Here is a 72,089-nt window from a genome sequence, read left to right on the forward strand (position 1 = left end):
TGAAGGGAGCATCTCAGAGTTTCTATTGTTGTGCTAAAACATTATACTCAAAAGCAGCTTAGGGTGGAAAGGGTTTATTTTAGTTTATAGTTCCCCATCACAGTGTATCACTGAGAGAATTCAGGGCAGGAACTCAAACAGGGCAAGAACATGGAGAGCTGATGCAGAGGCCATGTGGAAATGTGACTTCCTGGTTTGCTCTCTAAGGTTTGCTCGGCCTGCTTTTTTAAACACCCTGGGATCACTTCCTCAGGAGTGGCATAAGCCTGAGTCGGCTGGACCTTCTTCCCACATGAATAACTGGTTAAGAAAGGGTGTCACACTGGGGCTGGAGAGATGGCTCAGCAGTTAAGAGCACTGACTGCTCTTCCAGAGGACCTGGGTTCAATTCCCAGCACCCACATGGCAGCTTACAACTGTCTGAAAACCCAGTTCCAGTGGATCTGACACTTTCACACCAATGCACATAAAATAAAGATAAATAAATCATAAAAAATTTTAAAAAAAGAAAGTGTGTCACAGGTCCCCAAGCCAAGGCAGTGGGGGCATTTCTCAGTTGAGGTTCCCACTTTCCAAATGACTCTAGTTTTTGTCAAGTTGATGTAAAAGTGCCCAGCACGGGAAATGACAAGTGAGAAAAGAATAATTGGTAGTCACTTATTCTTAGCAGTTTGACCAAGAATGATTCTGCATTAGCCATGGCCAACTGTAAATGGAATTCTTCCTTTCTAACAGAGACTGAAGTCACCACTAGTTTCTGGATATAAACACAAATGTTTAGAAGGCAGTTTGACAGCATACACATTTAGCAAAACATAAGTAGCATATTTCCCTCTAGGGCGTATAAATTCTGCAGCCAAAGTCTTTTCGTTACATTTTCAACCTGAGTTCCCACTCATGCAACAGGCCTCAAATCCAATCAGAAGTCAATTGATTGCTCCCATAACCGCCATGCCACTATTGTTCCAGTGTCCACAGCTTGCCTAGGTGGTCAGCACTGTGACTTGAATGTTTGTAGGAGAAGAGCATGGAAGGCTTTTCTCCCCCACTAGCTTGTCCAGGAATTTCTAACACAGTGAAAGGTATCCAGCAAAGAAGAAGCTTCCAGATCATGTGTACATTGATTTTTTTTCCTGTGTTTTCTTTAGTAAAAGAGGCTTATCACCTGGTTCTGCTGGGCAACCGAAATCAATAGTAGTACCCTCTATTTTATATTGTTGGGATCCTTGGGGTACTCCCTGACTTCGTAGGGAGGCGCTCTACCCCTGGCACTAGGATTTTCATTTGACGATGTATGGTTTCTGCGCTAGCTACCACAAAGCGTATCTTCCTTCAATTTCTTTTCAAAATTATGTTCTTATTAGATAACAAAATTGTAGGTTTCCATGTGGATTTTCTATACACATTTAGTTTTGCCTAACCTTGTCCCACAGCCCCTCTTTTCCCTATTCACCCCACAATCTTCACCCAAAAATGTCCACCTCTTGAGTTCACTCTCCTCTACTCCCACATCACTTGGATCTGCTATCACCCAAGTCCTTAGTCCCAACCCTTGCCTCTAAAGGCCACTTGCTAATATCTTGGGTTATATGGTCACTCTGGGTCAAACATATACATTTAAAACTCCAAAGATAAAATCTGATTATGGGAGAGAGCATGAGGCGTTTCTTCTTCTTAGCCTATGTTACCTCACTAGGCATAATATTTTACAGTTCCACCCATTTTCCTGGAAACTTCATATTTCCTTTCAGCTAAAGAAAATTCCATTATGTATATGTATCACATTTTCATTACCCATTGATTGACTCCTAGGCTTATTCCATCTCTTAGCTATTATGATTAGTGTAACATCGAAAAGGATGTGTAATTATCTTTATGGTAGGATGGAGTCCTTTGGGCAGACACTCAGGATCGTTACAGCTGTGTCATAAACTTAAGTTTTAAACATGGATTAGTCTTTGAAGTGTTTATAAATGACACCCTTTGAGACACATAATTTCAAAAGCCACAAAATCATATGTACATCGTTTTAAAGATACTAAGGACCCCTCTTCTCTCTGTGAACACCCTAGTTTAAAACTAAAGTTTATACAAAATTATATATATATATATATTTAATAAATGCTATTATGTTTTATATTAACTTAGCTTCAAATTCTTCTCTGGTTGAGATTCTAATTTCATCTGAGTGGAAGATCATTGATGGTAACTTTTTAAACTACCCTGAGAATAATTCCTGGGATAAGAAACTGTATTAAATTAAATGGATATTGATTTATTTGAGATATGTAGTAATATTAAAGAATAAAATGGAGTGAGAAAATTGTTTTCAAAATACATTTATAAAATAAAGTAGAGAAAACTTCCTCTTGAACTTTCTATTCAAACCCTCTTTATCAAGGCAGTGATTGACATGGCATTCTAAAGAGTGACTGCTAGCTGAAATGGAAACAAAGGCCCTTGATGGGTGACGAAAATCAAAGCAGTCATGTCTATTGGTAATAAAATCAAGCCTGTGCCTGACCTTTCCAGAAAAGTTTGTATATACTTCCCAGTGTCAATTATAAAATTATCTTTGTGCTTGTGATATTTTCCCTGTGTAAAAAGAGAATCCACCTCCTCCATGTGTGCATGATCTCTTTATTCCATGGAACTCTTACCTCTGTAAATAAGGAGAGTCAACTAAAGGAGAAGTCAAGGTACTTATTTACAGATGGTAAAGCAAGGCATTTAGCTGCCAGTACCTGGGGTTGGCTGAGAGTCAGGCAGGCAAGGAAGGAGTCAGCTTTGTGGTAGAATAAAGGCTCTACATGCTCTGAAAGGGGGGCTGTTGGCCTAGGAAAGCTGGAGATGGTGACCTGGAAGGGGAGGTGCACAGGCAGTGGTTGGGGTGAGCTCATGGCTTTCTTTGGTCTCCAAAGTTAGCAGGATAAATATTAAGGTTGCTGTCACATATTAACAAAGTCCTGACTATATGGTTTCTTTTGTTACAGGGGCCATGTTTGGGCTTCCTGGATTGATATAGGGGATAATGATCAGAATGTTTCACTTCCTTTAGAACACCCTGTCTTTTACTTCCCTTAACATATTGTCTTAAAATATCGTGTTGTGTCCCCTCTTCTTTAGCATCATGTAACAAGGTTTTCTACAACTTGGAAGGTTTTAACCTTTGTGGAAACTGTTACATATCACCTGCCAATAACAACCTTGCTTCCTTGTTTTGTTCCTCTAGATAGGAGCTCAGTTTCCGGAGCTGGCTGATGTAGACTATGAGTCAACATTCTTATTTACATAGAACTAGTTGTTTCTTGTACATTGAGTCTCCTACATCTGTAGGGAAGTTGTGTCTTTGGTGAACCATTGAGAAAGAACTGGGGTTAAATAACATTAAATGTATGAGTTGATAGCTGTACATTAATCATTATCTCCATATGTGGAATAAGGAAGCCGAACATGGAGACTAGGCCCAAGTCTAGGATCTTAGAAGACTGAAAATTGAAATTGGAAATAAGACAGCTTGTACTCTTGGGACAGAGTGACATGAAAATTTCAAGGGAGTTGCTGAAGTAGAGGGTATTTCATGGTGACCGAGTTGTTATTTTCAGTTATTGAAAAGGGCATCGTGAGAAAGAGGCCTTCAGGATGTTAGCTGAAGATTAGTCAGCAAGAATAATTTATACAATCAGTTTATATATAAATATGATAACTTAGGATTATATAAAGATAATTTATATGCACACATGAGGAAGTGTTTCCTCTCTGAAAATGTTCAAAGTGACATATTGGATAACAAAGTCCTTCTGTTTTGTATAAGTTCAAGGAAAGACGACTGTCTATGGAAACTGTAGGGAGACTCACGACAACGACATGATCTCTGACTGTAGGGTCATATAAATCTATCGGAAATTCTAACCCTAAATGTCACAGTAAGCTTGGGGACACAGTGAGAGCAGCACAATAATTACAAGACAATGTGCGATGAGTGATCAGTAAATTAGCAAATGATAAACGACAAGAGAGCAGCCAGGAAGCCTAGCTAATCAGAAAGTAGAAGAGAGAAAGAGGAAGTGGAGAGACAACGATATAGCAAGAGGAGGTCAAATAAGAGGAAAAGTGATGACAATAACTGACTCCCCTGTTGAAAAAGAGAAAAAGCTATTAAAACTGGGGGTAAGGAAAATCCATGGCTAAAACAGCAGAACAGATGTCACCTCCTGGAATTACAAGTCCTTGTTTACCTCCAACACAGGGCAGTACATGTCTAAATATATGGTGACAGATCCGTCTTGGTGAGCCTGAATCTCCCTGTGGGTTGCTGTAAGTGTGGATTTCTGGAAAGTAGTTAAAGGACTAGGAGTCTAAAAGCTTCAGAAATAACTCCTGGATTCTATTACTGATATTCTGTAAACCAACTGTTTTTTTCCTGTTCCCTATTTACTCATTCTACTCAATGATTAGTTCAAAGAGGAGATGCACGTTTTGGGCATTTTATTTCAGGACAGAGTCTAAACAAGGTTGCACAGTCTGGCTCCAAGCACATGAAAGCAAGGAGAGATCTGAACGCTTACTGTATGTGGGGCCAGGCACAGTGCCAGACAGTTTACAAACACTGCCTCTCTGGTCCACACTCTCTGGGAGAGCAGTGTTATTCCAGTTGTTTCAGGGTAAAAAATGAGACAGATTCACATGTTCTAGTAACTTACAAAGACAGTACAATTATTAATGAGTAGATTGGGACTTACAGTAGGGTTTATATGATTCAAGCTCATAATGTGGCAGAGCATTTTATGGAGATGTTAGGACATTTTTTTCCCTTTTTTCCCACAGGTTAGTCAGGAACTAACAAGAACCTTACTGTTACCTCACTTTGATCTCTTGAGAGAAGAGGTAGACTGTGTCCTTGCTGGCAATGGCAGTTCTTTGCTTCAGGATAAAATGAAGGTTTCGAGGCAAAGTCGACTATCTGTGAAGAGAACATTGCAATTTTGTTTCAGAAAGCCTTGGGTTTGGAGAGCTTAGATTGTCCGTGATGCACTTTAAAATATGAGAGAAACGACCCCACCCCTGTGGGAAAGAGGGTTTACGGTATTCATGCAGTATTTCTGGTTCTTTTTTTTAAACCTATAGTGAGGGAGGGTTTCTGCCTCCATAGAGCCAGTTGTCAAGTGGTGACTTGTCTGACCAACGAGATAAGAAATAGTTTGCTTCCTATTGCTGTAATAAATATTTGCTTCATGTTGTGGATTATAGTCCATCACGAAGGGCAGTCAGGGCAAGAACTCACCGCAGAAATACGGAAGCACGAGCTGAAGCAAAGACCATGGAGGTAAGTTGCTTATTGGCTTGCTCCCCATGGCTTACTAGGATTGATTGCTTACACAAACCAGAACCAACTACCTAGGGCTGGTACTGCCCACAGTGAGCTAGACCCTCCTGTATCTATCTTTAATCAATAAAATGTCCCACAGGGTTGCCTATAGGCCAGTGTTATGGAGGCATTTTCTCAGCTAAGGTTACCTCTTCCACATAACTTTAGTTTGCTTCAAGTTGAGGAAAAACTAACCGAGTTAGAACATTAGGTAAAATCACCCAAGAGACTTATAACAGAAAACTGAGACTTCTGTCAAGCAAACCCTGATAACATAGTTAATCCAACCACTCACACACCAGAGAACTTGTGTTCAGAGACAGAGAGTACAAAGAGTGGGTGGTGGCAGCATAAGCCTATTGAGATACTTACTGTGACGGAGTCTAGGTACTCCTTACTCTACCCAGGGTTAGCACGCAGTTCTAGTTAAATGAGTTGATGCCCAGAACCTGTGAGAAAGACATAATAGAGACGTTCTTGGTAGTAAAAGACAGGAAGATAGCACTCAGCACCTCCACCTCATCACCGCAGTCATGGGAACAGCAGTAAAGGTATTACCTCCCTTAATAGAAGCATCTCATACAGGAGTGGCTTCAGTCACAAGGCACAAGTCATAAAAGGTTGTTTCTTTGACTCTGAGGTTTCTTTTTCTGTATTTCTTTCTTGATTGTAATCTTTTCAAATGCTGAGGAGGTATGATTTCTCAGGTTGGGTATTTAAGTTAGCAAATGAGTATTTCCATGAATAACATCAAGTCATATCCTGGAGATGACTTTTGATTGGCTTCAGCTGGGTCATGGGGTCATTTGAGGACTTAAGAGACCAGGTCAGTCATTTGATTACACCCAAGGTTCATTTAGTGGTCCAAAGTAAACATATTTTCCATGCACAGAAGAACACAGATGGATCAGAGCCAAGACTGCAGCCAGAAGCATGGGAAGGGATCACAAGCCAGGGAGAAGCCTAGGTGTTTGTTATCACCATGAGACTGCTTCCTGGCCCAAGTCAAAGCCATCAGAATTTCCATTGTGACTGATTGTTGAGAGATGGAGATGCCTTTAGTCAAATAGGAGGTGTTTATTATATGTTGTATGGTCACCTTTGCTTCATTTTCGGCTTCTATTGGAGGTTATAGAGCCCTGGCTTGTGAGTCAGTCATTCTCAGACTAGAGTACTTTGATGAATGATGCACTCTAAGGAGGGTGCCTTACCGGATGGTCCCTGTCATGAATAGCAGAGCTGCTGTGTCCAAGCTTCAATGTGTCAGTAAACCTCATTTGTCCTATATGTTCCCATTTCTAAAATGAGGATAATAATGACAGCCACACAGGGTTGTTATTAGCCTTACAAACAGTATATGGTAAATACCTAGCATTCCATGATGAGAAATCATGCTCTGAAAACATTCTTCCCAAGCTTAATCAGTGTTTAGTAATGCTAGCTCAGTGGTTATCATTCTGTAACTGGACCAGGCGGGGACTGGGGTGAGTGGTACTTTAGAACAGATCAGGATGTCATTACGTTGCCCTTGTATCACCTGACTACAAATTGAACAATGGTTCAAGTACACACAGGTGCCATAAGAACCCAATTGGAGACCAACTGAGAAGAATTCTGGGGCAATATCTCTGCTCTACTCTGAGCCCATGTCCTCGTGAGTCACAATGGCTTGCTTCCTCTCGACTAGACAGAACAATTATTTCATAAGTTAAGGAGAGTAATGCCCTCAGGTGCTGAGTATAAATACTAGGTCTCCAAATTATATCTGTGGAATGAATAAAGAGATGATGCTACCAATGCATTCAAAAGTGATGCATAAATGTTTCCCTGTTGCTAATATACTATATATTTTCTATCGCTTGAGCTACTTGCCAACACCAAATGTTCTGTATTATGTTTGTGAGTGAGCTGGCAAATGACCTTAGGTCAGAGGCATCCAGTTCTCCCCATGGCAAAGGACAACTCTACCTACATGTCTTTTGTGTATAAGATTTATTTGTTTTAGAAAGCTCCTTGGCAAAAAGTTTTTCCTATTCAATTTTCAATACCACAGGAATTTGGCAAAATGCCAAATATATTGAGCTCTCATGTGTTTAGTAGTATGCCAAGACCATTTTTCCCTCAAAAGAATTTTGAGTATATTGCCTTCCTGAATAAATAGAATCTATATCCAGTTTGTATATTTTATACTTAGAATTGCCCAGCATGTGGACAACTCTATCCACAGACAGCCTGAGAGAGCTCGGGAAGTAACTCTAGACAGAAAAGAATAGAGTTAAGCATGGCTTCTTTTTTTTTTTTTTTTTTTTTTTTTTTTTTTTTTTTTTTTTGGTTTTTCGAGACAGGGTTTCGCTGTGAAGCATGGCTTCTTGGTAGCAACATTTTCTCAGGTGGCTTCTGTTTGCTAGAAGCAAATGTGTCTCATTTAAGAGAGGCTTCCTGACTCAGCTTTAGCTGCAAAAACTTTGCAGCCCTTTTAAGAGGCTCTGCCACTAAACACTTAAATGGTGTTTATGAATAGCCTACAGCATGCTTCTCATGGACCCTGAAATGCCATAGAGTTGTGGCACTAAACATGGCTCCGGCTGGTACCTCCATCATTGAAGCTGAAATCTCAGAAAGCTAAGGAATGGGCTGGATCCAGCCGTCAAAGCCACAGCTTTAATTCTAGCCATATCACTTAGCAAATTAAAGACTCATGTGGTCAGAAAAGGAGATATATAGTAAAGATAGATTCAAAGAAGAAGAAAACTTCTAAATGGCTTACAATGTGCTTAAAAGTATATGTAGGCTTAGTAGAGAAAAGAAAAAGGATAAAGCTCTTAAAATAAAAAAGAAAGGAAAAGAGTAATTTGGTGTGGTGACACATACCTTTAATCCCAATACTTGTGAGGCAGAGGCAGACAGACATCTGTGAGTTCAAGGTGTGGTGGCACACACCTTTTATCCCAGCATTTGGGAGGCAGAGGCAGGTGGATCTCTGTGAGTTCAAGGACAAGAATTAATTAATAAAAAGCCTGAGCTACTGGGCCAATCAGTTTATAATTAATGTAGCTTCTGTGTGTTTATTTGTGACTAAATGACTGTAGGACCTGGTGTGACAGAAACATCTGTCAACATAGAATTATTTAAATTATTAATTCTTCATTAAAGCCTCCTTTTAGATTGAGTTTAGGATTAATGGCTTTGAATGCAATTTATAAATTGTTGATGTGAAATGAAAGAAATTCCAGTTAAAAACTAAGATTGAATGCTTTAGAGAGTATGACTATTTGCCCTCTATTTGTAGAGTGGACTCTACAAATCTGTGATGTGTCCTTTGGGATACCCTTATTTATATCTTAATATGCTGCTTACAGTTGACAATCATGAATATCATATTTTTCTAGTTTCATTTTTAAGGGTTTTTGAAGTTGATATAGATGCTTTTAAATGGCTTATACTTATTTATATGTGCTCTGTATTGTTGTTCCTTTTTATATTTGCTCAGTAAGCTTCTCAATTCTTGGTAGAAAATGCTATTTCACAACTGCAACTAAGAAAAGGACTTTTAGGCCAACACACATAGTCTAGGCTAAATAAAGTAGTTCCGATCAGTTACTCCTGCCAAGTACATTTTATTTAGCTATGTTTTATTTTTATGAAAATATCTTGGAAATGAAAATTAGTGATAAGAATGATGTTAGAGGCATCCCAAGAATGTTTGTTCTCTGTCACATGAAGAGGTTTGTTCTGTTGAGACATCAGACTGGGCTTACTGATTTCATTTGCATTCATCAAACAACATAGATGTCTCTCCATCAGGACAGACGAAACCATGTGACCCACAGATGGGCAGCTAGGCTCTCATTTCTGTGACTGTCTGCATCTTGCTCTCTTCCCAGATCAAGAAGAAAGGTACCTCTCAGTCTGGAATTAAATATTTACTGTCAGATCTTCCCAGTTACCTAACACAACCACTCTGCTTGCTATTTAATAGTGAACCAGCTTTAGTGGCTCCTCCCATGGATCTTTCATTTGCTTTAACCTCTGTGCCAACATCATGAAGCAAATGGTAAGGTACTGCACCCTAAATAGACCAAAAGTAGATGTGTAAGTCTAAAAATTCAGAGACAACAAACACAATAGGTAGTGACTAAGCCAACCTGAACAATGGGAGCATGCATAGCTTTAAGAACTGAGTTGAAGGCATAGGCTAACTCTGTATTACATAGTCAAAAACCAAATTGCAAGTATAGGTTTTTTTTTTTTATAATAGTGAGCAGCCATGCACATTGGTGGGAAGATTTCTTGAAAGTCTAAAGAATGGAATAGACCTTCTGAGCAGAAAACCTGTCCTTTCTCAGTGATGTTGGGAACTAAACCAGGGCCTTGCACAATCGAGGCAAGCATCCTACTGCTGGACTAAGTTTACATCCCATAAAACTAATTTGCACTTGTATTGGTGCACTAAAAATTCACAGATTCCTTGCTGCAGGGAGAAGAAACAATAATTATATGCATGAATGTCTCCAGTGGAAGAAATTATCACCAGAACAAACACGGTGATAAATGAAAGGGCAGGACTACCCTTGTATGCTGTTCTCCTCAGAATGATCTCTGGTCCCTGCTGTGTGGAGCCAGTTGCTAGTGATGAGCCATGAAGTAGGAGAGGGGATTGTAAGCCTGCTGCACAGTGGTAGGACATTTTGATGAGACACAATCTTGAAGACGCTCACTCGTGAGTGGAATTTGAGACACTATTTCCTACATGAATAATATGAGTAACCATCATGATGTTAAACATTCTGGTTAGATTACTTTTCCAACCGTGCTTCCAATTTTATTATATTGCCTTGCGTGTCAGAGATCATATACCCCAATATGTCAATAGTTCATCTATGAGTCAAAACATTCACACCAGAATTCTAATCTTCCTACTGGACAGGATACTAAAATGCCCATCTGAGAACTATCAAAAATATTTTGAGAACTTAGCTTCTTTCTCTACCTGAGAAGAACCTCTTGTGTTCTCTCTCATAGACTCCTTGGAACAGCCCCTTTGTGCTGAGGTAGGCTAGCTACATTAAAGACTTTCTGGCCACTGGCATGGTCCAAAGCAAACAGATTGAGTTTTCAGTACAGGAGGCAGTAAGTGTGCCTCTGGGAAAAAAGCAGACGACAGAAGCAACTGGCCACATTTCCCTACTTCCTATTCACTGTATGACTCCAAAGCTCTGCCTGAACCAGAGGACGGCAGTGGAGATCCTTGGACACCCATCTACTGGAGGTGCAACGTTGACCTGTTTGCTTTTTGCAAATCATGATCACACTTTAATTATCCCCTTCTGTGACATGTTGATATGTTTTCATCTAATACCTTGCCAGAGGATACTAATTGTTGATCATCCAAAAGAAATACTTCTAAGCATAAAACTCAGTGTAATTTTAAACAGAATTAACTGGGAAAGTTTTCCAAGTTGGAATGGTTTGTAGATAAAAACGAAGGAATGCTCACTTTCCCAAATAAATATCAATATCCTACTAATGTTACCAACATATCTTAAGAGGGGTGTCCTCTAGAGTAGTGGTTCTCAACCACCCCAATGCTATACCCCTTTAATACAGTACCATGTGTTCTGGTGACCTCCAACCATAAAATTATTTTCATTGCTACTTCAGAACTGTAATTCTGTAATTTATGAATCACAATGTAAATATTTGTGGGTTTTGATGATCTTAGGTGACCCCCGTGAAAGTGTCATTTGACCCCCAAAGGTTTTGAGACCCACAAGTTCATAAACGCTGCTCCAGAGAAAGCTGAATTTCTATTCAAATTGGACCCTTCAGCTCACACCCTAGGGAGATTTTTATCTGTACACTTGTACAATGTGTCTGAAAATAATCAGGTGCTGGCTGCTCTGTGAAAGAGAAATTGAAAGTGGATACTTTAAACCCTGTTTTGGAAAACAAAAACCAAAAAAAACAAAAAGAAAGAAAGAAAGAAAGAAAGAAAGAAAGAAGGAAGGAAGGAAGGAAGGAAGGAAGGAAGGAAGGAAGGAAGAAAGAAAGAAAGAAAGAAAGAAAGAAAGAAAGAAAGAAAGAAAGAAAGAGAGAGAGAAAGAAAGAAAGAGTACTTTGTTATTGAAAGAGGGCTTTGAAACATTAGGGACCAGGTTAGCTCCTTCTTTTTGACCTCTGACCTCCTTCTATGTACTAGGGAAAGATACATGTTCTATGAGATGGAACTCCTCCTAAGCAAGCACTGCCCTAAACCAACCCAGTTCTGTGTTTTTACCACAAAATGGTGCTTCACTCAGTAACAGAGGCTGGGGCTCTCTGTTGCCTTCTTCATCTTGAAGACATTGGTAGCAGCTGTCAAGACAGGGGGTTGAGCAGGTTAGTGTCTCCGGGGACTGGAGAGTTAAGATGTTAGTGACAGTAAGCATCACTCTGTATTCATTCCTCATGCCCTACCTATCTCCGCTGCCCTGTGACAGTTTCTCAGTCTCTCTTTATCTTTCATGACATTGATGGGACTCTCTACTGACAGCTTGCACTGACAGTACAGCAGGGGCTGCAGACAATCTGGTTTTGAGTGATGCTTCTGCTATGATTGTGTTGGAATAGGTGAATATAGGACATGCCAATTTGCCTGACTTTCTTATTTCCCCTTCCTGCCTCCTCAGTCTATTTTCTCAATACACTTTTTGGGAGCATGGGTGGTAGTGGTGGGGTGTCACCAGCCTTCAGCAGGTTAGTGGGTCCTTAAAGTCTTCCTTCTGTTTTTGCCTCCATGAGTACCAGTTCTGTCAGAAATACTGCTGCCCCAGAGAGAACTAGTCTTGGCCAGTATCTTACAATGTCTCCAAATCAATCATCTGGTTAGCTACTGAAGCTGCCCTTTAAGTTTCAAAGCTCTTCGGGCAATAGCTGCTTGAGGATTATGAACAGCTACTTGCTTGAACAAGCAGGTTGGTCTCCAAAGGTGCATTAAGATGGAAAGTTCCAGGTACCACAATTGCCTTATTGCAAAGAAGAGTCAGATGGAGAAAGGGAACCAAACTTTAAATCTGAGTATAGAATATATCAAAAAAAAAAATAAGTGAACAACCCTAAATAATCTACTCTTTCCTCAGGGAGAACATGCACTTTTAGGTTTTGTTTTCTTAATAACTTTAATTTGAGAATGCTTTCAGAGTTTGAAGGGTACAGGATGTAACACCAGTGACATATGCCACATTGCTTGAAGCTGAAGTAACTGACAAGAAACAGTTCCAGAAAATCCCCCTTCTCCTCTTCCCCTCTCTTTTTCTCCCTCCCTTGCTCTCCCCTTCCCTCCTTCTGTTCCTCACTCTTTCTCTCCTTGCCTAGAAATTTACAGTGTTGTTTTTTCCCACACTTCACCAGCAAAGACAACAGGTTGCTCATAAAGGCCAAGATGATCCTTGCGAGAGTGGGAACAGAGAGAGGGCTCCCCTGGAACTGTTAACTAGCTCTTGCCCACCACTGCTCTCCCATTATCACCATGGTGCTTCCCTGACTTCCTGCTTCAGAGATGGAAACACCTATTCCTCTATTTCCTGTTCCCTAAACACATCATTCCTCCTTAAAGAGTATGCATGAACCAGAAGTCAAAGCCACCTTTTCAAGATGAACTAATATCTCTGCGTGCCCACTCTGTATACATGAAATGCACAGGCTAATGACTTCCTGCCTGCGTTAGTTCCCAGCTGGAAACCCAAAAGCTTAGAGGGAAATGACATTTTCTCCCTGTGATTTTCAAGAATGTTAAAGGTCCTCCGTTGTGTGTCTCCATACCTCTTACCTGGTGTTCTCATTGTTAACATCTAAGGCTATTGTGGTGTAACTGTCAGTCCAAGAGAAACGATGCTACTGTGAGTGGACTCCTGCCCTTGCATGGACCTAGTCAGTTTTCCATCCATCTCCACCTCGTGTTCCAGAATTCAGTCCAAGGCATCACGTTTCACTTATTCTTCATGTCCTGTCTTTCTCCTCTGTTCTGAGACAGTTTTGCAGTCTTTCTTAGTCTTTCATGTCCTCAGCTGCCATGACAGCTTGACCAGGACTCCAGACCATGGAGTTTTGTTTGATCCTTCTCCCAGGATTGTGTTTGAGCCGCTGGCTTTCGGGCTGTCACACAGGACATATGACATGAGATTCCTGTGTCATCCCTGGCAATGTCAGCTCTCATCATTTGGTTAAGGAGTGTCTGCCATGGTCTCCACACCATGTTACATCTCTGTGTTTCCCCAGCCCTATTATTTAGAACACAGTCACTAGACCTCACCTGCTTTCAAGGGGTTGGTGGTTGTGGAAAGTGAGTCCCATACCCTTGAGTAGAGGGGATATTATTCACAATAAGGAGGAATTACCTTTTCTTCTGTACTTGCTCTATCATTTTTAGCACCGTTATATCCAGTATTTATTTCATAATCTGGTGTAGAAGTGAACCTGTTTAAGTGTCATAAAACATAGCCTTGTCCTTGGGGACCATAACAAATACAGCCCTGGGCCACACTTTGGAGCTGGTGTGGAAAAGGGCTGACATGACAGCCCACAGAGAGCACCTCGTGCCCCAACTCAAGCCCTGGATGATGCATCGATTAGTAGGACTTTAGTCACAGGATCCACCTCAGACACTCTGTGGCAGCCCACGCAGCCATTTCCTTTATTACTTGGTGCTGTATGCTGGCTGGCTGGCCCCAGTCAGTTAATGAACAGGCTGATTACTCACTCACAGGGATGAAGCTGTGCTTCAGAAGGTAGCCTGGGCGCCTGCTCAGTGAAAAATCAAGCCGCCACTTTCTTCCTTTTTTATTTCAGAGACAGCAAGAATTTGATGTTTGGATTCTTCAAGCCAGAAATACCTCTTTTCCCCGTAAGACCCTTGAGCTTGTTAAATCAAGACCAAACTGTCTAATTGCTGATCAGGATAGTTTCAAATGAATTTTAACTTTTCAATAATATAATTGTGCAGGTTTGTCTGTTTTCCAGGGTTTTCTTGTTTTCATATAAACAGCTTTAATTTCCAAATTTGAGAAGTTTAGAAGCTTCATGCCTACTAAAATATGACGTTGAGTGATAGCAATAGCATAGGTTTGTTAAGCCTAAGGGCTGCCTCCTCTGTCAGTCATAACATAGATTTCGGTTAGAGAACCTGAGACCGGAGCATGAATATTTAGGTAAGAGACTTGGGATGACCAAAAAGATTATTATTTTATTTTATTTGATTATTGCTATTCTTAAATAGGAATTTAGGAATCTCTAAAGTCTGCCAGTGTCCAAGCACCTGAAAAGAAGACATAGATCGAAATCCAGGGCATAAGGGGCTTTGTCCCTGGAACAACGAGATACCATGCAGGAAATGTTCCTGCCTTCTCTTTTTTTTTCCCTGAATCCTATTCCATTGCCAAACACAGTGCCCACAGATCCAGGGCAGAAGTAAGGGCTACTGTAGGAGAAAGGAGAAGAGACAGATGTGGTCTGAATCCAGCCAGCTATAATGAGGACAGAACCTGGGAAAGTCATATCAGCACAGTGGGACCACATAGCAAGCAGAGAAGATTAGAGAGGACAGCCAGACATAATAGCATTTCTTGACTGGATATAGAGAAAAACAGAGAAGGAGGGGGCAGTGGGGTCTTAAAGGCACCAGTATTAGTTGCCTAAGGGAAGTAAGTTTATCGTGTTATATAAAAGTCTATTCTTATTTTTGGTGGATGTATGAGAAATATTTAGAGGGCAAACATTCTGATGTTGGAACCACTTGGCAAATGGCTCAACCAAAAAATAAACAAATGCAGATTGCACAATCCATCACATTGCAGAGAAGGAGGAAAAGGAAAACACAGATGAAATACAATGGTTTTCTTTTTTTCCCGATGGTTTTCATTCTTCTTTTTCTTACCTCTCTCTTCTAGAAAACTGAACTTTTCAGTATTAAATATAACTGATGAGAAAGTGAGGCCCAAAGATGTGTGTGTGTGTGTGTGTGTGTGTGTGTGCTGGGAGACACTTTCAAAGTTGTGTGGAATCTCGTGAGAAATCACGGCACAGAGACACTTGGGTGGCAGACTAGTTTGCTCTGTGATGAGTTTGGAGTTGAAACTGGATTCTTTTTCTGAGGTCCACTGGCCCAAGGCAAGAGTGTGGGCTGTCATTTTGCAGCTTATTTATAATGAAGGTGGAGTTGTGATGGGGAAGGAGGTTGGGCACACACATGGTTGATGCCTATGTTGCTGTTCCAGTGCAATGCCTGGGATGTGTAACTACAAACTGAATGAGCCCTTTGGCCTTAGGCGAGAACAAGATGAGCCCATTGGGGTTCAAGAAAGAGAACCCTCAGATGACAGATGACAAACATTTCGTGTTATGCAAAATAGGGAAGAAGTGGTTTCAGAATAGAATACCTGTTTAATTATGTAAAGACTTGGTGCCTTCGTTTAACTATGTAAAGCTGTATTCTATCTCACCTGGCTAAGGCATCTGATTGGTCTAAAAGAAGCTCAATAGTCAATAGCTAAGCAAAGAAGGGATAGGCAGGACTGGTGGACCAAGAAGAAAGGGGAGCCAAGGGCCAGCCAACCAGAGATGGAGGAAGCAGGAAAGCAGGACCGACAGTACACAGTTGAGGTAAATGAGTCTTGGGGCAGCACGTAGACGAATAGAAATGGGTTAATTTGAGTTTTAAAAAACTAAGTAGAAACAAACCTAAGCTAAGGCTGAGCGTTATAACTGATAGTAAGTGTCTGGGTCCTGGTTTGGGACTGGCAGGAGAGCCTGCAGCACTCTTTACACGTGCAGGATCAGCCGATGTGCAGGACTGTCCGGGCCTCTCCTCCTTGCTGTTCCCTGCCTCCGTTACTAGTTTCTGGTCTTAGCTGTTGTTCTGTAGTCAATACCACCTGTTCCTCTTACTTCTCTAGCATCTCCCACGCTAGAACACACTTAGCAAATGCATCCACAATTTTGCTGGGACATGCTTGCCAGTGTCATGGATTTGTTGACGTGGCTAGAACCAACATCTTCGCTGGATTTTCCTGTCAGTGAATGCAGAATGTTTTCAATTTTTTTTAAAAAGTAGACTTTTTTTCTCTATGAAAGGATTTGAATGTCTTTTTCTGGATGCATTCCAACACACCAAAACTTTTGATGCGATATTAGATGGTATCGTTTCCAGTGTTGCATTTTCTTATGGCCTTAGAACTTTTACTGAGGGTTCCTATGACCTGTGTTGAGAGGGAGAGATTCTGTATTCTGCTGCCAGCACTTGGGGACCCTCCTAAACTTAGCCATATAGGACTGAACTTCTAGTAAATGGACTAGCAGATCACACAGGGAGCTAGAATCCTGACTGTGATTGTGTGTTGCTTTGTCATTAATAGCTAAGAAAAAAACCAAATGATGAAGAAAGTGAAGAGATTTCTTCAGCTCCCCCAGAGCACACACAGGTGTGGTAGTGTATGCACAGACCTCGCTCTCTGCTTAGGTGACATGCCTTGGGGTTCCAGTGTCATCCAAACTCTGGCTAGGTACAGCCTGGTTGTTTTGCTTCTGTCTGTTTTATTTCACTCAGTTGAGCTAAAGGAAAAGATAGCATTCTTTTAAGACATGAATCTAACATTTTTTAAGACATGTAACCTTGGCTACAACAGGTATTTTCTCTTTATTTTGTCTATAATAGTGCAAGAAATAAAATTCCCATTTTCTTTCTTTAACTAAAAAAATAAGAATATTTTCTTTTCCTCTTTAGCCTCTCTTCATCCCTTCCGCCCCCTTTCCTTTCCTTCCAGGACACTTTGGATCCAGGATTTCTCTATGTAGCCCAGACTGGTCTTGAATTCTCAACCCCATGCCTGAGATTATAGATGAGTCACTATAGCCACTTTGTATATCCATTTCTTTTTTTAAAATTCTTTGTGCACCAACATGTGTCTTGCATAGATAAGATTCTGTAGAGAATGTTCCTGCAGCCGTCACTCGGGGGTCTCAGCCAGCTTCCCCACACGTCAGCCCATCTGCATACCCTCCTCTACTTCCTGTCCTTTCCTGGATGCAGTTTTTCTGTAGGCTCCCTCGGCATCTCACTTTTCTCTATGCACAGAACCAGGAGTGCTGAAATTTCCCTAAATTCTTTTTAAACAACATATTTATTTCGTTACTTGTAATATATTTTAATTAAAATACAATTAAACCACTTCCTCCTTTCCTCTCCTCCCTTCAACCCCTCCCTCTCAAGTTTTATGGCTTTCTTTCCTTTGATCCTCATCCCTATGTATACATGCACAAGTACACAGATTGCACCTTCTGGATACATCGTTTTGTTGTTTGGTTTTTCCAGACAGGGTTTCTCTGTGTAGCTCTGGCTATCCTGGAACTCTCTCTGTAGACCAAGATGGTTTCAACCTCACAGAGATCCACCTGACTCTGCCTCCCAAGTGCTGGGATTATGCACGTGCTGGGGATTAAAAAAGAGAAGCACCTGTTTCTCAATGAGCTCACACATAACACATACTGCCTGTAATTGCTCCAATATTTCAGCCATCACTTTAGGACTCTGTGCTAAAGCCATCCGTCTATCTTCTGCTTTCCCATAAGAAAAGAAGGATTTTCTTTGCTTCAGGGTTGGCATCTTTCCTAGGCTTCATGGCTGTCTGATGATTACTAAAGGTGACTGATGTTAGACCTGCCATCTCTTGCCTTGGCATGGTGTATTTCTGTAGGAAGACTGAAAATACACAGTGTCCTCTTTGGATCTTCTCCAAAAGCATAGACATTTCTCCCAAGTTTTCTGTTTTGGATTCACGGCAAGCATGAGGAAATACCACAAGATTGGCTATGAATGAAATTTGAGTCTAGAACAGGTGTGTGTCACCAGATGCCCAGGTACTAAGAGGAGCTCTAGATGGATGCCCTCGGGCACCCAGTTCATTCGAGACAATTCAGGACTCCAGTATCTGCATCATGCAGAGGTATCCTGCTCTAAAAAGAAGGGTATGTTGAAATTCTAGGCCGCAGATGGAAGGAGGTGACACCAAGTCCATCTCTGAAAGCCTTGTCTCCCTGGCATTTTCCTTTCACCTAGGGCATTGATAACCAGGACACAAGGAGGGGGCAGCTGTAGAAGGCCCAGCAGAGCATCTGCTAAAATCCTGGCGGCTCGTGTAAAACCCATGGCATACACCCTTCACAGCCTCCTACCCATATCTAAGCAGTGCCAAAGCACACAATGCTATCACAGCGAGGAACAAGTTTAATTCTTCTCCCGACCATTCCACTATGGCTGTTAGTGTGCTGAGATGCTGTACAAGTACATGGAGTTATTTTTTTTATCAATTACATTTTTCTTTCATCTAAGAAACGTAAATTTCTTCTGATATCTACAAGGTAGTGGAGGCTTATACATCTAAAATGCATCCCTTCTGACCTAGTATTTTTCCTCCAAAGGCTGTCATGCTGGCAGTGACAAGGAAGGGACTCCTCCATCCTGGGAAGGGGACATGGCCCTGTGAGATGGCTGGGACCTCGATCTGGACTCTCTCTCCATTGCGCCATTTGCTCTGCAGCCACTGGGTGTAGCTCAAAGCCGCCCAGACTCCGTTCTTCATTGGATCCCCAAGGCTGAACCTATTCTCTATGGAAGATACACAATGCCTGTAAGGCTAAAATAAAATATCTGACAGCTATGCCTTGCCAATGTTTCCTTCACATCACACTATTGATTTAGAGGTTGCTCTAATCACAAAGGGGCACACCACCAACCTTAAATGAAAGGCAGTGATGGTGCCCAGAGCCTTGCCATATGACACAAGAAAAGAACTAGATCTGTATCTTGACCCCAGGCTATAAACAAATCATTCAAGGACTCAGGCCCTTGATGTGATGTACCATACTTTCCATAGATTTTTTTATTTTTAATTTAATAAGAAACTAAAGATAACTCTGAAAACCAGGTAATTTAGTTAATGTTATTTGGAAAACTAAATGTGTATTATCAGAAAGGATGCTGTTTTGTAAAATTAAACCAACAGACAGGGCAACCCCTGTGACATTTGAGCCAATATCTTTCTGGAGTTTCATTGCTAATATTGTAATGTGGTAATAAAAGCTAGTATCTGGCATGTTTGTCCTTCTATTGAATAGCCTGCTTCCTTTGTTGTTCTGTTTTATAATTTTTTTCTTGCTATCATGTGTTTGATTCTGGTAAACTAGATTGAAATTAATTAGGCTTGTATTTTAACTTTATTAAAGCATTAATTTTATACATAGATCTCCCTTATGTTCTTTTGAAAGATTAATACTGGGCTTAATCCTTTTGTCCAACTTAATCCCTTAACCATGTTAGTTTATGTTTTCATCACGGAGGCTGCTTTGTTGCTTGTTCCCTTTTTCTCCCACACTCAGAAAATGAAGGAACTTCTTGAGCTATACTGTTTAGGAAATCAGATCTTCCTCTGTATATTTGTTCCAATTTTCATTTTAATCCAAACTACCTGGTTTATTTTTTAAAAAAGATTAATTTTCATTATTCCAAGATTTTAGACCACAGATGAGTCAAAGAGAAGCTTAAAATTATGCAGACAGTCCATGACTTAAAAAGAAACACACTGGATTTTCTCTATACCTATTCTTCCAGTCTAACTGTTGCCAGCATCTTCTTCACTTCTGTACACTCCTCTAAGAACAGTGTCCCCAGCTTTGCTTGGCACTTGTGCTGTCAGGTAAAGCCATTTCTTCTCTATATTGTAGAAAAGATATCTGGAATCAACCAACCCGGTGCCCTCTTAAAGTGGATGCCCAGCCCATAGCCAGGCATTGCACAAGTGTATATTATACATCATTCCCATTTCTATGACAGTGGGAGAAGAGTTAACTGTTTGTAAAAACAAATTGAAATGTTTATGATAGTGTTTGACTTGTCAAAATATGTGTAAAGTCTTATAAAATATAAATGTTGAGATATTTTCATTCCTCTTTTTAATTTGCTCTTGTTGATAGCTCTGTCAAGTGATACAGGGAATCATTTTTGCCATCTCCCTTGCAATGGCATTTCTGGATGGGATGACCACCACCTCCTGTGTAGATGCTGAGAAGGTTCCTGTCTCCACACTGAAGCATCAGTGATGCTGAGAATGCTCCCATCTCCACACTGAAGCATCAGTGATGCTGAGAAGGTTCCCATCTCCACACTGAAGCATCAGTGATGCTGAGAAGGTTCCTGTCTCCACACTGAAGCATCAGTAATGCTGAGATGGTTCCTGTCTCCACACTGAAGCATCAGTGATGCTGAGAAGGTTCCTGTCTCCACATTGAAGCATCAGTGATGCTGAGATGACTCCCATCTCCACACTGAAGCATCAGTGATGCTGAGAAGGTTCCCGTCTCCACACTGAAGCATCAGTGATACTGAGAAGGTTCCCATCTCCAGACTGAAGCATCAGTGATGCTGAGATGGTTCCCATCTCCACACTGAAGCATCAGTGATGCTGAGAAGGCTCCTGTCTCCAGACTGAAGCATCAGTGATCCTGAGAAGGCTCCTGTCTCCAGACTGAAGCATCAGTGATGCTGACGTGGCTCCCATCTCCAGACTGAAGCAGTGGTGCACTTCTTAGACCCTTGGTGCACATTAGGTTGACACTGTTAGCTTTCTTCGCTTTGGTGACATGCTTCCTACAGGTATGTCCTTGAATGGTGACTAAAATCCCACTGTACTCAATTACAGCAGATAGACCTCTCCTTCATTCCCTCGGTGACTGTTTAGTTGTTTCAGTTGGGATTTCCTCTCACCATGACCCACTTCATCACCCTAACCAGTCTGCCTCAAATGATCTGCTCCTCTCTTCTTTATCCATGCATTGAGTATCTATCTCTGTATCACTCACACCATAATGGTTGTCAGTATGACAAAACTATAGAATAAAACAATTGTTATATATTCATAAGCACATGGACCTACTCCCAAACTAGAATAAAAAGCCCATTTTAACAAATATAAGGTAGTCCTGTTTGTATTCAAAGAGTCAATGTACTTCAAACCCATAGATCTATCTGCTTATTTTAGAGGTCAGCATGTGTTGAAACATGATTTTAAGTTTTTGGACAAAAATTCATTCACTGTAAGACTGTCATGGCAAGATGTTTTTTTAAAGAGTACTTCCTGAGACTCTATGAGGTGCATGTTCAATACTTAAATGTCTTAGATCAATTCAAATAAACTAACTATTATAATGACTGCACGGATTGTGAGCTTCCTGTGCTCACTGAGGGGCCATGGAGCTTTGCCATTCGAATCCACAGCCTGCTGTAATGTACACTATTGGTTTTATAGCTTCAGCTTACTGTGATGTGCCAAAGCCATACAGCCCCAGAAGTGCTTCTGGAAAATGCTTCCACAAGACAGCCCCTGAATTCTCCTGAACTGGCGAGCCACCCTCACCATGGCTGAGACAACCTCAGGGACACACTGTGGCATCCTGCACTCTCCTGCATCGGGCCTGAGTTAGCCCTTCCCACCCTTTGTTCCTGTCTTCTCTATCATGGCCACTCACCCACGGACCAGTTGCATCACTAACTGGGCTGTGCCTTCTGTTTCTCAGAGACTCTCGGCCATCACATTGCATTTAGTGTTTACTCACGGAAGTGCTTTTAGGATCAATCCAAACATGACAGTCTAGAAAGGAGCTCCACGAGCTAGGATGATGATGGTTTTCTTCATGCAGAAGCAGTTATTTTTATTATCAAATTGCACACAATTCCCCCAAATAATCCATGTTTAGGAGGTAACACACATATTTAATGGCTTCTAACCATAAAATTTGTCTTTCCTGTAACTGCCTTTCAGAAAGCCCTCAAAATAAACTCGTCTTAAGGACTGTTGTGCCTTGGTATGCCCACTTCATGTACAACTAGAAGATGATATGTCTGAAATTCGTAAGTGCCTCTAAAGGGGGATTATTTATTAGTACATCGCTCAAGGTATTAAAATATCTATCATACCTAAACCTATATATAATAAGAGGAAATTAAAAAGAGATGTCAAAACTTCCTTCCGTGTAAACATTGTCCCTGCTTTGGGTGGGTTGCAGATGCCAAGTCTGCATGGTCCCATGGATCCTGAGCATCCTCCTTTTGCTGCTGTTTGTGCTGAGATGTCCTGCTATGGAAAGGTTTGTACTGATGCTGAAGGAATGACCTGGGAAGAGCAGAGAAGCAGAGTGCTGTTCTGCTCATAAATCACGACAACCAAGTCAGAAAGGACCACTCCACGAGGAGTCAGAGGAATAATAAACACTGTCCGTCTCATTTAGCATCACTGCCAAATATGAGGAGGGAGTGTTTGTAACTTCATTTTGTCTGAAAAATTGCTTCAAGAAATAAACATTCATAAGAAATAATTTTTAAAAAGGCTTCAAAATTTCCTAATTGTGAAAGACGTTTCCATTCAGGCAACTCCAAAGGAGCAGTGTGTTTTGGTTGAGGCATAGTACAGCACTTCGTTTGTGTTGTCTACTAAATGTGTTGATGCAAGTCAGGAACCGGCAGCACTGTGCAGTGAGATGTAACTGCTCTATTAAAGGGCCTGCATCCGTTCTTTTAAAAAAGAAAGTGTCTGGGTACTATAGTTTGGATTACAAGATTGATACCTTGCTCTGAATTTTGTGAGTAAAGATGCCTTTAAAATATATTAAGTCACTATTGTAATTTTCTTGAGAACAAATGCTTCTGTGTCAGGCCTAGGGGAGGCAGATGATGGAAATGTAAGTCCAAAGTCGAAAGCCTCATCTAGGGTGGTTATTAACTTCATATATATCCAATACTTTAAGGAATGTTCAGAAAATATTTAGTAGATATAATGCTGATTCTCAGCAAGTATATTAAATGAGAGGAAATAAAGACAACTTTCACTGTGTTTAAAGTGCTTGCTTTTATGAAATGATGTAGGAGTTTGACTATGACCTTGGGAAGGCAACGTGAATTAGGAAAGGGACACCAAGTAAGAGTTGGATAATATTAAATGTTTGAATTGTGGTACAAAGTGTCAGCAGGCCAGTGACCTGCCAGGAGCCCCAGAGAAACCCCACAAGCTGGGTTGTGCAGTCCAAAGGCAGAAGTTCAAAAAATAAGATAGAATTTATCTTACTTTTTTATCAGTGTGGTACATTGCTTGGATGCTAAAAGATGCGGAATTAGCCTTTTCTTCTTCCCATCTTGACAAGATACAGCAGCACGGCCAACTGTGTCATCTGGCACTTATGGTTGTTTGCTTTAAAAAAAATGGAGTGAAGATGATTCCCTCGCTCTTTGATAAGAAGGAAAGATAGAAATTGAGGTTCCCTGTAAGAATTAGAGTCATTAGCAGCTGAGCTGGAACAAGATGTGAGAACTATTCCTTCTCTGCCCTTTTCTAAAGCCATTCGGGATGAGTCAGAAGTCCAGCAGAAAGGTTCAGCGGGAGGAATTTACCTCAGCATGGTGAAAGATCCAGGCAGACTCTGTAGAGCTTCGGGTGGGGGAGCATGGCAGAGAAAGGGCATTTAACAGCCCAGTACCTGCTCTAGAGCTGGAGAGGCACACACTAAACCTCACTGTCTGTCTCCCCGGGAAAAGGGTAAATTTCTCCCATCAAAAACATCTGCTATTTGTGCCATGGCCAAGGGACTTCACGACCTTCCAGGTTAACCGATGTCAACATTCCCCAGGAAGGTCCTCTCCCTCTGAACTTATGAGTCTCATCAACATCTCACTCCCATTATTCTGGAAAAAAAAAAAAGTGTTCTTTTGCTCAATTACTGGCTTTCTCTCTTTGAGTGCTAATCAGGCGACTTTACCAGTGATAATCACTGCACTCTGTCTGCGGCTGAGTGGAAAATTGTAGTACTCCAGGGTTATCCTCTCATTTCTGGCAAGCCAAAGTCGTGCTCCTTTGGCAGCTGAACTTGTACCCTGACAGGGGTGATGCTTTCAGTTCATTATCTTGAACAGCATAGATTCTAGATTCTGAGTTCTATCTTAAAAAGTGGGGCAGCGTTGACAGCATAAGAAGGTGCTGTGAATGAAACCATCTGGCTAGTGATAAAGTAGCCATGTTACCATTGACTGCACAGCACTCCGTATTGAAAATGGACTATTAACAATTTTCAGAGGCTGATAGTAATAAATGATATAATATTTATCCACTTTAAGGGTTTTAAATATGTGATCATTTAATCAGCAATAAAATAGACTTTATTGGCATATTCACAACACTTATAAACATGTGATTGCCACCAGAATCAAAATAAGAAAAAGAGTCCCCATCTCTCAAATTTCTCTGTGTTCACTGTAAGTCATAGTACAGTCCCCAACCTGCTTGTAAACACCTCGCCATCCTCTACCCCTAACATTGGGCCTTTCCTAGAATGACACATAAAGGAGCCATGCATTATATGGGTTGTAGTTTGGTTGTTTTCCTTTATCAACATTCATCTGTGATTTTCAAAACTTTATGCAATAACCATTCTTAGGTATCTGTGCTATGATTTGGGCATTAAATGTCTAAAATGTCCATGCATTAAATACACTTGGACCCTCTGAGAGCACTATTGTAAATTAATGGAACTTTTAAGAGGTGGTGGGGTCTATTGAGAGCCTTAGGTTACTGAAGGCATCCCACTAGAAGGGGGATTGAGGAGTCCTAACTTTCTCCTAGACCCTTTTACTCACCATTTCCCATCAGGGCCTAAAAACAATGGCCCCACTGAGCCTCAGTAAACCTTTTCCATACATTTGTTATCTTGAGTATTTGCTACAGTAACAAAAAGATGACTAATAAATTCTAAGAATGAAGTTTCTCTCCTCTGGACTTATGTCGTAGAGAACCAAACTATGAAGGAGCCGTGATGAGAACTCTAAACTTACATGGTTGCACCCTTTGCCCACACTGTTTTTCTTTACGGACAGATAATAGCTGGCAGGCCATACAGTTGCAACCAGCAAGTTACCACAGGCAGAAAAGGCTAATGACAAGCATTCTTGAATTCAAATATAATTAATTCTCTTTGACTAATAGCTACACATAAAAGCAAAGCTTCTAAAGCAAAAATCAAATATAAGGACTGTTATATTAAATTTTAATATCAAATAAGTATACATTATTAAAAAGCAAAATAAGCCAAATGCTGCTATGATTCATCTTTAAGCACACAATGTGGTTACTTAGAGAAACACTATAGCATTTGAGTAGTCTTAGAAATCCAGGATTGATTGATCAAAGAACACGGACTTTCCCTGCCCCCTTCTCTGCTAAGGTTCAGACTCTCATGCAGAATCTGAAAGAATACCTAATGTAAATTGGATTTGGAACAGGTCATGGGGCTTGCTGTTAGCCTGCCATGTATTTGCATGTGAATGAGAGAGTCATGGTAACCTGCATAAAATTTCTTGGCTTCCTTAAAACCTGAAAAATAAAAATCCCAGTTTTAACTTCTCATTTATTCAGAATTTTTGTCCTTGTTGCAGGGTTTTCAGTCATCTTAGACGACGCTAGATGCCCAGTGAGAGCATCCCTCCCAGTCTCTCCTAAAGAGACAAGACTGTAATGCCCTGAATTTCTACCTGTCACCATCATAGTTAAGGTGAGCACACCAGAGACAAACCGCTGAAGCTATCTGGGGTCAACTGCCCATTGCTGGGGAAAGTAAATACAGAGTGACAAGGTACTTGATAGCAAGCACGGCCAATCAGGGTTGGAAAATCAGCCCTGAGCCTTGGAGTTGAAAGGTCATGACGTTCACAGGGACCTGAGAACCAGTGATGTGGAAGCTGAGGTCATAATGAAGGAGTGGACACGGGCTGAAGTCTGAGCTGACGGATGAAGCTGAGTCACACAGAGCCTGCCAAACTCTCAGGGTCAGCATGAGTAGATAATCCCCTTCAAAAAGAAAGAAAGAGGCATGATAGACAGTTAAAAACAAGCAATTGCAAAAAGACCAGAGGAGCCACTGATTCTTGAAGAGAGTGTTAGGATCCATCAGGCTAGAAGGACTGGGAAAGGAAGGAAGCAAGAGAGATGTCATGGGCCTTGCAGATCTTATGACCCTGGGAACAGACCAATCAGCATCAAAGACTGCCTGACTACAAAGAAAACTGTCAACACCTGACCCTATCCTTCTAAGTCACCAAAACACATTTTACAACAGTCCCCTTGGGCTGCAGAACAATGTAACAGGGATGGGCTTAAGGAAGAGCAATCTATTTTCTGAGTCTTAAAAGCTGGAGTCCAAGATCAGCATTCTGCCTACTTTGGTTTCTGGTCAGGGCTGTTCAGCCTTTAACAGGAGCTTTCCTGAGAGCAGCATGCTGAGTAAGTAAAAGGGCAACCCACTGTCTCTCTTAGGTAGGCTTCTTTCTGATGAGCTAAGACAGTCACTTCACTCTCGCCCTTCGTGCAGAGCAGTCTGCCAGCATGAAGGAAAGGCTGGAGAAGTGGCTTAGAGCAATCCTGCTCTTGCAGAGTGTCCAGATCGGATCTTGGTCTCCGTAAGTACCTCAAGTCATGGGCATATACCACCCCCACATATACAAACTTAAATATAAACACACACACACATACATATATATATGAAAATGAAAAGTGTATATTACCAAGGAATGGAATGAGAGATAATCTCTATTCTCCCTTCCTATTTTGTTTTATATTAATAAAGAAGAAAGTAAAATTTCTAAGTCCGTGGAGACAATCTTAAAAATATTTCTGTGGTAGAGAAAAAACTGAATTGGGAAAGACAACATACCCCCGTTCCTCATGAAAGATTTTATCTCAGTGGAAACAAGGCATTGTATGATCTTATTGTTGACGTGCTGACTGCATACTTTTATGGGAGTTAAAATTTTGAAACTACATAAAAACAATCCTGCATAATTATAGTTGATTGTGTTCATTATTACGGAAATGTTATGTCAATAAATGTAATAAAATAACTCAATAATGGTAAATGGGACTTCTTAGACACATACCATTAAATGTGGCAAAGGAAGGCATTATTTGGCTACATCTCTGGAACAGAAAATCAGATTCAATTACACTCGATGGAAATTGCTGTCAGGCCCCTGTTTATTCTCCCTGGGGTCTAGAGGCATACTTTTTATCCTAATCCCTCACCATCAACTAATATTTAAGCAACTGTTTAAAAAGATTAACAACCACAGTGTGAGTTAACTTAATTTTGCCTATGGTTGATGGATAATTTGCTGATTTCCATTACTGTAAAAGCCATGAAACATTATTAGAAATATTGTGCTAAGAAGAGAGAGACACAGTGAAGTGAAGATGGTCAGCTCTTTGTGTGTGCACGTGTGAAGTGAAGATGGTCAGCTCTTTGTGTGTGCACGTGTGAAGTGAAGATAGTCAGCTCTTTGTGTGTGCACGTGTGAAGTGAAGATGGTCAGCTCTTTGTGTGTGCACGTGTGAAGTGAAGATGGTCAGCTCTTTGTGTGTGCACGTGTGAAGTGAAGATGGTCAGCTCTTTGTGTGTGCACGTGTGAAGTGAAGATGGTCAGCTCTTTGTGTGTGCACGTGTGAAGTGAAGATGGTCAGCTCTTTGTGTGTGCACATGTGAAGTGAAGATAGTCAGCTCTTTTTGTGTGCACGTGTGAAGTGAAGATGGTCAGCTCTTTGTGTGTGTTCGTGTGGGAATCTTTGGCCACTCTAACTCTAAAAGGCATGCTTAAGAACACTACAGTATGTTCTCTCTCTCTCTCTCCCTTTCCTTCCTTCCTTCTTTCTGTTCTGCCTTCCTACCTATCTTTCCTTTCTTCCTTTCTTCCTTCTTCCTTCCTTTTCTTTTCTTCCTTCCTTTCTTTCCTTCCTTCCTTTATTCCTGTCTTTCTTTCCTCCCTTCCTTTCTTCCTGTCTTTTCTTTCTTTCTTTCTTTCTTTCTTTCTTTTCTTTTCTTTTCTTTCTTTTTTCTTTCTTTCTTTCTTTCTTCCTTTCTTTCTTTCTTTCTTTCTTTCTTTCCTTCCTTCTTTCTTTCTTTCTTTCTTCCTCCTAGGTTCCATTTATTTACTTCTGTGTTTTCTACCACACAAAAGTCAAACTCCATCCTTTTGTTTTGTTTATTGGGATTCTCATATCATGGCAAGCATCACGTGCATATTGTTGAATAAAGAAATAAAACCACAAGAGAAAACTAAGTCCAAGCAAATGATAGGTTAGAGGTTTGCAAAGGAAGATTATGTACATCACAGTTGGTCCACTGCACTGACAACATGCTAGAAGCCAGGATTCTGAGTTTCCTTGTGACTGAAAGGTCAGTTCTCTGTAAGGAGACCAGATGAGACCTTCACTTTGAAAACTGCTCTGTGCTTCCTGCTTGGCTGGTCCAAGAACTGCTCTCCTAGTAAACTGCATCCACATTTGACGATAGATGACCAAGACATCTCACAATACATTTCAGGATCTAGCCTGGCCCACCGAACATTTTTATCAGCCAATGTAGCCATGAGGCAAACAGAAAAGGACTCCAGACTGTTGAGTGTGAACTAAACCTTTCTGAAAGTTAGCCCTCTCTTCTCTTGAAATGTTACAGCTACGTATTCTCCTGTTGTCTTAGTTTTAATGTGCATTTTAAAGTTTTATTTTGTGCCCATGAGTATTTTACCTGTATGTATGTGCATCACGTATGTGCTTTGTGCCTGAGGAGGTCAGAAGAAAGCAGTGGATGTCCTGGAACTGGTACTAGCAATGCTTGGGAACCACAGTGTGGGTGCTGTGAACGAAACCTAGGTGCTCCTTCCATGGAGCCACCTGTCCAGCCCCTGGCTCAGTTTCTTTTCATCTTGCTGTGATAAAATACTCTCATAAAAGCGGCATAAGGGAGAAAGGGCTAATTTTGGCTCATAGTTCTAGGAAGCGGTCCATTACCGTTTATGTGTTACGGCAACAGGAGCTTGAAGTAGCTGGTTCCATCAGATCCATAGTGGGGAAGGAAAGAATGGTGAATGCGCACAGCGGCTCAGTCCAGGATCATGGTCACCGTGTGCCCATAGTTGGTGGGCTTTCCCACAGCCATGGTCACCGTGTGCCCACAGTAGGTGGGATTTCCCACAGCCATGGTTACAGTGTGCTCACAGTGGCTGGGCTTTCCCACAGCCACGGTCACAGTGCGCCCATAGTAGGTGGGCTTTCCCACAGCCATAGTCATGGTGTTCCCACAGGGACTGGGCTTTCCCATAACCATGGTCACACTGTGCCCATAGTGAGTTGGGTTTCCCACAACAATGGAAATAATGACTAGAGGCCCATCTCCATCTTTTGGGTCATTCTAGATTCTACCCAGTTGAAAATTAGTGCTAACCATTGCACCAGGATGTTTTACTTATTTTAAAAGTTATTTACCTAGACATAAAGAGCTAAAAATCTCTACTGTTGATTTCCTTGAGTATATCTGCTGAAATATCACACATTCACAGTATAAGTTCATGGGAACTAGACTCCAGTCATTTTAACTAACACACACACACACACACACAGAGAGAGAGAGAGAGAGAGAGAGAAGCTATCAATCTAAGCTTTAAGAAACTTAATGACAAAACACATAGGTGTATGTGTAGAAAATTAATTACAGAATAAAATTAATTTTGGAATCTTTATTTGTGACTAAGTATTTGCAAGAGTTTACTCATAATTAGCCCAAGAATAAGAATTATTCAATCATTTATCCCATGAATATTGGATTACTCCCTAATTTGAAGTTGGCAGGCTCTCAGCTTGAAAGAACAACCTAGATATGACCCCTCATTCCTCCCAGTAGCAGGAGAGATGTTTTTCTAGAAAGTTCACTGCTGTCACGGTAAGAGAAGGAGAGGAGACAGTTCTGTGAAGGGGCGAATAAGCTGGCTTGAGGGCCTGAAGACTCGGGAAGGTCACAATATGGACACTGAGCTCCTCAGTCAGGGCGGGAAGGAGATACAATAAGGAGATTCTCTGTGTCTTCAGGTTTCCAATATCTGACTCTCCCTTGAAGAATTCCCACTCAGAATGGAGGAAGAAAGCTTATTGGAATCAGCTTGGCTCATGTATTTACACTTAGTGACTACCAGGCAGCTTCAGCTCATCCAGGACAGCGTGGCCAGCAGCTGTCCACATCTCTCTGCCCACCAGGAGCTGTCAGAGGTGAGCCACAACTTTAGCTGAGAAATACATGGGGAGCGACGTCTGTGCAGCAGGTGGATTTCAGTTTCCTTACATCCAAAGATGTGCTTGCATGGAGCGGGGGCTGGCCAGGAGGCTGATGGCCAGAGAGATTCCTCTACACACTTCAGGTTGGAGGGTTTTCCTAAGATTTGGCATGCAGTTGAACACATGGAACTTTCATTACACTGAAAAGCAGCAAGAAAAATCAGCAGGGTGAAAAATACATGTGGCAAAGTCAGGAGAAGCCAAGGGCAAGCTCCTAGGTTCTCTCCAGTCTGGGTTTACAAGCTGTGTCAATTACCCAGGAATTGAAACAAACAAACAAAATCTGTGAACTGCTGCCAATCAGAGAGGCTCATGGGAGAATATGAGACCACATTGACATTAGCTGTTGGTCTTGCAAACCCTTTGCCTGGGATACATTCAAACTTTAGGTTTTCCGGGAGACTGCAAACCCTTTGCCTGGGATACATTCAAACTTTAGGTTTTCCGGGAGAAAGCAAGAGTTCATCATGAATAATATCACTCGTCTAGCCTCTGAGCGTCTAGCGGGAACCGTTCCAAATTTATATTTCCAGACACAGGGCAAAGGCAGACATTGCCAGTGGGCTTCTCAGGAGAGAACACAGGCCTGCTGTGGGAAATCTTTTACACCCACAGGGCCACCTCAAATGCCCTGACTCTGTTGCTAATAGGAAACATGCCACATTTACAGCCACACTGCGGGGTGCATTGAACGCCCTGGGTGATATTCACTTAAACAGTTCATTTTCCTTGCATATCAAGTGTCTTTTAAACACAAACCATCAGCTCTGCAGCAGCCTCTTTTGTAGTTGACTGTGAGTGGGGCTCTTTTTTGATATCCCCAGATCTTCCTCCAGAGAATGATGACTTTTCATCATATATGGGGCTCCTTTGATCTTTGTGACACTTTAAAGCTCAGACCAAAGGGTCATTATTTGTTTGTGGGCAGGCTTGTAAGAGACATTGCTTATTTAGTACTGCAGTGACTCTCCACAGTGTCTGAAGGGGAGGCAGACCAAGACTAAGTTCTCTGCCAAGTGGAAATGAGTGAACAGAGTGCTCTAGTCTAGAGTGAGGTGCTCCCGTCCAGTGTAGTGTTCCAGTCCAGCATGTGGGTGGTACTCCAGTGTAGAGCATTGTGCTCCAGTTCAGAGTACGGGGCTGCAGTCCCTCTAGAGTGTGGTGTTCCAGTCCCTCTAGAGTGTGATGCTCTGGTCCAGAGTGTGGTGCTCCAGTCCAGAGTGTGGTGCTCCAGTCCAGAGTGTGATGCTCCAGTCCAGAGTGTGGTGCTCCAGTCCAGAGTGTGGTGTTCCAGTACGTCTAGAGTGTGATGCTCCAGTCCAGAGTGTGATGCTCCAGTCCAGAGTGTGGTGCTCCAATTCAGAGTGTGATGCTCCAGTCCAGCGTGCGGTGCTCCAGTCCAGCGTGCGGTGCTCCAGTCCAGTGTGTGGTGCTCCAGTCCAGAGTACGGGGCTCCAGTCCATCATGTGGTGCTCTAGTCTAGTGTGTGGTAACATAGATTCCTTCCTGTTTTAGGATGCTTTTCACAGGTAAGGCAGTTTGGTCTCTTCGCTTTGCTTCGCTCTTACCTTCATTTCCTCCATTCTATATTTCTTGGGCTGTTGACAGAGGTTTCTGTCCCACCCATTCCTGCAGCCATTCAGTACCAAAGAAACACAGAAGCCTACATTAATTATAAACTAGTCAGCCTATTAACTCTGGCATCTTATTAACTAACTCTTACATCTTAAATTAACCAATAATTCTTGTCTGTGTTAGCCATGTGGCTTGATACTTTTTATCAGTGAGCATTCTCATCTTGCTTCCTCTGCATCTGGGTGACAACTGCAGACTGAGCCTTTCCTCTTCCCAAAATTATCCTAGTCTGGTCTTCCTGCCTATACTTCATGCCTGTACTGGCCAACCAGCATTTTATTAAACCAATACAAGTGACAAATCTTTACAGGATATAAGACCATTGTCTTACAGCACTCCCCCCCCCTTTATTTTCTTTTAAGAGCAAGAATTCCAAATCTAATCTCCTTTGTTTAGTTTTTGTTCCTGACCATTATCCATAACAACTTGTAACCAATACTCTAAACAAATACAAATGTCCATAATCCGTTTTTGGAGAATGTGGGCACAGTTTTCTAGGATACTTACTGCTGATTGAGGGCACTAATAATCTTAAGGGGACCGAAAGAGTCCTGACTGGAGTCTTCTGTGAGCCTGTATCATCTCAGCCAGCAGTTCTGAATGTATAACTCAGAGGAAACTCCAACAGAGGTCCTCTGAAATGATGGGGCCATCTGGGCCATCTACTACTATTGCAGATTTTTCAGGGGTCTTCCTTGATCAAACCTGATTTTTCTTAACCCTAGAATGAATCCACAGCCTCTCATTTCCTGTGGAAGCAAAAGCAAAACCCCCTCTCCAATGTAACATATCTTTTGACTTAAATTTTGAAGTCAAGGCATATGTTGGATTAATCCAGCACATTTATAATCAAATGTCTTTTAGCAGTTGCTGACATCAAACAATGTAAAGAAAACACAATAACATTCAGTATCCAGATTCTCTGTGTATTTGACATATTTATGTGGCTTTATTTTAAACTCTATTTCTTTTATTTTTATTTTTGGGTTTTTTTTGAGACAGGGTTTCTCTGTGCATCTTTGGCTGTCCTGGAACTCATGCTCTAGACCAGGCTGTTCTTGAACTCACAGAGATCTGGCTGCCTCTGGCTCCCAAGTGATGGGATTAAAGTTGTGTGCCACCACACCCAACTATTCTCTCTTTTTCTTTTTTTAAAGGACTTTATCCTTTTTCTTTTTTTTCCAAACCTACATATATTTTAAACACACCATAAACTGATTAGAGGATTTTTTTTTCATCTAAATCTATCTTTACTATATATCTCTCTTTTTCTGACCACAAGTCTTTAATTTGCTAAGTGACAAGGCTTTGATGGCTGGATGCATCCCATTCCTTATCTTTCTGAGAGTCTAACTTTATGGCAGAGGTACTGGTGGGAACCATGTTCATTGCCACAACTCTATGTAGTTTCAAGGTCCCTGACACCACCAAGAAGAATGTTGTCAGTTATTCATAAACACCATTTAAGTGTTTGATGGTAGGGCCCCTTAAAAGAGCAGCAAGGTTTTTGCAGCTAAAGCTGAGTAAGGAAATCTTTCTTAAATGAGACGAGCTTGCCTCTAGCAATCGGACCCCACCTGAGAAAATGCTGCTACCAAGAAGCTATGCTTAACTCTGTTCTTTTGTGTTTAGAATGACTTCAGAAGCTCTCTCACGCTTTATGTGGATGTAGTTGCCTATGTTGGCACCATTTGTAAGTAGAGACTGATTATTCATTTTCTGGCTGCCCAGACCCAAATAATAACACAGAAACTATATTTATTACAACACTCTCTCAGTTCCAGCCCAGCAGCACCCTTAGAAGCCCTCAGTCTCATGGTCTGTGGTCTGTATCCATGATGGAAGGGCAGCCATACCTTTTACGGGTCATTACCATTCTGTAGTGTGGAAGAATCTAAGTGAAAAAAAGCGTCACTTTTATGAAGCCTTCACATCTCACACCAGTGACCCAGGGCACAATTTGTAGTCAAAGCCCTTGCTTCTTAGTTCTATAACGCAAAGGCACTCTTAATTAGCGAAAAGAAAGGAAGAGATGAAACAAGGGGGAATAGACTTCCTTCACAGCTCCTAGGACTCTCAGCATCTCCTGTGTACCCACTGAGCACACACTGTCCTTGATACCTGGGCATCCACTACTCAGGTATGGCATTCAACTTCTCAGTGCTGTGGATGGGAAACTTGACTTCCACTTGAAGTGGCCAGCTTCCAGCCTAGACTATCTCCAGTATTACCTGGGCATTTTTCTCTGGTACCAAACCTTAGCTTGAGTAACTGTGATTCGTCATTGTATTTAAAATGCTAATGATTAGGTCTGAACTGTCCAAGAGCCTCTCTAAATGCGTGTGCAATTACTTTAACAAGAAACACAAAGGAAGCTAGCTTTGTGCATCTTCAAGAAAAATGAAATCTCCAACTGCTAATCTTTTACTGTTTTTCTTTCATTCACCAGGCAGCTGAATGTCACCATGTCTTAAAAAAATTGCCTGACTATACTTGAATAATCATTTAAAAGTTATCTTACAAAACTTTTCAGGCTATGAAAAATATGATTCTACTTTGCCCTGAATTATACTTAATCATATTTTCTATGAAGAATAGTGCTTAGAGAAAGAAATGGAAGCATAGAAATCTCCTTCTACTTCACATACTGTCTGTGTTTTAAAATGAAATGCTTGACATACATATTTGTGTACTACTTCTATATTTATATAAGATACATAAGTATTATTTTTGAATAAAGCAAAAGTCCAAAACATATATAAAATAAAATATAGTATAAGTTAATATAATATTCAATTTTCACCTTTCCAAATATTTCATTTTGTAAACTAAACGTTTGTATGCAAGTACTCCCCCCATTCACAGATATCTAGTATGATGATGACATGATGTCATGTCTTTGGGGGATGATTGGGTTGATGTATTGGGCACCCTCATTTTTGAAATTGGTATCTGTAGTGATGAGGCGAGCAGGCCTGCTTTTCATCCCGCCCGGTTCCCGCACAGCTAGCTTTACACCCGAAATAACAACACACAAATTGTATTTATTTAAACACTGCCTGGCCCATTAGCTCTAGCCTCTTACTGGCTAAATCTCACATCTTGATTAACCCATTTCTATTAATGTGTATCGCCACTTGACTGTGGCTTACCGGCTTGAGTCTAACCACCGTCCATCTTGGGTAGGAGGAGCATAGCGTCTGCCTGACTCTGCTTTCTTTCTCCCAGCATTCTGTTCTGTCTACTCCACCCACCTAAGGGCTGGCCCATCAAAATGTCAAGGCAGTTTCTTTATTTGACCAATGAAAGTAACATATAGACAAAAGGCCCTCCTACGTCAGGTATCATCATAGGAAGCTAATCAGGAACCATGGAATGGGCTCTGACCGACATCACATCTACTAATCTTGAATTTCCTCATGTCTAAAATTTTAAGCAATACATATTTTTGTTTAAGTCACTCAGCCTATGGCACTTTGCTGTGGAACCTTTGGTAAAGTAACCCACCAAATAAAATGGTTATTAAGATTAAGGTAATTCATATATTTTCAATAAGTGATAGCTACTATTATGCCTAATATATACTATACACCATGTCAGCAATTTCAAAGCCTCAGATCCACGGGAAATGGAGAGTCTCCCTTCCCTCCAGGGCTGAGGCTCAAAGGCATTGCAAAACCTTCTTCTGGCCCAAGTGTGGATATTGATAATGTGTGTAGAAAATGTCTACCAAGGCTTTCTCCCATTAGATCTTTATAGCCTGAAGACTGCTCTCTTACACGGACTGCTCCTGTTAAGATTTGCTAAGCCAGCCTCCTTGCTCAGCTGAAAACCCTGCCTCTTTGTTTATCTGTAATAACCCCACTTCCATGCTCAGATATATGCAATAATCCCACACCTCCATCTCCACTTCCCTGTTCAGGTGTATGCAATAATCTTACCGCTATGTTCAATTTTATATGTATATTTATAAATATATAATATAATATATTATATAATTATATATTACATGTTGATATATAATTATATTGTATACAATTATATATGACATATGATCATATAGTTCTATTATATATAATCATATGTTATAATGTGTGTAGAAATTATATATCATATTATATATTGCATAATAAATAATTATATTATACTATAATATGATATGATGTATAATTATCTATAATACATATAACACACTGAGCTTCCACGTCCTGTGGCTTCTCCGCTCAAGAGACCAGAGCACCTGATCCCAGCTTACCTTTGTTTTGGTCCGTTTATGTTTTCATCCCTGGCTGCCCCAATCAAGTGATGTCCCTGGCCAAGATCAATAAAACAAGTGACAGCTCATGTTGGTGAAGATGTGGAGTAAGGGGAACACTCATCCATTGCTGCTGGGAGTGCAAACTTGTAAAACTATTATGAAAATCCCTGTGGTGGTTTCTCAGGAAAAAAAATGTGAATAGATCTATCTCAAGATCCAACTAAGCCACTCTTAGGCATAGTCCCAAAGGATACTTCATTCTCCCACAAAGATGCTTGCTCAACCATGTTCCTTGCTGCTCTATTCACAATGTCCAAAAATTGGAAACAGTCTAGATGTCCCTCAATAGAATAGATAAAGAAAATGTGGTATATTTACATAATGGAATATTACCCAGTTACTTTTAAAAATTGAAATAATGAAATTCACAGGCAAATGGATCATACTAGAAAAAAATCCTCCTGAGTTAGGCATCCCATGTCCAGAAAGACAAATATGGTATGTATTTACTTACAAGTAGATATTAGGTGTTAAATAAATGACAGCCAACCTACAATGTGTAAACCCAGAGAGGTTATATGTGGAGGAAGGTACTAGACTTAGTCTTAAATAAGAGTACTCATCTGTTAGAGGCCCCCAAACAGGGAATCCTTCTGGGTGAACCTTGACACCAGAGCACATGGGAGTTATCTGGAAGTTAGTGCAGAGGCTCTTTGGCCACAAGCTTACATATGCAGAAGATATGAAGTACAGGTTCGTAAACTTCCAGGCTGAGACAGGAAGGATATGAGTCAGAAGGCAGCTTCATCTCAAAAGCGAAAAAACAACAACACAAACAATGCACACAGGGCTGTTGTAGCTTAGTGGTGGCGCACATGCCTAGCATGTAGCCAGCACAGGGCAGGAGAAGGCACATGTGCAGGAGAGGGAGGGGCTCTCTCGTTTGATGGACAGACTAATTAGACTGGGACTGCCTCTGCCTGCAAGAACAATGGCTTCTATTCACGTCTGTATTTATATATGAAACACCATAGGCAGTATTCCCGTTTCTTGAAATAATCAATTTTCCTGCCAATATGTCCCAGTGACTCACAGTTCAAACTCTGATAAGGGCTCACAGCCGACGGGGTTTCTCCCCAGGTTATGAACACAGATAAATACTTTCATTTAATAAGAGTCAGAAGAGTCCGACCTTTCTTAACAGCCTTCTTTCTCAGACATAATAAAAGGTACAAGGGCTGTATTAATGAAGGGCCTTGGAGGAACTTCTAACATTTTCCTTACGTTTTTGAACTGCCTTTGAATTTTCATATGACAAATATCAATAAACGGGAGTGGAAACAGAGCGGGGGGTGGCAACTTACCCATCTATGGCAAAGATGGGCACATTGATCATGTCTAATGCATGCCGTATGACTCTGTAGGACAATGTGGAAGGCAGACAGGCATGGAAGGAGTAATGTGTCCGGACACCGCAGAAAACCTGTCTCAAGGTAGCTAACCAGTCTCAACAAGAACTGCCTTCGTCCCTCTCAGCTATTCAATCATCTCTTAAAGGGCCCACCATCTCTTCACAGTATGACACTGGAGGACAAATTTAACTAGGTTTAGGGAGCAACTAAGTGCATCCAAACCATAGCACCGACCTCAGTTACAAGTGTCTTTTAAAGAGGAAGAACCAAAATCAACGCTTGTTTTCAACTTCCCAACCCTCAAATTCTTACATAATTGTTCACTGCATATAATGCACTTTTTGTCTTTCCTCGTTTCTGTACCACAAGAAAGCTCTTCCACAGCCAAACCCAACTTCAATGATATCACAGTCGTAATTACAGAAACCAAACGAACCAGCAGTGGCTGTGAACCCATGACTCTGGCCTATCTCTGCCGTGTGAGTCCTTAAAGGCCTTTGGGTCTGGACTTGGAAAACTTGCTTCTGCTCTTTCTAAGGAAAGAGCCACCTTAGCAGACACAAGCCAAATCACTGCTGCAGCCTAGGTCACTTCCCACTGCCTGAAAATCCCATGCACTAATCTGTACATCTCTAAAAATTTGCCAGTGTTGGAAGCCTCTGTTGAAAGCTCCTCTTGTCTTTGCCCTATGATGAGCAAAGCCTGCTTGTTAGCTAAAGCCCTTCCCTTCCACTTGTTTAGGGAAATTATTTCCACCCAAATGCAATGACCCATCACACATGGTCTGAGTTCAGTCAAATCACTGGGTTTGAGCACATAGATAACTCCCAGCATTTCCATTTAAAATGAGAGAAAGGGGCTGGAGAGATGGCTCAGCAGTTAAGAGTACTGGCCGTTCTTCCAGAGGACCAGGGTGTGATTCCCAGCACCCATGTGACAGCTTACAACTGCCTGTAACTTCTGTTCTAGGGGATCTAAGCCTCTTCAGGCCTCCATGTGTATAGACGTACATTCAGGAAAAACACATATACACACAAAATGCAAACAAATTTCAAAAATAATCAAGACAGTTTCTCTATGTATCCCTGGCTGTTGTGGAACTCATTCTGTAGACCATGCTGGCCTTGAATTCACAAAAATATGCCTGCCTCTGAGTGCTGGGATGAAGGGCAAAACCAACCTTACTTTTTAAATTCAAAGTGAGATGTTTAATTTGAAGTGTTAAAAGTGCTGTAACTCAGACTGAAGGTCTTTACTTTACAAGACAAAAGTTCTTGCTACTTTGCAAAGGATCAGAGTTTAGGCCCAGCACTGATATTAGGCTGCTTACAACCACCTAATAGAACTCCAAGTCCAGGAAATCAAATGCTCTCTTCTGGCTTCTGCTTGCATCTGAACACACACACACACACACACACACACACACACAGAGAGAGAGAGAGAGAGAGAGAGAGAGAGAGAGAGAGAGAGAGAGAGAGAGAGAGAGAGAGAGAGAGAATCTTTACATAGATGCTTACAAGTTATCAGTCTGAAAGTCAGTACTCAGGTATCATAGCAACAACAGCTCCTGCTTTGGGACTCCTACTACCAGTAACTGGTCTGGAAGTAACTACTTAATTTAACTCTCACCTGGATAAAATGTTTTTTTTTTTTAATCCCCATTTCATCTTTCAGGAAACAGAGGGACCACCAGGAGCGCATTAAGATTATCTACTTTACTCGGCTTCAGGTGGGGGTTGTTTGTACTCACAGTTATTTCAATTCAAAATAATTATTTATAGACATTACATTGAGCTATGAGCATTTAAATATTTAAATGTATTCCTTACTAAAGGTAAGAGCCAGTCTAACACATTTCTTTTTTGCAAGGCACTTACGGTACTCTACAGTTTACAGATCTGGAGAGGTCTCAGCTTAGACACACGAGACCAGGCACGTGACCTAGCAGGAGGGGTGGGACAAGCAGCCCTGGCATGCATAGCTAGCAAAAACTGAGAGGGACAGGACTGCAGTGTCCCGAGGAACCTCTGAAGGACAGAGGGTCCTCTGAAACCTGGCTTTTGGTTCCATAAAGGCCACCTTGGGCTTCTGGACTGCTTACATATGGGGGAGAATAAATGTCTATGCTTTGAACCTCCAGGCTCATGCCGATTTTGTTATAGTGGGCATCAGGCATCAATAAAGCACAAATCAGGAGCATTTGACAAAGCTAAATAGCAGTATCTTAAGTTGTCATCTGTCAGATGTGGCCGAGAGAACATCTCTATTACCTATCTACCTACGGTGACCATTTTTAATAATAAACAAAATCACAGGGATTCCTACATTCCAATGTGCCCCCAGTGCAGATGCTATTCATAATTTTGTGCTTTGCCTCCAATCTCTTGTTGACTCTTGACCCCCAAAGTCATAAGCCAATGACATTTGTAAACAGGGCCTTTGGAGGCAGTTAGCCTTAGCTGAGGTCATAAGGTTGACTCCCTTTATAAGACTAGGAAAAGTGTCTAGAGTTAGCACACTCACCTCTTCTTATGAGGCCCCACACTTCCTTGAGAACCTGCAGGGTCCTGTCATCAAACTCTGGTCAAAGACTGAGAAGATGTTGCTGCTGGCCTTCCTGCCTTTATCTCTTAGAAATTACTTAATTTGGAGAATTTGGAATTAACACTAAAAAATGATCGAAGCCAACAGGATTCTGAAAATGCAAACTGAGATTCAGTATGTTCTTCCGTGGTTTATGACCCCGTGTGGATCTATCAACACCCCAAGGTACAAATTTAATTTTAAAAATCTTATAAAATCCATATCCATGGTGTCCGTCCTCTTTTCTCTATCTTCTGGGACCACAGTTAAATGTATGTGTGTCTTTCATGGGTCTCGTCCTACGCTGTGGAACTGGAGAACTGACTGCTGAGTTGTGTTCTGATTCCTGCCACCCGATTTCTATGTTCGCCATCTTTTAACCTCTGATAATCACTGTTCTGCATTCAAGTTGGCGTCTCTTTAAACTTCCACATACGAAAGAATCATTTCTAATTTGATTGACAGGTTGACTGATTATGCTAATATCTTCTATTCTGTAAACATTCATAAACATTACAAATTCAATTCTAATTGGAAATTATGCAGATTATTTACACGTGTCAAAAGATGACACTTTGATGATTAAAAAGTCCCTTTGAAATTACACCAATGAGATGGGAGAGATGCTTACTGATCTTTGAAAATGAGTTAATAAACTCTAAAGAGAAAATTCAATTCAAGTTACTATTGCTGAGAGGACACATTGTATCCCTCTAATAGCCTGAGGTCTGTCCTGTGTTATATTTGTGAATATTTACATTGTGATGCAAATACATGAAAGGATCGACCTGGGTTCACATAAAGAAGACTGTGGAAGGCATTTCATTAGTCCCTAGCAGCTTGTGTTTCTTCTCAGTGAAAATACACTGTGAAAGCTAAAAATTTTCTCCACATTCCCAGATAGCTTCTTGTGTTCTTTGAGCTCCCAAGAGATTTCAGCTCTCCCACAACTCATAAGTACAGTCTGTGTTGCTTGTGGCAGATACATAGGTTTGGAAAGCCTGATGCAGATGGCTGGGTTGCTCTGAATAGGTGTTCTAATAAGGCAGGAGCTCGGAGCTAACTCTGTCTGCCATTTCCTGCCTATCAGAGACCCAAAAGGTTCTTTCCCAGCTTGTTAGAGAAGGTCACTTCTGTCATCTTGGGAAAAGACCTCACAGGTTGGAGACAGAGTTCAGGATACAGACTATATTCATGAGTAGCAGATCACGTGGGTGTCACAACAGCTGGTTTGTTTAAGAATTCTTGCATAAGGAAGAAGCCCCAGCGTACACACAAGGCTAACCTGGTCTCTCCCAATCTGCCCCACTGTCATTCCACCCAAACCATCTATGTTCTTGTCTTCTGCATCTCTAGAGACTCTTCCTTGAAGGCAGCCAACACACCTTTTGTTATTTATCTGTTACTTTACCCATATCATGTTTTTCCATCATTTTATTTATGACTCATTTTTTTTAAAGATTTATTTATTTATTATGTACACAGTGTTCAGCCCCATGTATGCCTGCAGGCTGGAAGAGGGTACCAGTATGACTCGCTTTTATTTAATAACTCATTACCTTGAAATATATTAGAACAAAGTCTTAGTATGTAAGAAAGAAAAGAATTGTGAATGACAATAAGGATAAATGATTTTTAGTTCTAAAAGGAACACTTGGTGGACATGGTGCCCACCTATAATTCCAGCACTAGATTCGTGGAGGCAGGAGGAAAATTAGTTCAGAGCAACTGTAGACTACAAAAGAGACCCTAATCCAAGCAGAATACAGAGACGGGAAATCACGCTAGTTCTATAAATTGGCTGTAAACTGAAAGCGATGATTCTAAAATGCACTCCCTTTAGTGAGCAGTTAAGGAATGCAGCAGTTCGTTTTTTTTCTGAAAACCCGCACATCTGTCCACTGGTTATTCCAAGTAAGAGCTTGAATTTTTTCACTGATTGACAACCAAATCAGGGTGTCCCTTCCAGGGAATCCAACAGTTCCAATGTTTATCTCCATGTAATAGTGGGAGAATTTCTCTTCATGATGTATCCTCCTCTGCCATATTCATAGAATTTCTACTTGAAACTATAGATATTGTGTTTTAAATAAGGTAAAACAAAAAAGCTGGCCACGGTGGTGCATACCTGTAGTTCTAGCAGTTAGGAGGCTGAGACACTGGAGTTGAGAATCCCATAGCAGTCTGGCCTACACACCAAGATCCTTTCTCAACAACAAGAAGGTAAATAATAAGATCGGACTGGAGAGAGCACTGGTTAACTAAGTGTCCTTATATGGCAGGGAACTCCAGTTCATTTTTTAGCACCCAAACAACTCTGAAACTACAACTCCAGGGGATCTAACATCCTTTCCTGGTCTCTTCAGGTACAGCAGTCACTGTACACACACACACACACACGCACACACACATACACACATGAGTGTGCACACATGTATGCACGCACACAGCACATAGCACATGCATACACAATGCACACATACATACTTACAGACACATGCACACATAAGACAGCACATGTACACACACAAGGCACACACACGCACACACACACACAAACTTTAGAGATTAAAGATTAAGAGTTTCTTAAGATGATCCGTGATGAAGAAAGTCAATGTACTGATCTGTGTGGATGTCCCAAGCAGACAACAGCGTCTTCCTCAAAGTGCAGGACACCTCTAATGGAGTTTTGCTAAGCATTGCATCTATCTGGGGGAGCTGGGCTCCTCCTGCCCCCCCTGCAGTGGGCCAAGAACTGAAGGAAAGGAATTCTGGTAGACTGAGTAGCAGATAGATTATGTTTGTAAATGGAGGGGACGGTTGTAATACAGGAACTTCTTCCCATTTAGTTTGGTAAACTGCTCTCATGGCTCATCTTAGCCAGGTCAATGGAGTGTGAAGTAAGACAGTAGCTTTTCTCATAAGTGAGAGACCAGCACATTGTGTCTGTGAGCTCAGCCACAGACCATCTCAGTGCACCACTTAGAGCCACTCAACACTGTTGTAAGACTCTTTCCTTCTTTTGATTTATAAAACTAAACCTACCACCGTCTGCAAAGGTACACATCTCTGTTCTTCCATTCACTATTCCCTGCGACTGTTTGGCTCAGAAACAGCATCACACTGCCCTGGAGTGTTGCCAAGGGTACTGACTGTCCTCAGAGAACACGCCAGTCTCTTGCTTTTGTCGTATGAGCTTGGGCCATAGACTGGCAGCAGGACATTAGAAGTGGACATGCTGCAGTGACTTCTCACTGCCTGCTCCCCAAAGCATGCCTCGTGAAACGCTGTCATAAGCTTGCAGAAGCGGTGGGGAAAGCTCTGCATGCCTCATAGGAAAGCAGGTTTTCATCATACTACAGCACCCTAACACACATACAACATTCATAATCCCTGTTTTTCATAACGAGGAATCAGATCTTATGCCAAAACACTTCTCTGGGAAAGTAACCTGCCTACAATATACTTACATTGATTTTTTTTTAAGAGAAATATTTACTTCCAATTATTATTGATTTAAGATTTATAATATTGGTTGTATATTCATGAAAATAACTATAGTTTTATTTAAAATAAAGTCTAGCAGAAAGGATGCCTGCATAAAAAATTTTCAGGGGAGTACTCTAGATGGGGTTTCTCTGGTCATCACAAAGCCCGTGAGTACCCTGACGGCCCAGGCCCAGGAAATGTCACCAGGCTGCTCTCTCTTGGACAGACAAGGAAACTAAGGACATGGCTTCTCAGATGGTCTGACTAGGTTTGACCAGAACCCCATGGCAGACTCAACTGAACTCTTTACCTCAATCTGTTGTGTGCAGCGGAGCCTTTGCCTGGCTGAGGCAGTCAAACTGTGATAACTTCACCTGCATTGAAGAGAAAACTTTTAATTAGGCCTGGCCCATATTCTCATTGTGAAGGAAACACTCACTTTAAAGTTGAAGAAGTTTTATGAAACAGTCATTTTAAGAGTCTAACAGCAGCTCTCTGCCTCTCCCTGTTCCAGAGACAGCCGCATCTTCTCATGCATGCATGCATCACTCCTGAGACACAATGGTGAAAGTCAGAGTAAACAGATTTGGCCATATTGGATACCTGGTTGCCATGGCTGCCTTCTGTCTGGCATAGTCGACATTGTTGTCATCAACAACCCTTTCATTCATCTCAGCTAGATGGTCTACATGTTCCAGTATGACTCTACCCATGGCAAGTTCAACGGCACAGTCTGTGGGACCCTCACCCCTTATTTTCAAAGGGGCAAGAAGAAATTTCCTAGCAGAATGTTTTCCAGGGAAGATAACGGCCTTCTAAAAACAAGGAAAAGGCTGACTTAACAGAATGGGAGGGATCAAAAGTCCTGTACCCATGCCAAAGCATCTTCAAAGAGTCTCTTTGTAGTTATGCCTTTAAAAGCTTACCCCACAGAGAAGACACAGCTCCTCTCTACACCTTGCCCAGGATGCTCCGGGAATCATAGCAGGCATCTGACAGTGGATGCCACAGCAGTTCCTAATGAGATTACCTGAGGACAGCCAGTGAATCCGGGGTGCTGTGTGAGAGAGCAGTGACTTCCCCGATGGCTGGAGGCTTTCTGGGATTAGAGAACAAAGCGATGACTTTAGAGGTTCATTTGTACTCCCAAAGGAAACAACACTTACAGAATATTGTCACTATAAATACTAAAGAAAACAAGGACAAAAACTTTAGAACTGTATCAGATAAGACATAGATTTAATAATTTCCATACATTTATGCATAGGTATTAATGTTGTCAACAGGAGCTATTGCACATAATTCTCAGAATCCCCAGAACAGACTTTTCAGATGCATTTTATTTTTACAGTGTCTAAGAATCATATTCATAATTTATCTAAATGCCCTCCTCTTTAAAAAAAAAGACTCATTTCTTTTTTTGTGTGTTATGTCTCTTTGCCTAATGCTCAAGGATGCCAGAGAGGGTCCAGGTCCTCTGGAACCTGCTGTTAGAGATGGTTGTCAGCTGCTGTGTGGGTTCTAGAACAGAATCTAAGTCCTCTTCTAGAGCAGCCAGTGTTTTTAGCCATTGAGCTGTCTCTCCAGCCCTAAGACATTCTGTTTTTATCAGTCAGTAATTTATGCCCTGTATATGCTTCTTAAACTTGTCTTATATTAAATAGGGCTTATTCGAAATAACTTTCAGAAACAAATATATTGTAAACAAAGTAATTATGTGTAAAATAAACAGCCAGAAATCTTGACTTGATATTCTAAAACTAACAATGGTTATTTAGGAGAGTAGCAAGAAAATTCAAATATTGTGTGACCTTTACGGGAAGGGTGGGTTTCTCTCTAAGACGCCACTGTAATAACACTGGCAGAGAAAATGTTTCCTATAGACACTGCAAATCACACCCGTGAGACTGGGTTTTCCCACACCTAATTTACATAAAGCGTTCCTTTTCCTAATCTTGACTCACCAATGTGTGAACTGTTATTAACATGGGGAGGACTTGGTAGCTTCGTCTTGTCTAGTCTCTAAAGGCCAGAATTCTAGTTAGCGTGAAAAACAGCAAGAGTAAAACGAGGACCCTTAAAACCCCTCTGGCTGCAGACATGTCCCTGAGACCATGTCAGCTCAGCTGTGCCCAGAACAACTGCTTCTGCTCTGCTCCTGGGAAGAACCTGACAAGAAATTAAGCTGCTGGCATTAATCCCCCATTCCAAAGGGGATTTTCATCTTCTCTTTACTCCTTTTCCCCCTGCTTTCTCTCTTCTCTTCCCTTCCATCCCTCCCCTTCTCTCCCCTTCTGCCATTATTGTCTTTTCTATTAAAAGACAGAGCCCTGGTTCTATCAGCGGGCATCCAGCTAGAAATTTGGGGGTAAATGTAAACTCTAAACCCTCAAAAGACTAGGAGGTACTTTATTGCTAAAAGTATGTGATTGGAGGAGTATGTGCCTAATGCATGCATGGTCATGAATTCTGTCCTCAGCACCTTAAGGGTGAACACACACACACACACACACACACACACTTGTCTATAAAACCGAGGCTGTGCCAGTCAAGAAAAATAGAACCATTTTCCCAAAAAATTACATCCTTGGAATTTCTTAGGACAAATGTTCACATCTTGAAATATAAGCAAACAAAGCTGATGCTGTGGGCCTCAAAGGCTCGGAGTGTTTAGCCTGCTCTAACTCACATGCATGATGTCTTGATTTGTGTTCCCAGCACCATCGTTTTGCAGTGTTATGGCCTAACAATACTTCTTAAGCCTTTGACAGCTAGGCTTTCCAGTTTGATTTTAGGCCTTAATGCAGCAAGGAACTTGTAAGAAGTATGTTCCTGATGGCTGCAAACAGACCACTGTACTTTTTAGGGGAGACTTGCTGTGGGCCAAGAGTTATTTATCCCTGGTCTCTGCGTTAGACGGGGTGATGTGTGGTAGGTAGCACACACTGGCCTTGACTGGCTAGGGGAATCTTTGAGGGTGTAAGAGGTTAAAATCAAGTCAATTCTGTTTTATAAAAATGGACTTGGAATAAATATCTATACATCATGTTGAGGCAAAGTAGATCTTATTTCAAAATAATTTATTTCCAATATTTAGACTTTGTCGTACTTTTGATGAACACGTTCTTAATGACTCAAGACACAATATAAGACACTTATAGCTTCTGATATAAGGCATTGTTCTTTAAGACAGTTCCCCTAGAGGAAGTAGCAGGATTGATAGACGATGCCACAAGAGTACGTCCACTCCAGTAAGGATTAGGCTTGTTCCACTCCGTCCTTTCTTGTTATTGATAGATTTCTGGATCAACAGCTTCACTGGCTCCAATGAGATTCATTTTTCTTTAAAAGCTACTGTCCTTTTTCATTTTTCCCTCAGCGAATTATCATCTAATCTCCTTGTCAGAGAAAACTGTCAAATGATTCATTTCATTGGTTAATGAATCTAAGGCAAACGCTGCCAATTCCATTGGAGGAAGATGAAAATCAGGTATCTAAGGACTTGGGTGTGAAGTCCTGCTGTGGATACACAGTGGGTTCTCACACAGTTCAGCTGATAGGTCAGATTATGTTCCAATTTTCAAGGCAGAAATGAATAGTTATAAAACTATGATTTTGTTACTATTGCACTTTTGTGGAACAGATAGATCCGTTACTTTGTTCTTCACGCTCTATCAAACCATGTGTGCCCTGAGGATGCATACAATATACTAAAGTAAGTAAAACGAAGGTCACAGTGCACGGCACACATGGTAATAGCATGCTGTGGAAATAAGGAACACTCTGAGACTGCCAAGCATGAGTCAAAAGCCTAGCTCCACCATTTATAGGATACCTTGCTCAGCCTTGATGCATGGGGGAGGAGCTTGGTCCTGCCACAACTTAGTATGCCAGACTTTGTGACTCCCCAAGGGAGGTCTTACCTCCTCTGAGGAGTGGATGCGGGTGGGATGGGTGGAATTGGGGCATGGGAAAAGGGGAGGGAGGGTGAACTGGGACTAGTATGTAAAAATAAATAAATAAATAAATAAATAAATAAAGCCCAGCATCATCATTTGCCAGTCCTTCAGTTTTGGTCACTTGTTTCCTTAAAGGAATACTAGATGTAAAGCAAAGGATAAGGAGCCTACAGCCCACAATCCCAGAGAAGCTAAGTAACAAGGAGAAGCCTAAGAGAAACATACATAGATCCCCCTGGGAAGCGGAAATGGGCAGGATCTTCTGAGAAAACTGGGATTGTGGGGGTAGGGGGAGAAATGAAGGTGGAAGGGGAGGAGGAGGGGGAAAGGGGAGGGGGAGAAGAGCTAGAGGAAACCAGATGGGACAAGGTGGAGAGAGGGGAAGGACAGTGACTGAGAACAAGGAAAGAGATATCTTGATTGAGGGAGCCATTATGGGACTAGCAAGAAACCTGGCACTAGAGAAACTCCCAGGAATCCACAAGGATGACCCCAGCTAAGACCCTAAGCAGTTGTGGAGAGGGTGTCTGAACTGGCCTTGCCCAGTAGTCAGATTACCTTAAGTGTCATAGAACCTACATCCAGCAACGGATGGAAGCAGATGCAGAGAACCACAGTGGAGCACTGGGCTGAGCTCTGAAAGTCCAGTTGAAGAGAGGGAAGAGTGAGAATACAAGCAAAGAGGTCAAGGTCATGATGGGGACACCCACTGAAACAGCTTACCTGAGCTAACGGAAGCCCTCCAACGCCAGTCTGAAAGTGAGGGAACCAGCATGGGAACAAACTAGGCCCTCTGAACGTGGATAACAGTTGCATGGCTGGGGAAGACTGTGAGGTCACTGGTAGTTAGATCAGGATTTATCCCTACTGCTTGTTCTGGCTTTTTGGGACCCATTCTCTCTGGAGGGATACTTGCTCAGCCTATATGGGGAGGGCCTTGGTCCTGCCTCCAAGCAATGTGCTAGACTTTGTTGACTCCCCATGGGAAGCCTTATCCTCTCTGAGTAGAGGATGGGGAAAATTGGAGGGGGAGGAAGATGGAGGGAGTAGGAGGGGAGGGAGTGGGAAAGAGATTTGGCCTGTAACATGAGAAAAGATAGTTTTTAAAAAAAATAAATAAATTAAAAAAAAGATTGAGGTCAACACACATATAAATCATTAGCAGAATAAGTAGTGAAGACTAATGTGAAGATTTGAAAAAGAATGCCCCCCCCCATAGACTCATAGATTTGAATGGTTGGTCACTAGGAAGTGGCATTATTAGGAGGTGTGGCCTTGCCGGGGAAAGTGTGTCACTGGGAGTGGGCTTTGAGCTTTCAAAAGTCCAAGCCAGGCCCAGTGGCTCTATCTCCTCCTGCTGCCTGCCCGACTGTCTGTAGAACTGTCAACCACTCCCCCAGCAGTTTGCATGCTGCCATGTTGCCCATGACAAAAAAGGACGAAAGCTCTGCAACTGTAAGCCAGCCCCCATTAAATGCTTTCCTTTATAAGAGTTGCCCTGGCTATGGTGTCTCTGCACAAATATAGAACACTGACTAAAATAGATTGAATTTCTGCTGGCCAGATTCTGGGCCAGATGTGTTCAGGACTTAATGAAGTAAATTTGGAGTTCATATTGATGTGCTTTAGCAGAAAGCATATTTTATATTGGACTGAAAAATCAGAACAAAAAAACAAATTTGGTACCCTATCATGTCCTAAATTTGTTTTATTGTGGGCAGATTAATGACATTTTTTTTTTTACTGTAGAAAAGTAAATGTAATTAAAAGTCAAAGAGCGTGTTAATTAATTTCTTTTTCTTTTCTTTTTTTTTGGATTGGGGGGGTTGAGACAGGGTTTCTTTGTAGGTTTGTAGCCTGCCCTGAAACTAGTTCTTGTAAACCAGGCTGGCGTCGAACTCACAGAGATCTGCCTGCTTCTGCCTCCAGAGTGTTGGGATTAAAGGGGTGCACCACCACAACCTGGCTAGTTATTTTCAAAGTTCTCTTTTATTGCTAAGTACTTGGGGGAATACCTAGCTTACGATAGCCATTTGGTTAAAAATTAGTAATGACACCAACATAAAAGAATAGTTGGTGTTGATAAGTTAAAACTGAAAAAGAAGAAAAGATATAATACTCTGCCAAGATGGATTCATCGGGTCTGCATATTATATCCTGCATGGAATAATTGTAAAAGAAGGCAGTATTAATGAAATTATAGTTCTCATTTCACTGGGTATTGGGTTGTAAGTGACAGGAAAGTAATCTTTGAAATGTGGGTAGAACTCATGAGACCAGTCCCAGCAGCACCCGAGATGCTGACAGACTGGAAGCAGCTGACAGACTGTGGCAAAGGGAGAGGAAAGGCAGAGAGAGACAAAGGCTTCCGGAGCTAAACAGATGTAGTGGAGAACTCAGTGGGAAAATGAGCAGCTGATGTTCGGAAGACTGAGTGGACTTAAACTCTGGAGTTCGAGCATGACAAATTTCTAATACTCTTCAGTTTTCCTCCAATAGTAATCATAGCTTTGATCACCCAGCATAACTGAAGAAACAAATTTAGGCTGGAGAAAACCAACAGAATGAATTAGGAAACAGTGCCCAGCATCCCACAGAGGTGGGAATGATGCCTGTTCCCATGAGTGAGGAAACTTCCTGCATTCATAGCTTATTGGGTAGAGCACTCAGGAAGGTCCTGTCTCTGAGAAAGACATAAGCATCCCTGAAATGGGTATCACCCTAGTCCTGGTGGAAGTATGTATTCAACAACTGGTAAGCATCATAGAAAGAATAAGCACCCCCATGACTGTTCTGTTTCTGTTTAAAAGTGCTGCAAAAGAGATATACCCCAAGCTATGATTTCAACTGCACAGTAGAGAGGAAAGAATCAGTACATAGCCACATAGCAAAACAGAAAGCACAACACTAAACAGCTGGAAAAAAGTAACAAAACTGAATTGACCATGGCCTAAAGGACTCAGAGCTATCACAAAACATCTACCATTCCCGGAGTTGGAGAGGGCCTGAGAAAGAGTGGGGCTGAAAATTTATTTGAAGAGATGATGGCTTCTAATTTCTTTTATCTGACAACAAGCAAAAGCATGCAGACTGAAGATAATGAATGAGCCTAATAAGTAAATAACTAAAAGCAATAGATGCCAAGAAATATCGTAATAAATTTTCTGAAGAGTAAAGAGAAAGAAAGAGACAGCCAGACAGTAAACTCTCTATGTGAAAAACTTCTCGAGTTCTCTAAAATGTGCGTGGTGGTATTGACAAGATTGTAATACTTCAAGGTGAACAGAAAGTACTTAGGAGAAATACACTGTAAGGGGGAGGGACAGAAACAGAAATAAGGTTTCTTCATTTCGCTTAAATATTAGTATGAGTAGACTTTTATGTTACGGTTATATAATGCAGTAGCTAGAAAGAAAAAAAACACTGACCTCACTTAAAAAGGACATGCTCATAAATACTGCAGATAAAATACTCTTACAGAAAAAAATGTGCCTATGACCTGTAGAAGAATGAAAAAATAAGAGTCAGGAAAAGCAGAGACAATAACAATAAGAAGATGAGAAAATTAACCTGTACAAGGACAAGACTAATTTTTAACTTTTCAATGATCGCATACAGTGTGGACGGCTGAAATACAGCGCCAAAAGTTGATGCTGGCAGATAAAAGCTCCATGACTCGGCTAGAAGTCGTCTACAAGAAAAATCTCTTCTACTACCGTAATTACACAGGCTGAACCTGTAGAGACACTGCCGACATGAACTCGAAAGACAATGCAGGAATGGATCTATTAATATTAGATAGACTTCAGAACACAGAGAATTACCAGGCACAGAGTGATATTACATAAGGATAAAAGGGTCAGTCCACCTAGAGACTTTGCAATCCCAAACAGTGTGTATCTAGGCAACAGAGCATAACAGCCAAGCTAAAATTTCAAAAGCAGAAGAAGAAAAGACAGGACAAATCCACAATTATAGAGTCCTCGATATTTTTTTTTCTACAATGAAAAGAATAGCCAGATATCATCAACCAAATTAATTTAATCTATGTTTACAGACTGCTCTATCAAAACCCAGCAGGATGGATGTTCTTTCCAAGTACTCACAGATCATGTATTAAGACAGAAATTAAACCATGTGATCCAAGAGCTCTATATTCTACAAAAGTTATCTTTTAAAATCTAGGGGGCAAACTTACCAGGTAAACAAATTCTGAAAGGATTTATCAACTGGCCACTCCCAGCACAGGGAGACTTTGCCACCAACAGAATGTGTCCTACCAAAGGAAATCCTTCAGATAGAAAAGGGAATTAAAATAGGCAGGAATCCAGATCTTTATACAAGAACACATGGCCCAAAACATCGCTACTACTTCATGAACCACTCTGTTTCATTTCCCTTCTAAGGAAATTGTTCAACCCAAATAGCCACGCATTGTAGGGCTTGTAATTGCCATAAAAGGAAAAGTTGTGGAAATGACAGAACGGGAGTAAAAATGGAGGAAATGAAAACATTTTCAATCTCCAAGAATAAAGTGAATCTTGCCCACTGGACTAGAGATTATTTTCTTATGAAGATATAATAATACTTAACTTTGTGCAAACAAAGATACCGCTAGAGAAAAACAGATCCAAATCTCTTGCAATGTATTTTAAAGAACAACCTATAATTGAGAGTCAAAAAAAAAAAAGTCTCCTAATGGACAAGAAGAAAATAATCAGTGAGACTGTGGTGGTGCACACCTTTAATCCCAGCACTTGGGAGGCAGGGGCAAGTGGATCTCTGTGAGTTCAAGGCCAGCCTGGTCTAGAGAACTAGTTCCAGGACAAGGCTACACAGGAAAAAAAAAAAACTTTCTTGAACAAAGAAGAAGAGGAAGAGAAGAAAATAATCAGTAAGTAATCCAAAAAATAGAGAGAACCTGTGCAATCCTTTCCACCAACTGTGCCTAGTTAATAGTCCTGAACATCTTAGCTGGTGACAGCAGGACACACATTATTTTTAAGAGCATAGGGACTATTTCAAAGATTGGTAATATTCTGTGCCATCAAATGAGTGTCAACAAAGAATTAGAGTAATATAAAGTATGCACTCAGTCTATAATGAAAGGAAGCTAGAAATCAATAGCAATTCTCTGTAAAATCCCCAAGTACTTAAAAAATAAACAGAACACTTCTAAACAGCTCATAGTTCAAAGAAGAAATAAAAAGGAAAGTTAAAATGTACTTTTGAGGTGAGTAAAAATGAAAAAGATAGCATCCAAATTCGTGGAGTCTGTTAAACTATTCTTAAAGAGAAGTCTTTCCTGTGTTAGGAAAGATTCTAAGGGCCTTTCTGTATCAGTCAGACCATTGCAGAAGCCACAGCTAGTCAAAATAAAGAGATGGAAACCATTGCAGAAGCCACAACTAGTCAAAAATCAGAGAGCTGACTGCAGGGCTGGTAGCCCCAACTTTTACATATGAACACAACCATACACCGAAGGCTCAGGGAACTTTGGGACAGAGGAGAGGGGAAAGGGTAAGAGTCAGGGATTCAAGGAATCTGCTAAGAGACTACATTCCACACAGGACAGAGAAGCTATACCCATGAAATCTTAACATTATGACTACTTAAACAAGACCTGAACAATGACAACATCAGTCAGAATAACAGTATATTTGGGGAAAATCTCATTGATCTCCTCCCCCTAGATAAAGAGTTACAAGTAATTAGCAATTGCTGAAAGAAGGAGAATTATTCTTCCTCAGAGATGTCAACCCTAGAAACATATACATACAAGCAACACTAAAAGAGCTCATCAGTTTGTATTCATGTCTATTCATCTCTCTCTCTCTGTGTGTGTGTGTGTGTGTGTGTGTGTGTGTGTGTGTAAGAATATCACGTAAAAAGAGGGCATGAATTTTAGAGGGAGAAGGAGCAGCATTTGAGAGAGGAGAACAAAGAGAGAAATTATATAAATATAGTATACATATGAGAAAATCAAAATATTAGTTTCATTAAAAGTGATAAAAATTAATCTTTAGAAATAAAAAAATTAGGCCAAAATGCCCTTAAGGAATTGTTCAACACCCTTAGCCATCAGGGAAACACAAATCAAAACAGCTCTGAGATACCATCTTATACCATTCAGAATGGCTAAGATCAAAAGCACTAATGACAACTTATGCTGGATAGGATGTGGGGGAAGAGGAATTCTCTTTTATTGCTGGTAGGAGTGAAAACTTGTACAGTTGCTTTAGAAATCAATGAGGCAGTTTCTCAGAAAACTGGGAATCAATCTACCTCAAGACCCAGCAATACCACTCTTGGGCAGATATCCAAAGGATGCACACTCATACCATAAAGACATTTGCTCAAGTCAGTTCATAGCAACATTGCTCATAATAGCCAGAAACTGGAAACAATCTAGATGCCCCTCAGTCAAAGAATGGGTAAAGAAAATGTGATACCTTTGCATAATGGAGTACTAGTCAGCAGTAAAAATCAATGACACCTTGAAATTTGCAGGCAAATGGATGGAACTAGAAAAAAACATATCCTAAGTGAGGTAACCCAGACCCTTAAAGGCAAACACAATATGTACTCATTCATAGATGAATATTAGACATAAAACAAAGGATAACCAGCCTATAACCCCAAACCCCAGAGAAGCCAGAAAACAAGGAAGAGAGAGACATGCATGGATCCTTCTGGGAAGCGGAAATAAACAAGATCTTCTGAGTAAGTGGGAGGGTCAGGGGGAGTCCAGTGATAGAGAGAGATGAATGAAAATATGAGCAAAGGGGTGGAGACAATGTTGGGGAGACAGAAACAGTTGACGTGAGCTGGTGGGAGCTCACTGACTCATGACCGATAGCTGGGAAACCTACATAGGCCCTCTAAATGTGGGGGACAGTTGTGTGGCTTGAGCAGTTTGTGAGGCCACTAGCAGTGGAACTAATATTTATCCCTAGTGTATGAACTAGCCTTTTGAAGCCCATTCTCTATGGAGAGATACCTTACTCAGTCTAGATACAGAGGGGAAAGCCTTGGTTCTGCCTCAAGTGATGTGACTAATTTTATTGACTCCCCATGGGAGCTCTCACCTTCTCTGAAGAATGAATAGGGAGTGGGGTAGGGGGAAGACAGGGTGGGAGGAGGAGTGGGAAGAGGGGAGGAGTAACAAACTGGAATTGGAATGTAAAATTTTTTTAAAAAAAAGTCTAAAAAAAGAATTAAAGAAAAGGAATTAAAACATAAATCAAATCAATTATCAGTATTTTGGTTTTAGGAAATAAAAAAAGAACAACAAAAAACTCACGAAATAAGCAGAGGAGTAAAATGATATATACCAGAGTGAAAATTAATAAAATAAAATTTGAAAAATACAGAAAAAAAATTGTTGAAACCAAATCTAGTTTTTTAAGCTAACAAAATCAAAAGGCAATAAACCATTTTCCTGGGAAGTCAGGAAAGTTAAATCCCAAGGAAATACAGATTTTACTTAAGGAGGTCCCAAGAAAATACCCACAGATTTTACTTAAGGAAGCAATCCTGGAGGGTTGTACCTAAGGAGCAGAAAGGGAGCCCTGGGCTGGTATCTGTCATCAACTTGTTCCTTGGTGAAAAGCAGGTTGTTCTCAAGGTCCTGCATTGGGCTGCCAAGAGCTGCCACCCAAAGAAACAGCTTTCATCTCAAATGAATAAAAGATGACTTATTCTGAAGCACAATATGAGTAATCATAGTCCAGGCATATATGGCTCTTCAAATATAACGTTCCAATGAGAAAGTAGTTTCATGGAGTTTTATAGTAACAGACTAGAGAAAGTTGTAAATCAACGCATTTTTTAAAGACGAATTGTTGAAAACATCATAGAGGCAGATTCCAACCAGACAGGGAATCTTTCCCATGGGTTTTAGATGTTAGCAGCCCTTCCATTAGTGAATAAAGCTTTTTGTTTTGTTTTTGTTGGTTAATACATTACAAAGGTTTTTATTTACTTATTCAGAATGTTAGGTCTGATACAGAGGTAGGCAAAGAATGTCACTTTGGGCGGCTAAAAATAACCCAAGAGAAGTTGTAATTAGGCTATAGGATCAGGAACTTTGCAAACTCTCGATAGTCTTTGAAGTTCTTGTCAGCTGATAGCCAATGCAGACAGCTTCAGAAATTCTCCACAGTGGCAATAGTGTCGTCATAAGAAAGAAAATCTGAGCTAGCAGATCACGCTGGGTCTCCATGGGCTGTCCTTACCATACACCACACATTGGAAACATCCTCACTGACAGCAGAGCAGACACCAATGCCTTTTGGACTTCTCACACTTAAGATCTGTGAATCACATAAATGTCTTTATTAATTACATAGAGTATCCACTTACCCATTCATCCATTCATTCGTGACTTGTTATTTTGGGTCTTTTTTGTTTTTTATTATTATTTTTATTGAGCTCTACATTTTTCTCTTCTCCCCTCCCTACTTCTCCCTTCCCCTTCAACTATTTACTCAGGAGATCTTGTCTTTTTCTACTTCCCATGCAGATTAGATCTATGTATGTCTCTCTTGGGATCCTCATTGTTGTCTGGGTTCTCTGAGTTCCATTTTACACCAGTAAGAATGGCCAAGATCAAAAACACTGATGACAACTTATGTTGGAGAGGTTGTGGGGAAAAGGGAACACTCCTGCACTGCTGGTGGGAGTGCAAACTGGTACAGCCCCTTTAGATATCAGTATGGTAATTTCTCAGAAAATTAGGAAACAACCTTATTCAAGACCCAGCTATACCATTTTTGGGTATGCACCCAAAGGATGCTCAATCATGCCACAAAGACATGTGCTCAACTATGTTCACAGCAGTATTGTTTGTCATAGTCAGAAACTGGAAACAACCTAAATGCCCCTCAACTGAAGAACGGATAAAGAAAATGTGGTACATTTACACAGCAGAAAATAATAATGACATCTTGAGTTTTGCAAGCAAATGGATGGAGCTAGAAAACATCATTTTGAATGAGGTAACCCAGACCAAGAAAGACAATTATCACATGTACTCACTCATAAGTGGTTTTAAAACATAAAGCAAAGAAGACTTGTTATTTTGAACCTGTGCCTCATAAATGAACCTACAAAATGTTGAGTATCCAAAGAGAAACCAAAACACAATTTTGAATTAGTGTTCCTCTGATACCATGATGTTACCATAAACTAGGGGCTCAAAGTAACAGAAGCACAACATCCCAAGGCACTAAGGTAATAAGTGAAAATTGACCTCACAGGGCTAAAATCAAGGCACCATAACACTTCATTTCCTCTGGAAGCTGTAGAGAGGCAACCCTTTCGTACCTCCTCCCAGCTTTGGAGGTTGTGCTCCTGACTCCCTCAAAGCCATCATGAACCATGTCTTCCTCCCAACACATGACCCCAACAGTGCATCCTTTGCTTTGGTGGCTACTTCAAGAACCTGTCTAGGGTGATCTCCCAGAATGCTGGCTAGTTCAACTTGACCCAACATAGACTCATCAGAGAGTAGGAAGCCACAAGTGAGGAAATGCCTCCATGAAATCAGACTGTCAGCAAGCACATGGGGCATTTTCTTAACTGGCCATTTATACAAGAGGGCCCAGCCCTGGCTGAGCGAGAAGTGGGTTCTATTAGGAAACAGGCTGAGCAAGCCACGAAGAGCGAGCCCGTAATCAACTAATTAACACCCCTCCACAGCCTCTGCATTAGCTCTTTCCTCCATGTTCCTGCCCTGTTTGAGTTCCTGTCCTGACTTCCTTCAGGGGGCTCAGACTGTGGTAAGGTAAGATCGCTGCCCCCGTGCCTCTGTTAGATTTGAGAGTTGGGGGAACTATGAGGCTGACATTACTGAACAGGAAATAAAGCGCTTACACTGCCACAGCCATTACACTGAGAAGCCCGGCAGCATTGGAAACAGCATAGAAATATTCACCTGATCCCTGGATGCTAGTGGGCCTTTGAGGTCTGCTTGCTCACTGACTCATTCGTCCTCCTCCTCTTGGCTTCAGGAGCTACATCCCTGCAGACAAATTCCAATTCTGGGCATAATTCTAGAATTCAGTTCTGACCACAGTACTTACGTTCAATTGCCTCATCTACAGCACACTCAGGAGAGTATTTCTCTCTCCACATTACCTCCTGGGTTACTCAGTACCATCAACAGACACCTCACAGAAAACAGAGCCAAACCTAACTCCTCCAACAGCATGTGACTCCTCTTCCTCTTCTCCTATCCAGTCTAAGTGACAACTCTCTCCCTCCTTCCCTCCCTCCCTCCCTTCTTCCCTCCCTCCCTTCCTCCCTCCCTGTCTGTGTGTGTGTCTCACACACAGTTTTCACTCCATAGTTGATCTGAAACTTACTGTGTACACTAAGTTGACCTCAAATTCATAGCAAATCCGTCTCCATTTCCAAGGTGCTGGGTTTACAGACACAAGCCTTCATGCTCAGCTTCAAGTGTTTCTTAAATTGTTGTATTCCCTGCGTCCATCACAGCACAACCCACAGACAGCATCGCCTACTTCCCAGGCTCCTCCCAAGCACCATGGGTACTAAGCTCCTGTTCTTGCTCTGGTCCTCCTCCTCAGAAAAGTCCTACCTGGGGCTGGAGAGATGGCTCAGTGGTTAAGAGCATTGCCTGCTCTTCCAAAGGTCCTGAGTTCAATTCCCAGCAACCACATGGTGGCTCACAACCATCTGTAATGAGGTCTGGTGCCCTCTTCTGGCCTGTAGGCATACACACAGACAGAACATTGTATACATAATAAATAAATAAATATTTTAAAAAAAAAGAAAAAAGAAAAAAAGAAAAGTCCTACCTGTTGGCCTGAGGGAATCAGACTCACCTTCAACTGGGAAGGAAACTCTGACCACATCATTATTGCACGCTTTTCTACTGGGATCTCATCCTTTCCCGCATCTTCTCAACTGTGAGAAGGAACTGGGGAACAAGGGCCACCGTGGTCACCATTGTTTAGTACTCTAGTCCATGTTAAAGTCACAACGGCTCTTTTTATATAATAGGCTCTTAGGAGACAGGTCTAGAAATATTAAATAAGTCAGCAAGCAATACCCTGGGCTCTTTGACAAATTTAGAATTATATCCTAAATGTTACAGAAATTCTTCTCAAAAATACATAAAGCTTTTGAGCTCCCTGGAAGTAGCTGGAAATGCAAGACATGATTGAGAAACATGCTAACAAATGCATTCTGTGGGAGGCAGTGATGTTAGTAACGCCAAAACCGTGCACATTGTATCACTTCAAAGTTGACTTTAGACTCCTGGATCCATGAGTCCTACCTTTGCTTGGCGTGTGCACTAAAACCCTCAAATGGGTTTCTCAGACCGGGCTGAGATTGCACAAACCAGAACTTCAATGTACTGCCACACCCCGAATATACAAGCCTCAGAATACGGGCTGCTACAAGGAAGGTCTGCAGAAGGGTCACCAGAAAATATCATCTACGTGCAACCAGGACTGTGAGAGCTAATGAAGTTCTGAACAGAGAGAAATGCACCTTACTACTTAAGATTAAGGATACAGACGTGTCCCAGAAGCAAGTTTGTCAAGATCTCCGAGAAAGCCATAGCAGCCGTGACTGGGGGCTAGCACAGCCCTGTCAGGAGTTTGCCATTTTCTCAGGCTTGCAACTAATGAGTATCCAGTGTGGAGCAACCAAACTGGACATACCCATTTGTTTTTGCAATTTGTTTGCCAGCCTTGAGGCAGAGGATTAGGTACAGGGCTTAGTAATAAAGCATTTTGTCAGGATAGACATTTCTTGCATTAGTTTAGACAGCAAGTATTTTGAACAGTTCGGGGCTCTCCAGCGCAGGGATAAGGGACTGAGCTCAGTCTGTCTATCCTGCAACACTGGCTGGGATGACAACAGAAAACCGAGGCCCAGAGGAGATTATATCTGCATGCGGAGAAGTCTCCAAATACTGCCTTTATCTTTGCTCTGCTGGAAGTGAAACAATTGCCCTGCTCGATAGTGGGTTTTGCCATTCTAGAATAGATTGATCATGGAGGCTCGGCAGGGAAACTGTATCCCATTGTGCCCCTGGAAATGTAATAAAGGATCAATCCACATCCCACATTTTCAATCTTCTTGACTGCTGCTCTGAGAGTTCCTAAAGAATCCCATTTCCTTTCCAAATTTTTAATATCACACAAGGGCATTTTCTTCAAGAAACACTCTGTGATCTGTTTAGTTCACATTATCTTTGGTGGCTGTGTATAGTTATATACATAAAAGTGCATACTGAACAATTAGCTCTCTAACATCAAAAGCAATGACAGGCAAACTTGAGAGGCAGTGAAGAAACTCATTTCCCAAGAGGTCACTCAGTGAACTACTCAGTGTCTTACTAAATGAAGCAATAGTCACCTAGTCGTTAAATTACTAAATAGACAAAATTAAGAAGCACCACACAAACAAAGAAAAATCATCAAATTGTTAAAGCAAACAGCATTTGTTTGATTCTTGCTGGATTATGCATCTCTTAAAGGAGTCAAGTAGTATAATGATTTTTGTCCTTCTTTTTCAGATTAGCAAATGTTACCCACTTTGAGTATAGAGAAAGCATATTACAGTCACTTCTTGTATTATTGTTGGTTTTTAAAAAATCTTCTTAAGATAAGTATAGGAAATTTCCAGGGAAATTTTTCTGGTCTTTGGATGAATACAATAAGTTTCTTTAATATTCTAAATGTTATTGCCAAAATATGCTGGCTATTTGCAAGTTTATCACACATAATTTCCATCTACAATTTATTAAACATTTTTATTGCTAGACATTTGGCTAGCTATTTTGTTGAATTATTTCAATTACTCAGTCCTCATAACAATTCAAATAAGAGAAGTTTACTGGCCTTGTTTTACAAAAGAAAAAAAAAGATCCCGAGTAAAGTAATATGCCAAATAGTCAGGTGAATTAGTAAAACTAAGACCCTTGAAACAACCATGGTTTCTTTCATGTCTCTGCCATGCAGGTGAGCTCATTCTATAGATGATTTATAGGTATGACTCCAACTGCTTTATCAGCTTACTGCAACTTAGTTCAGCAAGTCTTGATTATTTATGTTGGCATAGCCAAAATGACCGCATGCAATGACTGCATCTAGCCCTAGTCTTGTAGTAGGATCAGTGTTGCCAGAGACATGAAAGACAGCTGAAATTGTGCCATCTAGGGACCCTGGGAAAATACTGAAGTTTTCTGTGACCCTTTGGTTTCCATAATAGTTGTTAATTTTCTTACATACTTGGATGGATATTTCCTCTTGTTCCACCCAGTTCTCAGGCCAATCCATGACACCATTATATAAACAAACACCCCCAGAAACATTTTTTGGTCTATGATAGTTTAACAAGTATGTTTCACTGGGTAAGTTATCCTGAACATTTATAAGAAATTCATTTACAAAGGCCTATAAGAGTTTGTTGTTTTTTGTTTCTTGTTTCTTTTAAATCTGAGACTTGCCAACTCTCTGCTAGAAAGCAACTTAGGAGTCCCTTGAGAAATAGCTACGTTCTCAAATGAAGATCCCAGCTGTGACTCAGGATGTGGTCTCTCACAGGTGTCTTCAGAGAAATGAGCCTTTACAACAAAGGCATTGACTCAGCAAGTGAGCAGTGGCTGGCTCTGAGTGTGACACTGAGCCCCGGTGCAGTCAATGAAGTACTGACTAAGGACCACATGCGCCCAGGGGTGAGCTGAACACATGCTGTAAGTCAGATTGGTCATATCTATTTATTGGTTGTGCATAGTTCCGCATTTCGTTCTCAGAAGGCCATTTTATACCCAAGACTATCCAGCCAGGTGTTCCTAAAAACCCATGACAGGGACCTGTGAGTCACGTTGCTCAGATCATGACAGAGCTCCACGGGTCTGTTGAGCCTCAGAGAAAGGACAGGGAGAGCACATCATCAGGACCCAGACATTTCCAGAACCTACCATTCTGAGTGACTCCAAGAAGTAAGCCAGAGCATAGGGACTAGCCAGTTACCATTGTTTGAGCATGGCAAATGGTGCCAGCTATCTGTTGCTCTATGGGGTGGCACAGAGGTCCTGTCATTGGGGTAAAGTCCTGGGACTGTCAGTCCCAGAAGGTCCTTCACTCGTGGGGAAATGGAACCTAAGAGAGCTGTGTGTCCTTAAACTCAGACAGCTGTCAGTGGAGGAGCCAAATCTCATGGCCACTGCTGCTCCTGATCAAAATACTCCCAGGACAGCTTAGGGATAGTGACGACACACTGAGCGCCCACTAGCTCAGTGTCACAGTGGAGGCAGGGCATTGAAACGAGGCAACAGACAACCTCTAGGTCAGCTGTTATTTCTTAGGATCTATGCTTTTAATTTAGAGATTTGCATCACTATATTTATGTTCTTTCAAAGTGGGTCTGGGGACTAGAAAGACAACTCAGTGGTTAGGATCATATATGACTTGACGTTTAATTCTCAGCACCACAAGATGTTATCTTGTACCATCTGATACCCTCTTCTGTCTTTTGGGGGCACGAAGCACGGATATGGGGATATACATAGCAAATGTCACTTGATCTGTAAGTTTTGTATTGTCATTCAAATCATAGAATTAATAATGTTTCTTCCAAGCAGCAACACTGACTAGGGGAAGTAAACATGGACATAGTCTAGAGATGGTTCTAGAAGCCTCTAGAACTCAAATAGGAATGGTATTTCTGGCTACAAAGCACATAAAGGCTACAACTCTCAGTGATATTTATGTGATCTGATTTCAGAACAAAGTAATGAGATGAAAACTAGATTACCATGGAGAGAGGAGGACCCACTCAGGTCATCCCATGCTCTTAAAACCATATAATGATTGAAAAGCAAATTCATCATCTAGCCTTCGTTACACGGCAAAAATGCATTCTTACTGTGGGCACACAAGTGCCAGCCTGAAATTCTTCTTACTTGTGAATCCATGAATAACGAATTAGCTATAAGCTTGGAGTTTTAGAAGTGTGATTGCAGACTGACTACAAATACCTGGAATTCTAGCAATACAGCATTGATGCTGATAACATAATGACTAATAAAATTTGTTGTGTGGAATTCTTGTTCTGGGCCATTTGAGAAATCTCTTAAACTCATTGTATTACAACTACTGAGTTAGACACAGTTCTCCTCATTAATTATTTTGTGTATAACCCGAATTTTACAAAGTAAAAAAATTAAGTCTCAAACATACTAAAAGCCAGTGAATGTGCTATAGTTGGCAAACAGCCAAACTAACATTCAAATTGGGATCTTCTGGAGCAGAAAGAGTGTGAAATGGGGCCAGGGGATAAAAGGATATGGATAGAGATGGGGAAGGGAGGAGCTGCTTTTCAGAAAATAATCTCATGCATAACTAAAGCTACCTTTTTGTTGTATATGTTATCATATAGTCTATCAATTATTTAGAGAAATGGGTTCTTCTTAGTTTATCCTAAGGGAGTTATCTAAACTTCATTTATTGTATGCAAGACTAGGGATTAAACAAAGAGTTTCACCTATGAAAGGCAAGTGCTTTACCACTGAGATATATTTCCCATCCTTTTTAAATATATATTTTTTTATTTTGAAATAAAACTTAAGTTGCCTGGTCTGACTTGAATTCACCTGGTAGCCCAGGCAAACCCTGAATTTTCAATCCTTCTGCCTCAGTCATCTTGGTAGTTAATAGTACCCTATGCCATAAGCAAGCACTTAAAAACTCTTGCAGTCTGTTATAAAAACTCTCATGATTTATTTAGTTTTGATTCTGAATGTTTTCTATATTATTCTGTAAGATTCCTTCCTACCTTCTTTTCTTCCTTCCTTTTTTATGTTCTGAAGGAAGAATTTGCTGTCTAGCCTAGACCGGTCTCGAACTCCAGATTCCACCATTTCCTGAGTGCTAGATTGCAGCCATATACCACCTGGACACCTCCTACTAAGGCTACTGAGCAGTGGGTCCATGCTAGGTACTGTATCCACTGTAATAAATACAGTAAAGAGGAAAAGACAATTCTGTTCAACCCAGCAGAAGAGAAAACACCAACCAAATAAACAATGTGCTGTTACAAATTGGAATATGTGTAATGGGCACACTAGGAAACATGGTGCCACAATAGGATATGATAAGCACATGACTCCAGATGCTCTAAGATGCAGTCATCAAGACCCCACCTGAATAAAAAGGAACAAAGGGCAAGAGGAGCTAAGAGAATCCTCCATCAGAATGTAGCTCCAGCCTCCAATGAAGGAGTGATATGGAAAGAGGCTTGGCAAGTCAAGGTGATACCCGAGTAAGTGTCCCACACAGGAGGAGGAGTCATCATCATCTAGCCTCGTTCCACCACTGCTGGGAGTAGTCCTGGGCAAGTATAATTTCAGGAAGAGGCACGTGAGGCTACTGACTCTTCCTTGGTCAGAGAGCCCAGAAGCATATCCTCCTGAAGGCCATGTCACAAGGTCACACAGGTTGTCAAAACACATTCCCTACGGCATGGGTCTGAAGGAAGAAATCCCTCATGATATGATCCAGAGGTGAGGCCTGTGGAAAGTCAAGTTACAAGGTTTGAACTCTTTAAAATAGTTTGAGATCTGCATCGGCCCCACATGACTCCAAATGACAAGACAGTACAGCAAGAGTCTTTAGGTCACTGACACAGTTAGGGATTTCTGGCTCTCAAGAAGGTGACAGTCTGTCAGACATTTATCTCTAGGTCTCAGACTTAGCTCTTGTCTGGTTGTCAGCTTTCTACAAATCATTCAACATATTATTATCTATTACATAAAATTAGGACCATGGTATTTTTTACCTGGCACATATTAGTGATTAATTAAATAAATATAAATTAGGGGATGATATTGAGTTGATTTGGTTTGCATGTCTTCTTTCTCCATTTGTAATTTCAGTGGAATAGCGATAGATTAATCACAAATAGAACTTTGTCCTCCTCTGGGTATGACAACTATTTCTGAAACACCAGAAATAGTCATTTAATAGGAATCAAATCATCCATCTGGCTTTTGAGGCCCCTTGGTGTCTCATTCATCTTTGCAAATGCCTTGCTCCTGCATCCTTGTGGGGAGTGTCATTAGGCTCAGTGCCATGGCCAGTGCAGTGTGTAATTGATGTCTGACTAGCTTCAGAATGATCACCTTTAGCATAATACTTTGTATTTTTAAAATCACAATTCAGAACCAGAAAGAATGAATTAAACAAAGGAAAGTCAGAAAGACTGAGAAGTTTCCATGTTTGACTTAGGTTACACAACACAACTTTGCAATTTGGCTAGTAGATTTTTCAATGGAAGTAAGTTTAACTGAAATGATGGTCATGCATGATGGATAATAGCCATCTTAACACCTTTAACTTCTGGAACAACAAATTATAGTTTTCAAGGAGAAGGATGTTTAGGCTTTGAATCTCTGAGATAGTATCCCTTGCATTTGAATAAAGAGATGGAACGGCTAACATCTGATTAAATGGTGTGTGTAAGGAGTTGGACACATTTGCATATTAAAGAGCTCTGGCAACAATTGCTTAAATCCCAAATGGATCAACACCTCACTAATCACCTGTCTCCCTACCTCCTGCTTAACCGGTGTTAGTTTAGGAGAGATAGCGGCTCTAAATCACTTCTGTGCTTAATACACGATCACCCCTTCAGCCAAAGAATCAAGGTAGCCCCTGAAGAATGTTAGGCGGATCTGAAATTTCGTTAAGGTTTGCTGAGAGCTGATGACAATAAGAAGCCTTCAATCCAGATGTTTAGTTCTGAGTCCTGAGAAAATGCCTAAAATGGCAGAAAGAGGGGTGAATTAAATAATGTGTGGTCCATTTGTCTCCCTTTCAGAGGTCACCTGGACTATTTCAAGGGTTTGGGAGTGCAGATCTCTCTTAAACGATTCATGTTAACAAAAGCATGATGTAGAATGGGCAGCAGTTAGAATGCCTCAGAGGAGGTTCCTGCTAAGAAGCCATTATCAAACTTAGAAGATGCAAAGACCCAGAATGTCAGACATTCTTGTGACAACATATCATTGGACTATGTTATGTAAGTGAGGTAGCATTTGTATCATACAAAAGGATAGAATTCATTGAATGAGGTCTCCATGGTCTCCCATTCGAGAGAACAGGAGACTTTTCATAGTTTCAGAAGAGTTCTAAAGATCACCCATAATCCCCTGGGACCTCATTGACCTTGGAGGAAGAGGGGTAGAATATCCTCCCCTATAGTGCCTCTGACCATATTGACCTCCAATTGAGATTATTAGACATCCAGAATATCAGTTATACCAGTACAGTATTTTAATAATTGTATAATATTTTAATAGCTTGATATTTCAAAATAAACATTGATTTGACATAAATTTTATCCTTCTTATAATTGTTGATCTTAGATGTTAGGAACTTTAATATTATATATATGACCTTTAAGTCTCATCCGCTATGAAGGCAATTGTCCTATAGAAAAAAATATGTTCTGGAGTAGGGATAATTATCTCGTAAAGTTAATTTATACAATCAAGCAATAGAGTGTATTGTAGACCGTGCTGTAGAACCACATTTGGGATAAAGATCAAGGAAATGTTCTGGACCATTAGACATTATCATTATTTTGTTTTCAATTTTAGTTTTATTTTGATGAAATATAAGATAAATTTTAAGTAACCAAGATTTTGAGCATTATTGTTTGGGGGGATTATATTTTTATAATCTTCATTGTGAAAGATAAGTTTTACATAGAGATCATTGGCAAACATTATAAGTGCCAAAGTTTTGTTTTAAGTTTTATTTACTGTGCCTACAAGATCCACTGCTGCTAACCTCTAAGCCTCTTGTTCAAGGACAGATACTTCATGAAATGCTGGAGACTGTTGTTCATGGGAGATAACAAGTCACATGGTATTTTCCATAAACTAATGTGTTTGACTCAACTGCACCAGCTATGCTTGGTCATATGTGGGCAGGAGGTATGCAGGCAGGAAGCATGTTAGGATACATACTTGTCCCTGATGTGAGCCCATGAGGAATACGGGGCCTTAAGAGTTAGCCCTTTTAAACCTCGGGGAAATGTGACTCCTTGCCATTTTCTGGGAACCCAGGCATGGAGCTGGCTAGAGTCCATCATCCTGGCCAGTATTTAATTAAAGCTTGTTTTAGATTTGGCTCAAAATTGAAGTAGTGGTTTTATGATCACCCAGTGAGATTTACGTTTTCTGGAGGCACACAGCAAATTTCAGGCCGCCCACCGAAATTCTAAAGCCAGACCTTCACTCTGCATCTCCAGGGCTGAGAAGCCTCTTCAGAAGGCATGCACCTTGTGCTATTCCCAAGCTCTGAGGCTGCCTTCCTTTCTCAGGTATCGGAGTGAACTGCCCTGCTGAGAAAGGGAGCGAGAGTCTACCTTCTATGGAGGTCTCCTGGTGAGTCGTAGTCTGGTTTTGTTCTGGGGCATCCTGAACTGAGATGTGGAGAGAGTTTGATAGGATCCCAATATCCTCCCATCCAGGTAAAATAGTGAGACACCACCCACTGATTGGTTGAAAAGTTCTGGCTGCTTTATGCAAAAAGTTTTGTCTGTCTCTTTTGTGTTTGGTGGGTCTGTGTTTTCTGGTGTGTCCATAAGTTTTGTGGTAAACATAGAGCTGACACAGAAATGGGTCAGATTCAGTTGAGTGTAGGAATGTCTGGTGACCACTGAATGTTTTGTTTCAAATTTCTCTTCTTTGAATGCGTGAGATTTCTATGTTCTGTGGTTCTTGGTTATAAGATTAAAGTGGTTTTTTTTAAATGCTATTCTATTTTATTAACATGCTCGTTTTGGAACTGGGTTATGCATCTCTCTTTCTCAAACCTAGGCATGATTTTAAAGTCTCAATGTGCTGTGCAGGGTCAGGGGAACCATCTGACTCTGTGACAGAACAGAGCAAAGCAGAGCAGCCAAAAAAAAAAAAAAAAAAAAGGTGTGATTTATGTGAACATTCCACACATCAAGATTTATGTTTATTTTATTGAGTATGGTTAAAATCCATAAAATTTGTGGGGGAAAAGTTAATTTAAAACTGACGTCATGGAGTGTATAGTTAAAAGTCTATATATAGGTAATCTTAAAAGAACCGTGTGGCATGCCACCATTTTGGGATATTAGTCACACTGAATTTGCCTCCATCTTTAGGCATCAGCCATCTTTGCTAGGGTTAGAGAGGTCATGAGAGCAAGAGAACTGGCCCCACCTCTTTGCTGCTTACTACGTAGGTACACCAGGAGGAAACTCTTTGATGGGAAAAAAAACTCATTAAGGCAAGGCCGTGAGATCACGAACTCTGGAAGATCTCTTGCCTTTGTCTATAGCTTCGTGTGTGCTGCTGCAAGTTTCCCTGTATCGAAGTATGTTTATCTCACGAATATATACCAATCTACTGGGCATTTTTATCTGTAGACTGTCTAGAAGGTGATTCCTCCTTAAACTGTATTGTCTAATTGATATCAATAATATTAGTTTTACAGAATTTTGATGAATAAAAATGAATACAAAGATATGCTCCACAGTCAGGGAGTATACATTCCCCTAGGACCTGTTTTAGAGCTCAGCTCAGGCTGACATTAGGAAAATAGTTGTATTTTCCCAACTGCCAAGGTGGCTGTACACTGTTAGCTGATATAAACTTCGAAGTAGCTTTAAATCAGAGCAGGTGCCTTGTTTATGGTTTGTAATATAAACTACTCCTAAGAAAGCAATCTAACCTACAAGGACATATAGCCAATTGTCTGACTTGTTGAATCAGGGTGAAAAGGGCAAAGCAACCTAATTGCTTCATGTGCTTTATTTGCTAGGCCTGGATGATGACATAGGACAAGAATCAATTGTAGCTTTTGTTCAGGAACACTGCAGGAAGAGAGGTTCTGGCTGGTCAGGGCTACAAAAAAAAAAAAAAATCTGACTTCATAGCCCCAAGAAAGAGCTACAAGTTTCCCTTTTTGTGGTCTAGAGTTCCAGTAGAACAGAAAATACATTTTAAGATTTAAAACGCTTTTACTGTCACTATGCCCTGGAGAGTGCTGACTGAGCAGATACCAAAGGATTCATGGCAATCCTGAGCCTGAACCAAAGAATTTACAATACACCTCTAGAGAGTACTCTCTTTGAAGCCTGAGAAAGCCCAGCTTTTATGAGTACTATTCACAAAACGTTAGTTTAAAATGTTTAGACATTCAGAAATATAGGTTATAATACACATTTTCCTTATTTTCTTGGACTCCACAGTAACTTAGGTTCATAATTCTTTAAAATCCTTTTGAGACTACCTCTCAATAAAATAGATAAAATAATGACTGAATTTTTTTTGGCAGCTGCAAGTTACGGCCAACCAATTAGGGAGCTGACCAAGAAAAACTGCTCTTTCCTTCCTATGTGATAAGTTATTTAGATTTATTGCATGCAAATTGTCAGGATGTTTTTATCATTTACTTAAGAAATGGAAGGTGGTCTTCAGTTCCTACATTTCCTGAAAGATTTTACTGGGTATTATGGCTGAGAAGAACAAAGGAAGACAACATCATGAAGAATTCAGCATGAGGGAATAAAAAAAGGAAACCATCAGAGAACATATGAGTGTCTTTTTTTCCCACAAATCCTCAAACAGAAAAGTCTCAGTGCACCAATGTCATGGATCTCTTTCACACCCGAGGCAGTCTAGGAGCTGACTCTCTCTAGACTGTGGCTCTTTAATTTCTTTTAAATTTTATTTTGTTGTATTCAGGGGAAGGGTTTGCAAGAGTAGAGCGTAGGTAGAAGGGGATGGGGAGATGAGTGGGACAGAAATGCGTGATGTGAAATATACAAAGAATCAGTGAGCAAGTTAAATTTGAAAAAAAAAAGAACGTCCAGCCTCCATGTCTTTGCTAACTTTGTTAAGTCTTAGCTAGTTTGATAAACTGAGTCACGTAAGAAACTTTATGATTAAAAGTTTATTTTGACACAAAAAGAGCTTGAATTCAGAAATTGTTGTTTTTAAGGACAAACCTAACAGATCCAGATAAAGCTATAAAATCCTAATCTTATAAAAAGCCACAAACTTATTGTAAACTATTAAAGATAATGAAGACAAATTAATGGTCTGTCACCTTATAAAGAATCAAATTCTTTAATATTTCCAGAACTATACTTGTAGTCATACTAAGGACTAATGTTATTAATTGCAGTAAAAAGCTTTATTATTATTATTATTATTATTAAACTTCTTTTATGAGCTTTCAAGGTTAAGTCTAAAGCAATTAACTAAAAGCAAGCAAAGTTTGTTTAGTTCAGATTTACTTAACAGATTATGGTCCTCGAACTTTTCAGGGGTCTGCTGAAAATGGCATCTAAAATGCTTAATGGAGAAAAAGCTTACTATGACATAGATCTCAGTTCCTAACAGTGATACCAAGGTCTCTAAAAATGATGGGGCATGGCAACTATGACTCTATCTGAATTGTGGTAATGCTAACTACCAGGCGTAACTGCCCCATGCCTCATCCACTGCCAGGACCCTGAGCAAACTGTGGGTGATCAGGGCACTGGAAAGTTGATTGTCCCTCCTCACCTAGACAAAGTAAAGTCAGTCTCCCAACGTCCTCCTCTACAGGAAAATCTCTGAAAACCTCTCAGACCTGGGTATGATGGCCTAAGATTAATGCTGGGTTTGAAACTCTGCCCCCAAGGAAGCCAGGGAGACCACAGAACCTTTTGGTAATGACTGTCTAGATAATGGGTAAGTCTCTTTCATTTCATTGATACAACAGACCCTGGAATTAACTCATGTTATAATTTATCTTTCTTACATCTCTAATAGCATTAGCAGCTAGGTTAAATGTAGCTTTGTCTTCTTAACAACATCCAGCAAACAGTTCCTCCCCCCAAGCCCTTGTTTTTTCATTCCCTACGTAGAAATGAGGCCTTGCTTTCTCAGAGCTACTAGGTCTCCTGCTGAGAAAGGCAGACAGGTTTGCCTTGCTAAAAGGTTTCATATTAAAGGACTAACATGTAACTATTTAGCCCAACTTGCTTGGCGAAGACTGTCGGTTATAACTACTGCCTCTGATAAAAGATAAGATGGGAAGGAAAATGTTTAAATCTATGAAAGTTCTGAGGGTTGAAGAATATGCCCTGAGATATATAAAGTTCTCACGATGTAAACACTTAAATAAGTTCTGCAGGTCTAAGAGAATGACTTACGGTTTACAAATGCAAGTTGTACAGGCATAAGAAAGTGACTTAAGGTCAGTCGAGAATGGGAAATGTCTCAGACTTCTTTCCCCTGCTATTCTGTTGCTATACTAAGATCTCAAAGGTTTGGAGTTTTAATATTGATCAGTGGAGTTCTGATAAGCTGGTGGAACATGATTACTTTCCTTCAGGCACAAGCTCAAGGCTTTAAATTTTCTTTGGTTGCCTTCTAAGTAGAGACTTAAAAGGTGCTTGTCATTTGAGTAATAATCTCTGCCCAATCGATATAGCCAGCTCTCTGGACAGAGGAAAAAATGTTCATGTTTTTTAATCCAAACCTACAGCTTTTGCTAGGACTCAAAGGCGTGAGTCTACAATAGCTGTTTACAGATGCCCGATAGATACTTTTCTACAATGTGATTTGAGTGCAGATTACAAGCAGTGGCAACACTAATATATCTAAAACTTTTATGTCCTTTTGTAAACTTAAATTTCTTGTAAACTTCAGGGAGTTGAGGAGTTTAGATCTGGCAGGGAGTTTAGATCTGGCAGATCAAAAGGGCCCCAGATAAGTACAGCCTAAGTTTGCCGCCAGCCTATCCCTGAAGATGAGGTCTCCTTTGCTCTCTCCTCTGGTCTTGGTTTTCCTCCCTTCCCCCAACTAACAGAAACTAAGGGCCTGACAGTTCCAAATGTAAGATTTTCCTTTAACTTCCTGAACTTTAACTTCTGTCCCTAGTCTATATCTGTCTCAGCAGATTTCCGTTTGGCTGACAGACACCACCCAGGAAGCAGTTGATGACCACAACCTACTCTACATGGAGTTATCATTTGGATGCTTCAAATTGCCTTCCTATTGTCTGGGAGAAGGACTTCATTAAAGTGGTTTTTTTTTTGTTGTTTGAAAATTTCATGCATGCAGGCAATGTGTCCTCTTTTCAAATT

This window comes from Chionomys nivalis, chromosome 16 (assembly GCF_950005125.1).
Source record: "Chionomys nivalis chromosome 16, mChiNiv1.1, whole genome shotgun sequence".
Taxonomy (NCBI): domain Eukaryota; kingdom Metazoa; phylum Chordata; class Mammalia; order Rodentia; family Cricetidae; genus Chionomys; species Chionomys nivalis.